A 72089-nucleotide genomic window follows, 5' to 3' on the forward strand; every position below is an offset into this window, starting at 1 on the left:
TTTTACTTTACTGGGCAATTGTTTATAGAGTAAAAGTGAACACAATAAACTCCATAAAATAATATAAAAAAGGTTTTTATTTAAACAACAAAAAGGATTTTTAAAAAATAAATCCTGAAGAACATAAACAAGACACTAACAAGAAATTTTAAAAGTACAAACTAGAGTCTACTAATGGTTCAAAAAAAATTATATAGAGTTTAACATACTCTAAAGAGCATATGGCCAAAAGCTCACTCAAAATATAGCTCTGGAACAAAAGATATAAATAAAAAGAGCTATATCCTAACCCTATTTTTAGAAATAGTTACAAAAGAAAACAACTTAAACTCATAGCATCAAACTGTAGAGCTAATCACAAGGAACATAACAAAATTGGTTTGACATTTTTCTGATTTTTCTAGGATTTTTCAAAGTTGACTTGAAAAGGAAAAGATCTTTTTGTAGAAAGGACCCTGGAAAGTTTTAAATCAATGCAATCGGGTCCTCAGCCCAAGGAAGAAGAAGGCAGGGGAGGTTTGGCCAGATTCCGGTGAGGGAGGTTGCCGGCGGCGAGGGTGGAGGAGCCCAGTTCTAGCAATAAAGTCAAAGCTAACCCAAATAAAGTCAAAGCCCTCTGGAACATGGAGGAGCCCAGTTCCAGCAAGGATGTGCAGAAGCTAACAAGGAGAATTGCCGCCCTCAACAGATTCATTCCACACTCGGCTGACCAAAGTTTACCTTTTTTTCAAGGTGCTCCGCAATGCAAAAAAGTTTGAGTGGGGTGATGAACAAAGAGAAGCCCTTCGCGCACTAAAAGAATACTTACAAAACATGATCAAGATGACATCCCCAAACCCGAAGGACACACTACTACTATACATTGCTGCTTCACACTCCGCTGTCAGCGCTGCTCTCATCCTCGAACGAGAAGTCGAAGGTCACAAGAAATAGTTGCCAGTGTATTTCATCTCTGAGGCTTTGGCCAGCTCCAAGCTCCTATATTCAGAATTTGAGAAAATAGCTTATGCCGTGATTATGTCCGCTCATAAGCTACATCACTATTTCAAAGCACACAAGATAATTGTGGTGACAGATCAACCACTGCATGATCTCTTCAACAATAGAGAAGCTTCGGTCAGAATTGCCAAATGGGCTTCGGAACTTTCAGAATTCTGTATTGACTTCGTAAGAAGAACAACCATAAAATCCCTAGTCCTAGCAGACTTCATAGCGGATTGAACATCACCTGCCTTCAAAGAGGAACCTCCGACAGAAACCTGGATTGTACATTGCGACGGTGCTTGGTGCAAGGACGGTGTTGGCATAGCTGCAATCCTAGAGTCCCCCTCTGGAGAAAAAACAAGATATGCAGCCTGTCTCAGCTTCGCGCATCCTGATCCATCAACAAATAATACAATAGAGTATGAGGCTCTACTTTAAGGCCTTCGCAAAGTGAAAGCTTTGGGTCATCAGAATTTTATCATAAGATCAGATTCCAAAGTCATCAGAGATCATGTTGAAAAATATGCCGAGGCCAGAAAGCCAGAGCTTATTGAGTATCTAGAAGCAGTAAGAGCAATGGAGAAGCATTTCAAAGGCTTCGACATCGTGCACATCCCAAGAGCTCTGAATGGAAAAGCTGACAAGCTAGCAAAGGCAGCATTCAGAAAAGAGCCATTACCTCCGGATGTCTTCTTCGAAGAGATCACATAACCTTCGATCAAAGCAAAAAAAAAAAAGAAGAAAAATGAATCGCCGCCATCTCCATTGAAGACTGGAGAACCCCCCATAATGGCGTATCTTCGCGGCAACCTTGAGCCAGCAAGCGAGATAGAAGAAAAGAAAATGTTCCAAAGGACAAGAGGCTATACAATCTTTGAAGGTGAATTATACAAATTGGGTGTCACAACTCCATGGCTGAAATGCATCCCCGCTTCACAAGGCATAGAGTTGCTTAAGGAGATTCATTTTGGTCTTTGTGGCTCACATAGGAGTCAGACAACTTGTTTCAAAAGCTTTCAGACAGGGTTTCTTCTGGCCTTCGGCATTAAAAGATGCTCAACAAATCGTAAAAACTTGTCAAGCTTGCCAGATGATGGAACCGAAGTCAACAAGACCTTTGGAACTTTCACAACTCATTCCACCAACTTGGCCCCTGCAAAGATGGAGAATTGATCTTGTCGGTCCACTCCCAACAGCACAAGGCAATTACAAGTACGCCGCTGTCGCGATCGAGTACTTTACAAAATGGATCGAAGCAAAGCCATTAATCAACATAACCTCCGAAACAGTCCGCAAGTTCTTTTGGTAGAACATCATCTACAAATTCGGAGTTCCCAAAGAGATCACAGTTGACAATGGCAAACAGTTTGACTCTCAGCTATTCAGGGAATTTTGCCATAGTGTAGGCACGAAGCTCATATTTGCCTCTGTCTACCACCCACAATCTAACGGAGCAGTCGAGCGTGCGAACGGCATAATTTTCAGCAGCATAAAGAATTGTCTGTTTGACCAGAAAAAAGGAAAGTGGGCAGACAATCTCCCGAAGGTCATATGGTCTCACAATACCTCAGAGTCCAGAACAACCAAATTCACCCCATTCAGACTGCTTTACGGTGCCGAAGCTATGACACTAGAAGATCTTAAGAATCGAAGCTTAAGAACAACTTCTTAGAATAATGAAGCACAACCTTCGAACGAGGCAAAACTCTCCGAACTGGACATTCTCCAAGCTTTAGAAAACCTTGAAAAGTACCAGCAAGAAACTATCAAATGGAGAGACAAAAACATAGTAAAAAAGAATATCTCTGTAGGTGATTGGGTTCTGAGAAGAAAACCAAACGCCAAAGGTGTAGGCAAGCTCCAGTCCAAATGGGATGGCCCATTCCTTGTCGTCAGGAGCAACAGGCCTGGATCTTACTACCTATCAGACAGCGAAGGAAACGAGCTGCAGCATTCCTGGAATGCTGAAAGCCTCAAAAAATTCTACATGTAATATAAGCATGTAAAAGGGCTAGGCCACAAAGTTATAAGCGACCTTGCACCTTCACAATTTATTTTCTTTCATTTCAAGGGTTGTACTCTTTTCCTCACATAGGGGAACTCCATACTGGAGGTGAGGTTTTTAATGAGGCGGACATATTGTAAACTTTCCAATTTAATAAAGTTTTTCCCCTAAATATCTCACCGCCGAAGTAGCCTAACGGCAAACTTCGCCACGCATTCGTCGTATGCTATGCAAAAGTAAGTTAGCGAAGTTTGCAGTATCCGCAAACTTAGCATACTTATCCAACAATGCACAATAAGTGCTATGAAGCCAAGGAGCTTTCGACCTAACAAAGGATCGAAACAAACACACCTTTGGTGAAAAAAAACTGCACAAACAAGTGCAACACACCCAAGGGGCTTTTCGACCTTACGAAGGTTTGAAGCCAAAACACCTTTGGTGTTAAAACACAAATGCCAAAAAAACCAAGGGGCTTTGGACCTAACAAAGGATTGAAACAAAAATGCCTTTGGCAAAAAAAAAAAAAACTGCACAAACAAGTGCAACATGCCCAAGGGGCTGTTCCACCTTACGAAGGTTCGAAGCCAAAACACCTTCGGTGTTAAAACACAAATGCCAAAAAACCAAGGGGCCTCCGACCTTACAAAGGTTCGAAGCCAAAAACACTTTTGGCTATAAGACTGACAGCACAAACAAGTGCAACAAGCCCAAGGGGCTTTTGACCAAACAAAGGATCGAAACCAAAACAAAGGCTCAACCCCACAAACGCAACAAACCCAAAAAAAACATAAACAGAACGCACAACAGGTGCCACCAAACCAAGGAATTGCCAATCTCGAAAAGACCAAATACACAAACACCTTTGGCATTATCCGAAATCCCGAGCAACATGAGCTAGGAAGGGGGGAGACGTTTTTCTCACCAAATCAGAAGCACACATTGCTCGGGACATCGATAAAAATACCTCCGACGACAGTGCGCAAGGAAGAGGGGAGATGTTTTTTTTAAAAAAAATCTTGCGCACATCGCCTCAGAAGATAGTCCAACAGTCCCCAAAAATGGCCCGAGCAATATGGCCTAGAAAGGGGGAGATGTTTTCTCAGCAAAACCTAAAAGCCCATATCACTCTGGCCCCAGCAGCACAAACACAAAGGACCTCCGATCCTAGGACAACATGCAGCGAAGCTCACAGCTTTGGAAAGTAAGCGCAAGGAAGGGGGGAGACGTTTTTCGAAAATTTTGTGCACACCACCCGAAGCTGCATCCGCTTAATTCTAGCCCATCTGAAGCTAAAAGGAGGGGGAGACGTTTTTCAAATAGCACTTAAGCCCCCACCACAGGAACGAGAAAATAACAAACAACAAGCCATCTCGAAGGATGAGCACAACAAAGCCATCTCGAAGGATGAGCACAACAAATCACCTTGAAGGACGAGCACATATCTTGAATCGAAGATTCAACAAACATGTCATATGGAGTCTCTCCTAGACCAATCAAGAAACTCAGCCACACAAGGCCCTGGATGGGAGAAACAGTACACTTCCCACATAGTACAAGCTGCCAAGTCATCGCCCTAATCACCCTCCACCGTCGAAAAGTTTTCCAAAAGATAATTAAACTTCGAGCCCTGAAACAAGGAGATGTTTACAAAACCTCACTTGACATCATATCCCAAATAACACTAGCATAACTCTGCACCTCCTGGTTTGCTTCGCCAGAGCCAGCTTTGTCCGCCTCCTCCGCTCCACCACCCTCGACCGAAAGTCCTGGCTCCTGTATCACTTCTGAATTCTAAAAGACAAAGCATAATGTGAGATCAAAGAGCGAGGTCAATAGACCAAAACCCCGAAATCCCAATCATGTTACCTCCAGTTGGGCAGCGGCAAGAGCACGCACGGCTTCTTTTCTAGAAGTATACCAAAACTTTTCAAAGAAGGCTGCCTTCACAGGCTGAACCCCCAAAACTTCACCACTCAAGTCACCATACGGCACAAACATAAAATCATCCTCCACAAGCTTCGCAAGATCAGTGCATCCCCCGCGCACTTGATGCCCGAGAAGACCTTCGCAAAACAACGATGCAGCGTTATCACTTGCAACGTCCATAATCTCTCCAAGTCCCTCAAACTCAGAAACCAGCCAATTCATTAGGCGAAGCACTCCCTCCCTACCCTCTGCTGGCTCGGGTAGCGGCAACGGCTCAGCACCAAGAACTGCAAGAGCTTTCTTGACCTCTATGTATACAGCATCGGCCCACCACGCAATATCCGCAAAGACCTGCTCAACCTTCGTCAGCTTGGTGCCAAGATCCACCGAAGTATCGTCCTTCTTCTTAGTCTCTTCTTCCAAAAAATTCACTCTCTCCTTGAGAGATGCCATTCTGTTGGCATCTTTCTCCACAGTGTCTCGAAGGCTCTCCAAAACCTTCTCGTTATCCGCCATAGCCAGTTCCATCTTCTCATTTTTTTCCCTTCAACAGTGTGTTCTCCTCCTTCAACAGGGAAGAAAGGTTGGTCAAAGTCCGAACCTCCTCTTTAGCCTTCTTCAGCTGGCTCACCAGGTCTAGCATCTCGTTGGCCTGTTTAAGCCAGATCTCTTCGTCTAAGGAAAGTTTCTTCACAGCGAAGAGGCTCGCAACTGCAAGTTTTCTGCTGAGATCTTCGACAATTCGAACCGCCTCGGAGGTTCCACATTCGGCCAAAACTGCATCAAATTTTGCAGGTCAAAACTGTCACCTCCGGGCGATAAAACAATAAAGCATACACACATGATCATACACGCAGCTTTATCTGGCAGTAGCACACCCAGCAAGCTTGGACCTTCGGTCAAATTCTGCAGCTCCAGTATGGACATAGCTACAGCTGCATCAAACCATCCATCAAGTCACTATAGCGATAACAAAACCAAAAAAATGGGGTGGGGGGGGGGGAATCGAAGCTTACTAGTCTTGTCAATAGACGCTCCCATCTCAAGCGCATCATCACCTTTCGGGGGACCCTCAAGCAAATCTGAAGGTACTTCGGAAATGCCCCAGCACAAGGTGCAACAACGGCCTTCTCCCCTGAAATCTCCCCCTCCTCCACCTCCACAACATTGCGCGCACTCAACGCGGCCGTCACCTTTGGCTGCAGCACCTTCGGGACCGCCGCAGCCTTCTTCTCACCAATATTAACGATGCTCTGCAGCCTCCTCCGCTTTCGAGAAGCTTCAGGGGCATTGTGCAGAGCAATCAATGCCTTGGCAACCTCCACATGACGGCCAGAACCTGCGAGCATAGTGCCATATTCATCACCAAGATCATGGCGAGACAACCATAATGCTCCCTCGGGAGCAACAATCTCCCCACCCATAGTTTCTAACAGCTCCTCCATGAATAGGGGCATACCGCTATTATGAGGGAAAACCTCTTGATCCAATGCCTTCCTTTTGATACTCTCCACCTTTTTGACATCAACTTTCGCAATCGAAGGTTTCAAAGACACTCGGACACGAGTACCTATAGCAGCACTACCTCCCGAAGTTCCTACTTCCTCTGCTTTACCCTTCCCCTTTGAATTTCTTAGGAGAACCTCCGATCCAACATTCCCAGGCTCTATCATACACTTCAGCACGCCCGAAGGTAAAGGACGTGCTTTGTATTCGACACACATTTCTGAAAGACATCTGTTCAACCGAATGTCCCCCCCCCCCCCCCCCCCGCAAATCTCCACCAAAGAATTATACTCTTCACGATTCCACGGGCCAAGCATCTCCGAAGCCTCCCTCTCCAGCTCCTCAACAATAACCTCATCACTTTTACCCTCCGGCTTCCTCAAGTCAAACAGGAGCAGCAATCTCGTAATCCAAGCCTGTAAACTTTTTGTGCACCAACTCCATCGGGGCCCACCCGGAGGTTAATGGCCACACCCTTGCTGCAAGGAACTCTTCAACGATATCTCTACCACCACAAGCCTTGCAAGCCGCTCGAAAGGCTGCAATGCAGGACTATAATTCAGCAAAGTGCTTGATGAAGCCCGGCTGATAAGTATGATCAAAATCCTCAATTTCCGAAGCCAGTGGATATATCTCCTCACTAGATCCTTCAGGATCCGGAAATCCAATCTTGGCATAAAACCAATACCTAAGCCAATTCCCCTCCCACTTGTTCCTTTGGGCCACGGAAAGCATGATCTTCTCAAGCCCCACCTTCTTGTTCGGCTTGCGGGGCACGAAGGTGCAACAGCCTTTTTGCACCTCGCTCGGATCAGCGTCGCTGTCCACATAAAACTTCTGAGGCTGGCAGTGCAGCTCGAAAAGCCTGCAAAAGGCGTCCACTGATACAACACATCCGAAGGTCTGCACTGCCCACAAAAATGTGGAAAGTGCCACAAACCCATTTAGGGTGAAGTTATACAACTTCACATTAAAGGGCTCCAAGAGCTTCGGTACCATCGGATCCACCGGGAACCGAAGGCCAACAGTAAAGAAATCCTTGAAAACCACAACCTCGCCCGCCTTTGGCACAGGATGTATCTCCCCTTCAGGGGGACAGCACACTCCTTCCTCAAAATACCCCTTTGAAACATAGAAATCTATGGTGTTCTGCGAGACAAGACACTGCTCAAAAAGCAAGGTCTTACGTTTCTCGGGAGCCATCGACTCCGAAACACTAGCAGAAACCTCCGACAAGTTTTCGCCAGACTACTGTTGTGGTTCCGAAGGGTGTGAGGAACCAGCCCCTCCACTCGCAGGGTCTACCTGATCAGGGTCTGCACAAAGAACCCCGCGTTTGATATTAGCCATATCTACACAAAAAAGGGGTGGAAACACAAAGTTAGCAAAGAAAACAAAGAGAAAGAACAAAACCTTCGATTGGCCTCGCTGTAACCTTCGTGCGAGCCATCCTCAGCTCAAGAGTACTCACAAAAACAAAAAGGTCCTCGAAGGTCCGAAAATAGTAACAATCAGTGAGGATGCGACAGGTGTACAACGCAAGCAAAGAGCGAAGGCTCACAACCCCACCTCCGCTTATATAGGGCCGGAGAAAGCTACAGTGCACAACGGTAAAATCGATGCAGAATACCAAGAGTCACTAAATCAATGTTCGACACGTAAGCCTAAACCCTCCAACCTTCGAAACAGCCCCCACGCCAACGTTTCGGGGAGACATTTTCTGGAGGCGAGGCCTCGCAATCACAAGATCGTGGGTTCGAACCGTCGGCGTCGGACCTTGCCCTTGAGGGGCTACTATTGGCTTGGGATGAGATTATTGGGGAGCTGCAAAAGCAACTCTTCCAATAATCATAAAAGAATTATTGAACATCTCCATTAGTTGGTGTTGGGGATCGCTACCTTCGGGTATTCACCCGAAGGCCGTAAGCTACGGCGGTAACCTTCAGATACTCTAACACTAAGGTTACGCGACCACATCTCCCTCAGCTTGGCTACATTCACCTAACCGAAGGTGACTCGGGTTCCACGGGCAGAAGCACCAAGTACATCGAAGGTGAACGCGCTGGCCTTCGAGAGCACGCTAAGACCGGGCGTCCCCGAATGAGGAGACAAGAATCAACCGAAGGTCTCCCTCGTGATCGACTAAAGGAAAAGCACCTCGTGCAATCGGAGCACTGCGAAGGTGCTGAAGGCTTCGGAGGTGGCATGAGAAACATGATCATGTAGACAAATCCGACTTGTACACAACAATGTTGTAGAATTTACAGAAAAGCCGAAATATACCACCTGAATGTTAGCAGGTGAGGGATATTCTGGGAATTAGTAGGAGAAGGTCCGGGCTATAAATAGCGCCCCTTTTCTACCTTGAGATGGGTTGATAACTTTTTACCATTTGAGAGATATACTTATGTTCTCCCTCTTTGTCAACTCTGTATCCTTCGCATTGTATGTTCCCGGTCGATCACTAAACGAAGATCCCAACGGTTGGTGAGCATCTCTGGTGGTCTTTCTTTCCCCCAATAAACTATCAATATTGAAAAAGATATACTCGACCAGTTTCCCAAAATTCTTCCCTTTCCTCAATAATAATTATTATATTGGGTGTCCCAGTATTTTATCCTAACTCCCTCAAATAAAGAGAAAATTTCTGCTCTCCAAATATGTTAGTTGTATTAGGATGAGGATGGGATTATTGAAAAACTGTAAAAACATCTTCCCTAATAAAGTAATAATCTATGAAAATAGTAATACTACTTTATTGAGAGATGTTGTCGGGGGACTCCAGGAGATGCTGTGTATAGAAAGATTTGTTCGGAAAATGCCGGAGATGTTCTAATGCAGCTTGCTCTCAGCACCACAGAACTATCACAGCAGCGCCTCCACCCCACACGCTCTATCAAGCCAGGCAGCACCCGCCGCATCCCGACGAACTCCTGGCCTGAAAATATCCCTCCGTACGCGACCTGATATCTCTCGCTGAGATATTTCCCCAGGCGGACGCGCGCGTATATCATCTCCCGTCTCCGAGAACTAGCTACTCAAGCTGTCATGCACTGGCATTGTGTGCCGTTTCTCCTCGCTCGTCACTAGCTGCAATGGCCACCGTCACCACTTCTTCGCCGGCCACTCTGCAGTCATGCAAGCACGCTAGCCACGGCGTGGTGCGGTACTGCCCTCCTCTCCCGTGGAGGAGGAGGAGCTACAGCCAGGTATCGACAAGAGCCACGGCGAGCTCACATGGTCAGCCCTCGGCGACGACAGGCGGCCGGGTAGAGGCGCCCGTTGGCATCGCCGCGGAGGCGGGGGAGGAGGGCGACAGTATCCGGAGGCTGCAGAACGGGCCGGACGTGCGGGGCATGGCGCTGGAGGGGGAGAAGGGCCGGCCAGTGGACCTCACGCCTCTGGCGGTCGAGGTTGTCGCGGAGAGCTTCGGGGAGTGGCTGCGTGAGGAGCTCCAGCGGCCGGAGGGCGAGGAGCTGCGGGTGTCTGTCGGCTGCGACCCACGGCTGTCGGGCGCAAGGCTCAGCGCCGCGCTCTTCGCGGGGCTCGCGAGGGCGGGGTGCTCCGTGTTCGACATGGGCCTCGCCACCACGCCAGCGTGCTTCATGAGCACCATACTGCCTCGGTTCAACTATGACGCGTCTATTATGGTAACTCTTCTGTCTAGTGTCATTTCTTGAGATAGTGTTTCACTTCTTACATGTTACGTGCATTGATATTCTCGACTAGTGCGGACGCGAAAAAGCCGTAGAGTTTCTGTCGTTCAGAGTTGTTTGAAATTATTCATGGGTCTCTTCCCCCAATCCTGTTTCTACGGGTGACCGGACCAAAGCAAACACACGTGACGCCCCCCCCCCCCCCCCCACACACACACCCCCCCAAAGGAACATCACAAATATGGTAAACTACGAGGATGAGCATGCAGCAACCAATCAGGAATTATGGGAAGCAACATCTCCAACTAATTACTCATATTTCATATAAAAAACTCTCAATAATTAATAACTATTTTTGCATTTTTTGATGATGATCACTATAGCAGACTCCCAAAACACACTCTCACCGGAGGATAGGGTAGAGGGACGAGTCCTGTGCAGGAGGGCTCTGATCTTTGCGAAAGATGGAGGGCAAATTAAAGATGACACCAATAGTAGTGGACATACAATAGAAGTTTAGCTAGGTTGCTGCAAATACATGAGCAAGAGGGACAGATCAGTGTTACGGTACGGTGTAAGGCTGCTGGCAAGAAGAGCAACATGCGTGCTAGTGTCGATTCAGCTTATCAAAAACGCCCACGGCCACCAATAAACAAAAGTTGTTCTGCTTGTCGGGTTCCAGTTACAGGGTTGGATATAGTAGCGTGGGGACACTACTACAGAAATGCTAATTTATTCCTATTGGAAAACCCTTGTTGTCCTGGTTTTCCAACCGGGAACGCTAGGCCGGGACAAAAGGGGGTCCTTTTGTCCCGGGTCTGGCAACCGGGACAAAAGGCTACCTTTTGTCCCGGTTGGTAACACGTGGCTGCCAGCGCCACGTGGCTAGCGCACCCTTTTGTCCCGATTGGTGAGGTCCCTTTTTTTTTCCTGTTTTCCTTTTCTCAAATTTTTTCTATTTCAATTATACTTTTGCATTTCAATTAAACTTATGTATTAGAATTCAGTGTGTATGATCTCCACTAACACACACACACATATACAGTGTTCTAAAAAACATTTTTAAACGTCGTTTAATCTTGATTAAACGCTGAACGGTGGCCAAGCGTTGCGTTTAATCACAGTGTCGTTTAATCACAACACACGTTTAATCATGTTCAATCCGTTTAATCACAAAAAACTCTAAACCATAGGCAAGCGTTCGCCTAGCGTCTAGCGTTTTTTAGAACCTTGCACATATATATATATATAGTTACTTATATAATATTTGTCCTAGATAGTTTTCATATATAAATTAATTCACTTATATATATATATATATGTATACACATATCTATACATGTGAATTCCTTTACATATGAAAATGTCTAGGACCAATATTATATAAAAATATATATATACACATATATATTATTGGAGTGCTTATATATATAATACATACATACTCATAAATAGAAATTTAATACATACACACATATTACATAGGTATTCGTTCTTAATTACATATATACACGTATATTATCATATTTGCTGCGATTGTCAATATTAGATAGTCCATCATAGTAGAATTCGCCTTTTGGATTGAGGACTTGCTCAACAATAAATCCGGAGAATTGTTCTTGAATCGCCATAATCTTTTCCTCCGGTATGAGTTTATCGCGCATCTCCTCGACCTATGGAAAAAGGGATAATTAATTTCGACTAATTAAAATACGAGTTCAAATATTAACAAGTTTTTTACTTACTTCCTCCTCCCAATCTGTCCAGGCCCTTGGAGGACCTACCAGACCATGGATGTTCTCGCATACATAGTATGCGCATAAATTAGTGCCTTGTTTCTGCCTCATACACTTTAAGAGAGAAGAAATTATCAGGTATTTACATTAATATATAATAAAACTAATGAATCGTGCAACGAATCATCCAAGTGCGTACCGCAAAATCTGTCTTGATCTTCAATTCCTTGTCAAATTTGGCTGAATGATTTTTAGCGAATTGTTTCCAAATCCTGTGCATGATTAGAACAATTATAGTCAAGTAACAAAGTGATTCAAATTATCGGTCATCGACGGAGTAGTGGTAGAATTACTTTTTCATCATGTTAAGAAGATTTTCTTATTGTTCTGGATTTCTCCTCGATGAGTCCATAACCACGAGTAGGCTCTTCTCGGGAATTATGACAATTAGGACCCAGTGTTCACTGCAAGATTATATGGAGGCAGTTCTTGGTAGTTAAGGTTTAAACAATTCGATTACATAATAGAAAGAGTTAGAAGGAAGGAATCACTCACGCAAAGTTGTAAGGAAACAATATCATTTCCTTGTTGTGATGAACGCTTATGTACTTGAACAAGTTTTGGAATAGCTCATCGGAAGTGTCGCGTAGAATCCTCCAATTACAAGTAATTGGGTCAATGAAGCCGAGGTGAGAGTATCCCTTTCTCCTGCAAGTTTTTATCTCCATTCTACATGATACCGAATAAATCAAGGGATCAGTATGTTGAGATCATGCAAAACAATACGTAAGGAGAGTAAAATACTTACAGAACCCACAAGCCGACCATAGAGATGTCGAGGTCCTCCTAATGGAATAGTTGGTAAATTTCTTCCCAGTTTATCCATATAATGGCCTCCCCCCGTAATGGCCTCCCCCCGTAAGAAATCTTCATCTTTAATCTTTGCGCCCTGCATGAAGATGCAATCGGCCATTGCATGCATGTAGTGCTGGTGCAGCTTATACATTTGCGTTGGAAGCACAGACACTACTTCGGGGGGTACAAGAGATTTGCCCAGCTCATACGTCCATTTGACGACCACATCGGCCTTTGGAATATCTTCTCCCCCTGCAATCTGAGCCACCATCAGGTTTGATTCTTTCAAAAAAGTAACAAAGTCTTGTTGTTGCGTCATCTGTCCCACTACGAGAGGCTCTATTGATTGTTTCTTTTGGGCTCCGAGCTGTGGAACGTCGGACGATGACGACTTTGATTGTCTCTTCTTTTTCTCAGTAGTTTTGATAATTGTGCGTTCGTAGTCTAAAGGGGGATCTCTCGGAATGAATTTTCTCTTATTTGTTTCGCACATTCCCTTAAAAAAATTCAAATCTACTGGATTTATCACTTTCTCGGGCTCCGGCTTCGGCTTCGTCTTGAAGTGCTCTTTAACTCTTTCTTGAGTTATCTGATCGCATTCTTCAAGGCTCATGTCCCAGGGTTTAATAGGAGCCTCCTTGGTTTTTTTTCTTCTTTTCCTTCTTCTTTGGAGGCTCCATAGCCGGTGCAGTTACCTTCTTTACCGGCGGCTGTTTCTACTTCTTTGCCGGCGGCAGAGGGTGTGACCATGGAGACGACGGTGACGCTTGAGTGTTCATCGGCGCATGAGATGATGGTGATAGAGAATGTGCCGGTGAACTTTGCTGAGACAGTGCTGCCCTTGGGGGGTTTTGCGGAGATGATGGCCTTGGAGAGACATGCTGAGATGCCGGTCTTGGTGTTCGATCATCCGACTTTAGGACAATGTAGCGCTTATCCCATAGGATGTAGCCATGAATGACTTCTGCTAGTGTCCTCTCCCCATCGCCTCCAGGAATATCAACCTCGAGTGTCTCCCAACCCTGGCACACCTGCTCCACGCCAACTCTTGTATATCCTGCCGGAATTTGCTGCCTGTGGTACACGTCGCCTGGTTGGGTTGGCATGTAGGTACCGTACGCAACAGTGAACATTAAGTTCTTAATGGCAGTCTGCAGGTCACAAGGTGTCCGCTGGGTGATCTCATCCACTGGAAATCACTGCGGGGCCATCGCTTCAACTGCGGCCTGGATCCCCGTTGGCTCGACGGCGACGTCTGTGGAAGCGCAGCTGCTTTTCCGCTAAGACATATGATCGGCTGCGACATTAGGCTCTGGAGGCACTGTTTGCGCTTGCTGTTGCCGGCTCATTGCTATGGCCACTTGGCGTTGAACCTCTTCCTCCAGTCTTTGATCGTGTGACATGAGCCGTTCCTCTAGCCTTCGCAAGTGCTCCCGCTCATCATTCTTTCTTCTTTGCTGGCTTCTATATGATTCAATGTAATCCCTGAACCCATACTTCCACAGAACCACGCCTTTGCCTCTTGTGCGGCCCGGATGCTCTGGATTCCCAAGGGCATAAGTTAGCTCGTCCCTCTCTCTATCTGGCTGGAATGTTCCCTCGGCCGTTGCTTGTATGGCCTCCTGTAGTCTCTGGGCTGCTAGCTGGATCTTTGGCCCATAGATGCAGTCCCCAGTCAATGGGTCCAAGCTTCCCCCGTGACCATAAAACCAAGTCCTTGACCTTTCAGGCCAGTTCATGGTCGCAGGTTGGATGCCTCTGTCAAGCAGATCCTGCTCCGTCTTCTCCCATTTGGGTATTGCAAGCTTGTAGCCTCCTTGGCCTAGAATGTGATGGTACACTTTCTTCGAGGCATTGTCTTTGGCCTTCTGCACCTTCTGAAGCCCAAGCTCTGAAGACTTGTATTCCACAAATGCATCCCAGTGACCCCTGAGCTTTTCGAGCTCGCCGGTAAATACGGGTGTGGTCCCGGTCTTAATATATTTCTTCCTCAAAATTTTCTTGAATGATTGCAGCTGTTCGGCCATCTTACTCAGGGTCCAGCGCTTGCATATCTCTTCGGATTCAGCTAGAACCGTAAAGTTTTTCTTAAGCTCCCGCCAGCACCATTCTTTTTCTCTTTCGGGTACCGCATCCCGTTCCTTGCTTGGATTGGAAGCTTTCCAGAGCCTGAAGCTGATCGGGATGTGGTCCCTGACAATACATCCGGATTGTCTTATGAATTTTTTGGCGGCAGCTTCTGGAGCGATCGGTTCGCCATCTGGACCAACTTCCGTTATAATGAACCGCCCTTCCAGATTTTTTGTCGGGCCTCGCTTCGTCTTTTTCTGCTGCGATGATGATCCAGACGGCTATAAAAAAGCATTCATATTATTCATATAGATTCAGATGAAAATATGATTTTCACTACAAATAAGTATAGTTGTGATATGTACATTAGCACTATTCACCAGCAGCGTCATCTTGAATAGATGGTGGCTCAATTCCATCACCGGACATATTCAAATATATATCGGTATTGCTGCCATCATCAGCTTGTTCAGGGACATCTCCTTGAGCTTCGGCAATCATATTCAACAGGAACTGTTCATCTTCCGCGTTTGTATGTCGCGGGTCCATCGTAACTAAAATATGAATACAAATAAAACCCTTAAAAAAATCTCTAAATAATCCACATATTTGCGAGCATTTGATCGGAATTCGCGGGTCCATCTTGACTAAAACATATAAGAAAAATCACTAATTGCCTATAGATGGACGAGGTCGAGAAATATTCTCAAAGTAATTCAAGAAATATACATGAAATATTTTGTAGTCACTAAGTAATATATATGAAATGTATAAGTCACAATATTCAATGAGTAACAATGTTCAAAAAGTATACATGAAATATTATAGACATTTTAATAAGTAATTCAAATATATGTACACAAAATTTCACAGTCCAGGAAATACATGAAATTCTATCAATAATTTCACTAAGTAATGTTCTATCAAATATATGTTACATTTAGTTGTCGGCGAGGGTTGAAGGTCGATGAACGAGGTCGAGAAGGGGGGCGGATGGTTTAGTGCTTGGTAATGATCTATCGGACGTCCGTGCCTACATAAATTTAAATACACTTTACGCACACATACAAACATACATACACATTCATACATTTAAAAATTAAATATACAAATTTTGATTTCATTCTAAATAACATGAACTCATGTTCACATTCATACACCAATATGTTTTCAAATTTACACAACAAATTATGATGTCACTCTAAATAATATAATTTCAAAAGTAATTAACAAGTTAACAAATAATCTATATTTTAAACAATTATGATTTCACTCTAGTTGCCATCAATAATTATGATTTCACTCTAATTGTCATCACAATTAAATAAATTAACAAATAATCAATATGCTACAACATAATTTGTAAACAAATTTGAACTCATGTAATCCATATTTTCAAATTTCACTAAAAAATAGACATTAGGGTTAGGGGGCGGCGCCGGCCGGCAGCGCACGGCCGGCAGGGCCAGGGCGGCGCGCGGCGCACGTACAGCGAGAGTGCGCATAGGCGACAGCGGGGCGACCTGGAGGCGCACAGGCGACGGCCGGAGGCGGAGGTCGGGGAGGAGGACGAAGACATGGCGGCGCGCGGCATTAGGATGGGGAGGAGGACGATGGCCCACTCGGGGAGGGCACGGGGCATGCGGGCGGGGGCCGGCGATGGCGGACGACGGCGCTCACGGGGAGGAGCTCGAACGGGGACGACGGCGCTCGGGGACGACGCCGCGCGGTGGGACAGCGGAGCTCAGGCGGTGCGTCCTCTTGCGGCGGAGGTAGGCGGCGCTTGAGAACAAGGACGGCGGTGAGCAGGAGGCGGTGGGAGCAGGGGATGGCGGCGGCAAAGGGCGCAGATCAAGAACTGACAGTGTTGGGGGAAGGCAGAGGAAGAAGGGAGATATATTGGGGGGGTCTTTTGTCCCGGGACAAAAGGTGTTTTTGGGCGGGTCAGAAAAATTCCCAGCCCGCGGCCCACCTTTAGTCCCGGGTGGATCTACCACCCGGGACAAAAGGGGCCCGTTTTCCCTCATTCCCGCCAAATCTTATGTTTGTTTTTGTTTCTTTTTACTTCTCTTTTAAAATAGGCTTTCATTTGTTAATTCAGTTAATAAATTTTGATTCCAAAAATTATGGAACAAAATTTCTTATCTCTATATAAACTTGATACACGTAACAAAAATAATTAATTTTCATTCAAGTGATTGGGTCAACGAAATATCTAACTTTTTTGAAATCATATTTGTTATTTTGACCATGCAAAATTATATTAGGTGAACAAATTTTTTCAAACTGTTGCTTTTCGACAGAAAGTGGATTCTATCACGATATTATCGTTTAAAAAGTGAATTTTACATAAAATTAAGCAATTTCATGATATTAATGAGTAGTGTGTGAGTTTGAGAGATAGTGTGTGTTAGTGAGATTGTGTGTGTTAGTGAGAGAGTATAGTGTGTTAATGTGAATATAAATTCATGAAATAAATGAAATTAGTTGAGTAATCCATTATTGAATGAAAATTATAATTGAGTCTGGTAATTAAGTGAAAAATATAAAAAATGATATATATAACACATAAAGTATAATTGTACAGTACATATATAATAAAAGTATTCGAATTGCGATTACGTTTTTATACAATAATATAAAATGATCTAAGTACGTGAAGGATTAGCGGTAACAGACTTTCTCTTCATAAACGTCCCTTGATTATGATCACGGCGCAAGTATGGAGCATCATCATTGGCTAGCAGGATACATGGATTAGCATTTACTTCGAAAGGTGGAATGGCAATAAAATTATTATATTCTTCTGACAAGTCTGTCTTGTCCTCCACTCGAACGATGTTTCTCTTTCCTGATAGAACTATGTGTCGCTTAGGCTCATCCTTTTGCTTGTTTATCCCCTCTTTGGCTTGCTGGACATGTCCTTAATGTAGAAAACCTTAGCGACATCCTGGGCTAGGACAAATGGCTCGTCTCTATACCCAAGATTGTTGAGATCAACAATTGTCATCCCATACTCATCTTTTGTTACCCTTCCTCCAGATAGCTTAACCCATTGGCAACGAAATAGAGGCACCTTGAAATTGGGACCGTAATCCAGCTCCCATATCTCTTCAATGTAGCCGTAATATGTGTCCTTTTTTCCATTATTGTCCGTGGCATCCATACGAACACTGCTGTTTTGGTTGGTACTCTTTTTATCTTGGGCTATCGTATAAAATGTGTTTCCATTTATCTTGTACCCTTGGTATGTTAAGATATTCCAAGATGATCCCCTAGCCAATAAGAACAGTTGTTCACTTATATCCATGTTATGCATTAGATGCTTCCGCAACCAGCTGCAGAAAGTGTTCATGTGCTCACGTGTAATCCATGCCTCAGACTTTTCCGAAAAATTGGAGAGCAGAATTTTCTTGTGTTCCTCGATATATGGGTCAACCAAGGATGATTGTTGAAGAACCGCATAATGCGCTTTCTTGAATGAGAAATCATCTGTGCAGACATAAGATTTCTTTCCTAATGTACCCTTTCCAGTTAGTCTCCCCTCATATCGCGATTCAGGGACTCCAATCGGTTTAAGGTCATCAATAAAGTCAACACAAAAGTCAATGACCTCCTCAGTTCCATAGGCACTGGCGATGCTTCCTTCTGGACGAGCTCGATTACGAACACATTTCTTAAGTACCCTCATGAACCTTTCGAATGGGAACATGTTATCTAGAAATACTGGTCCGAGGATATCAATCTCTTTCATAAGGTACACTAGAAGATGTGTCATGATGTTGAAGAAAGATGGTGGAAATATCAGCTCAAAGCCAACAAGACATTTCACCACATCATTTTGCAGCTTTATCAAATTCTCCGGGTCAATTATCTTCTGAGAAACTGCGTTGAGGAAGGCACATAGCTTCACGATGGTAAACCGGACGTTATCAGGCAGAATCCCCCACAACACAAGCGGAAGAAGTTCGGTCATAAGCACATGGCAGTCATGGGACTTGAGATTTGTAAATTTCTTCTCTGCCAAATTTAAGGTTCCTTTTATATTGGATGAGTATCCAGATGGAACCTTTATACTGCTCAAGCAGTCAAACATGGTTTCTTTCTCTTCCTTGCTAAGAGTATAGCTGGCAGGACTTAAGTATTGTCGTCCATTATCTCGCTGTTGTGGATGTAAGGCATCTCGTTCTTCCATACGTTGCAATTTTTGACGTGCTTCTACTGTATATTTTGTCTTTCCGTACACTCCCAAGAATGCTATCAGGTTGATGCAAAAATTCTTCGTGAGGTACATCACATCAATTACATGACGAGCATCTAAGACTTCCCAATATGGTAGCTCCCAAAATATAGATTTTTTCTTCCACATGGGCGCCATTCCGTTTTCGTTCGGAACAGTTTGGCTACCAGATCCCTTTCCAAAAATAACTTCTAGATCTTTTACCATGTTAAAGACGTCTTTACCACTATGGTGCATCGGTTTTGTTCGGTGGTCCGCTTGGCCTTTGAAATGCTTGCCCTTCTTTCGTACCGCATGCCTGATGGGAAGAAACTGACGATGACCCATGTATACAACCTTCTTACAGTGAGTCAACCATATATTATCGGTATCATCTAAATAGTGTGTGCATTCTTTGTATCCCTTGTTCGAATGTCCTGACAAGTTGCTAAGAGCAGGCCAGTCATTGATCGTTACGAACAGCAATGCTCGTAGGTTGAAGTTTTCCTATTTGTATTCATCCCACATCCGTACACCTTCATCACCCCAGAGCAATAAGAGTTCTTCGACCAATGGTCTTAGGTACACATCAATGTCATTTCCGGGCTGCTTTGGACCTGGGATAAGCACTGGCATCATGATGAACTTTCGTTTCATGCAGAGCCATGGTGGAAGATTGTACATACAAAGAGTCATAGGCCAAGTGCTATGACCACTGCTCATCTCACCAAAAGGATTCATGCCATCCATACTCAAACCGAACCTTATGTTTCTCGCATCCAAATTAAATTCAGGGTACGTTCTATCTATTTTTCTCCAATGCGACCCATCAGCGGGGTGTCTCAACATCGAGTCTTTCTTGCGTTCCTCTTTGTGCCATCACATCAACTTAGCATTATCTTTATTTCTAAACAGACGCTTCAAATGTGGTATTATAGGCGAATACCACATGACCTTCACAGGAACTCTCTTCCGGGGAGGCTCCCCCTCGACATCTCTAGGATCATCTTTTCTAATCTTGTAATGCAATGCACTGCATACGGGATATGCATCCAAATTCTCGTACTCGCCTCAGTAGAGGATGCAGTCGTTGGGCCATGCATGTATCTTTTGCACTTCCAATCCTAAAGGGCAAACAAGTTATTTGGCTTCATACGTTGTGGTAGGCAATTCGTTGTCCTTAGGAAGCATTTTTTAACAAGTTTGAGTAATTCACCAAATCCCTTGTCGGATACACCATTTGTCGCCTTCCATTGCAGCAACTCGAAGGTGGTGCCAAGTTTCTTCAATCCATTTTGACAATCTGAGTACAACAACTTACGGTGGTCCTCTAACAACTTATGGAACTTCAACCTCTCCGTTTCACTCTCATAGTCTGCCTGCACATTGTGCAATGCCTGCCCCAGATCGTCGCTGGGATCATTTTCTGCTACACCTACTTCGGGCTCTTCCATGGGAATATCGTCATCGAATGCACCGATTCCAGCATTCCCGGGAAAGTGGTCGTCAAAATCTTTCTTCATTTTCTTCCATGGTAACCCCCTGTTCTCCGTGCTTCGTCCAACAAACATACTTCTCCATGAAACTATTTGCGAAAATGTGGTTGTGTAGGATTCTCGAAGATGAGTAATCCTTGTTATTGTTGCAATGAACATACGGGCAGAACATAAAACCATTCTGCTTATTTGCCTCAGCCACAGACAAAAAATAATGCAGGCCATCAATGAATTCTTTCGAACGTCGGTCAGCATTGTACATCCATTGCCGGTCCATCAGCATTTTAAATAAATCGATTTGAATTCTTTACACGTATCGAATAAATAAAATATATTAAACCTAAATTAAACTAAATGTAACATAATATGAATAATTAAAAGATCTGCAATATCCATCATACATCTTGATTAATTAAAAGGAGTACTTAATCCATTACAGAACTTAACAAAGGAGTACTATACATGAAACTTAAAAATTCGGACAACAACACATTGGTTTTCAACCGTCCTTGCATTGGAACACAGAATGCTCTAACGGATTTCTTGCTGGCGCAGAAGAAGATGGCGGAGCTGAAACATCCGAGTTTGGTGGTGACGAACCGTAACGCCGCAATAAATCCTCAAGATCAAACGGAGGTTCCTCGCCCCTTGCCATGCATTCTCTATATTCTTTTTCCAAATAACGGAGCGCTGCCCTATGAAAAACACTAGGTTTTATGGACCGACGACCTACTCGAGTTGTGCCCTTCTCTCCAGAAGGACAACGATCACCCCCACCGGCGCCACTCCCTCCAGCTGCTGAAGCCATATTTTACTGAAAAATACCTTTATTTTCCACAAAATTATAAATTCTTACCATTACAATGCAAATATTATTTACTATTACAATTACAATGATCAGATTAATAACTCTTGCAAATAACAATGAAATCATATAAAAAAGACGAAATGTATCATTAATTGAAAGAAATCTCTAATTAATTGAAAGAAATCTCTATAACTTCTAATTACTTTGACACCCTTCAGTTCTAGGAGTACACTCTTTTCAATATCCAGAAACCCTCTAGAAGAAAAAAAACCTTTATTTCTGAAAATGTATATGTCAGTAACCTCAACCCTGCGGTGATGACACTGTCTTTCGGGGGGACACGGTGCGGTACAAGGATGTCACCAATCGGCCAGTCGCAGCACCAACATTTACGATTAATAGGCACAGCACTTGGCACAGGCAGCGTGTTCGTTGATACGCTCTCAGTACAACAACGGCCATGCTGACTGTGTCAAATGCTGTCTTCTTATCAATCGGAAGTGCTGGTGATGCAATCAGCCGATTCGCGACGTCCTTATAGCGCATCGTGTATCCCCGGAAGGTAGTGCCATCACCGTTGGATGGAGATTAACGACGTATACTTATTTCGAAATAAAGATTTTTTAGCTTCTAATGGTTTCAATGTGAGCCTGAATAAATACATCACTAGAGTGTCAAAATAATCCATTCATAATACAAAAATTATAATATACTCATTTCATTAATTCATTCATGAATACAAAAATTAACTATCCACAATATGGTCATATATACAAGTACATCACATGAAGTGTCTACACTCATTCTAAAAATTTCTACTATCCACATACTCATCTAAATCTAAAAGAAAATCACACCTACATATGCAATCTAAATGTCCAAGAAATGAGGTAGCTACACATTCTTTCTATTTCTAAAGCATGAAATGAGCTATACAAGCCAAGGAAGAAGAGAAAAACATACCCCAAACCTTTAGCGTCGATGTATGGACGGGGAATCAAAGATCTTCACAAATGTGATGACGAAATGAGTAAGAACTCCTCTCTCCCGAGCCAAAAACAGCAAGAACAAGTTAGCTGAATGGCTCGGGCGGGGGGAGAGGGAAGGGGATAAAGGGGCCAAGGAGTTTTGTCCCGGTTGGAGACACCAACCGGGACAAAAGGGGGGCCTTTTATCCCGGTTGGTGACTCCAACCGGGACAAAAGTCTGCTCGGGCATTTTGTCCGAGTTGGAGCCACCAACCGGGATAAAAAGCCACCCTTTTGTCCCAGTTGGAGCCACCAACCGGGATAAAAGGCCACCCTTTTGTCCCGGTTGGTGCCTCCAACCAGGACAAAAGGCCCCTGTCCCCCCTGGCCCGGCTAGCCGTTGGACCTCGGACAAAAGCCACCTATTGTCCGAGCCCAAAGGGTGCCGGGACAAATGGCCTGGAACAAATACCTGTTCTGTAGTAGTGGGAGAAGTTTCAGGAGTAAATTATGCAAATTAGTCTAAAAAACGCGGCTGGGGGGTGGGGGGGTGAACGGACCCCACCGTTTTTCATTAAGAGGAAGCAACTACGGTTTCTCCCGGCCGCGGAAAAACCCCCGAACCCTGACCCATGCCCGAGAGGGCCAAGCCTTGCGACGAGCACAGAGAGGGGATTTTTTTACCCCACGCATCGGAAATTCGCTCCACATGGGAATCGAACCCCGGCCGCGGGGGTGCCACCGGACGCCTTCGACCAACCAAGCTAGCGACTTTAGGCGCAAATTAGTCTAACAACTTATAAATTGTTCAATATAGTTTAAGAACACATCAAATTAGTGGATGTACTGTCCAAACGTAGACAGCGATGTATTTGACTACTATGCTGGATAGTGAGGTGTCAAGTGAAGGGTATATAGAGGGTTGGTATTCATCCAAGGGGATCGAGGATCATTTGATATATGACTGTATATTTATCTTGGTCTTGTAGGATAAAAAATTTCCAATTCTCTCTACTCCGTGTCACATTGAGCCTGATTGGTTGACTATCAAACTCTTGGCATGCCAACATTTTGGCTAGGTAAAAGTTGCCAATTTTTTTACCCAGCACTTGGTTTTCTACTAAAAATTATCAATATCTCACATTTACCTTACCAAAATGGTAGCAAGTTTTGGGTAGCAAACCAATCAGACTTATTAATCATTCATTGGGGGCAAAACTTTTCAAACCCTTCTATTTCTATCCATATGAATCCTATCAACACCAAATGTAATCACTCCGGTATCCAACAACAAACCTTCCATTATCCTTCTGTAAAATGAGCTGAATTGGACGTTTTCATAGTTGAGGGGCGAAATTGAACCGAGCATGATAGTTCAGGGACTAATTCTGCTATTTTGGCATTAGAGAACTTGCTTCCTGTCTTTGTAGTTCGTGGCTCCTGAGCTAAAATGAGCTGGCTCGAGCTTCTCACAAGCCGAGCTGAGCTGATGTTTCTGCTCAAGCCGATCTATCTCATTAACGTAACGAGCTGGACCGAGGACCGAGCCGAACCGAGCCAACATCCAGGTCTACATAATCCAACTTAGTTCTTATATATTTTAGCTCAAAATTGAATAAGATAAGAGACTGACCCTTAGATAATCTAGGTTAAAATTCGAAGCCTTTACCAACCGAATATGTAAACCAGCCATCATGCTCGAATGAAAACACCAGCTTGGTGTGATTATAACAGAGGGTTAACGCTAAAAATAATGGACACTAACTATATTCAGGGGAGTGGCATTGGGTTCTTTGGAACAAGAAGGATCATGGTGTGGAGCAGCTGCCCCGTGATATCTGCATTGTAGGTTCTAGAACCCTCTCGACTGTGTCGTCTCATACCATTCTCAATGCAAAATTTCATATTTATATTTCCAAAAATACCACAGAAGCAAGAGTGTATTTAGTTGCTAGTTGAAATAGCTCACACAATGCATTGTTTCATATTGTGTTGTTTCCAATGGTACATGCAAGATACAAGTTAATCTTGAAAATAGTGTACACATGGTTTCATCCCTATAAAACTAGTTTCCTCTCTCACATAAATAGTGTGCTATATATGTCATCACAATTGCTTGCATGGCAACTCATGTATTGCCCATGAAACTGCCATTAGGAATGGCTTAAGAGAGAAGATGGTGTTTTCGGTCTCACTGAGCAGAACCTTGGGTATGTGCAAATTTGCAGTCTTAGAGCAGTCCAAACCAAAAAAACTATCTAGTAGTGTCACATGCTATATGTTACATCTAAGAAAGTATAGCTCCCAATGTTACAATTTATAATTGTGTCTACAAAATAAATTCCTTCAATGACCATTCTTCTTTCGCTACTAATCTCCTTCCTCTCCACTCTTGAATTCTATATTGGTATTTGTGGTATTCATCCCAATCATGAGTTTCATATAGTTTCTTGAACTTTGGTTTTTGCAAGAAACCATTTCTTGCATGATACCCAATTGTTGGTCTTTTCCTCTCTCTCTCTCTCCACTTTAATTGCATTGCCAAATTACAAAATATCATACATGATAGCATATTAAATGCTATGGGAACTATATCCTTGTCATAGCATTGCATTGGGGCTACCCTTAAACTGCCCACCACTATACACCACTACCCTCAAGCATAATGCACGTGTGGCAAAAACATCCATTAACAATAGATCCTAACATGTTAATATGTACACCCTCTGTTACATAAAAAGTGCAATTCTCGGTTTAAAGGCAAATCTCATAAAGAGTGCAATTCTAGCAATAACTACATGCATTACCGTTTCAAATATATCTTTTAGAAATTAATTATTTACATGTGGTAGTTAATTCTGTGAAACACCTTCTATGTATAAATTAATGGGATTAAGACAATTACTAAGTGTAGTATGGTCATTTGCCAATAACACTAATTTATCTAATAAAAATCTAGTATTGCTTTCTTCATAGGACAATTTTGCTACACTATTGGATTGTACGTGCAATAATTTTCCAAGATATTCCACTAAAATTAAGCAGTTTACAAGTTGTTGGAGCAATCTGCACCACCTGGTAGATTGTCTTATGTGTGTGCTGCAGAGTCCGTTGGGGCTGTATCTGTGTGATGTTATCTCTTCTTTTGTCTTGGTTCAAGTCCTGTATTCTAGCTTGAAAGTCAGGTTAGAGAACGTTTGTCTTTGTTCCTCCCGTCTTAGTTTCTTTCCTCCCACCTATTGCTGACTTTCAACGGGCTATGTCTGAAAATATAGCAACGTTTATGTTTTTCCCAAGTTAAATATTTTTATTCTTATTCTTAATTAAATATAGATATTATGGGATGGAGTGAGTAGTAATTGTGGAGGTGATTTGATATGGGTGATTTTGCGAGACTTGGCAAGGGAAATGATCCTAACCATTAGCTGGCGTGTTTACTGTTGCAGATGACGGCGTCACACCTGCCCTACACCCGCAACGGCCTCAAGTTCTTCACCAAGCGCGGCGGGTTGACCTCCGTGGACGTCGAGAAGATCTGTAATCGCGCGGCGCAAAAGTACGTGGCCCGGAAGATGGGCCTCGGCAGCAGGGGCACGCCGCCGGTGGTAATGCGCGTCGACCTCATGAGCGCCTACTCCCAGCACCTCCGTGACATCATCAAGCAGCGCGTCGCGCACCCGACGCACTACGACACCCCGCTGAAGGGCTTCAAGGTCATCGTGAACGCCGGCAACGGCTGCGGTGGCTTCTTCACGTGGGATGTCTTGGAGAAGCTCGGCGCCGACACAACGGGTAGCCTGCACCTGGAGCCCGACGGCATGTTCCCCAACCACATGCCCAACCCGGAGGATGCCACTGCCATGTCGCTCACCCGCGACGCCGTGCTGGCCCACGGTGCGGACCTGGGGGTCGTCTTCGATACCGACGTGGACCGCAGCGGCGTGGTCGACGACACTGGCGCGGCTATTAACGGCGATAGGCTCATCGCGCTCATGTCGGCCATCGTGCTGGACGAGCACCCGGGCACAATGGTTGTCACCGACGCGCGCGCCAGCGATGGGCTCACGCGGTTTATCGCCTCCAGGGGAGGCCACCACTGCCTATACCGCGTGGGCTACCGCAACGTCATCGACAAGGGCGTCCAGCTCAACAATGACGGCGTAGAGACGCACCTGATGATGGAGACCACCGGCCACGGCGCGCTCAAGGAGAACTACTTCCTCGATGATGGTGGGTGAACTCCCTTACACGGCCTTGATCGAGCTCTCCTACTGACAGTGTATGACATATCAGAAGATGATGACTTGATCTTATCATTTCGTTCCGTTGCCTCTCTGCTCTTCTTGCCGCGTGAAGGTGCGTACATGGTGGTGAAAATTGTCATCGAGATGGTCCGGATGAAACTGGCAGAATTGGATGGAGGCGTAGGGAGCCTCATCATGGATCTCGAGGAGCCTGCCGAGTCAGTTTTGTTGAGGATGAACATACTAGGTGAACCCAAGCATGCAAAGCAAAGGGGTACAATGGCCGTTGAGGCTTTCAAGAATTACATCCAGGTAAATCTAAAATTTTGTTACCTTGATTTAAGCAGGAGAGAACTGTTTAGCAACTCTTGTTTGTTTATGCGGCCTATTATTTTTAGATTCTGATGCGCGTACATAAATATTTTGCACGAATCTAACTAATCTGGCAGTTGTACAATCTTACTGAACTCATTCCGTTGTTCGTTCTGGAGCATATTAGGAGGACAAACTTTCCGGTTGGGTGCTCGATGATTGCGGGGATTGCTCAGTTGGCGAGGGATGCCTCGTGGACACAAATGATCATCCTATCGATGTTGATGCATACATGTACAGGTATATATGTTTTCCTTTTTACCAAAGCTTCTTTTCACAATATTATTCATGATAGTAGGCCTATTCTATTTCAAAATGACATCACCTCAGAGAACAGGCGATTAGTACCAGTTGGAAAAAGGTTTTAGTAGTCCTAGTTTTCCAACTGATATACTCCATCCGTCCCAAATTATTTGTCGTTTTGGCTTTTCTAGATACATCACTTTTGTTAAGCATCTAGACATGGTACGCACCTGGTATTATTAAAGATAGAGTCTTTTAGTCTCGGCTACGTAGTACTCTCTCGGTTCCAAATTATTAGTCATTTTGGCTTTTCTAGATACATCGATTTTACTATACATACATACATACATACATACATACATACATACATACATACATACATACATACATACATACATACATACATACATACATACATACATACATACATACATACATATATATATACATATATATATATATATATATATATATATATATATATATATATATATATATAGACTAAAAGACTCTATCTTTAATAATAACAGGTGACTACAATGTTATTTTGTTACCAACTGGAACTAAAGTGTAAACACCAACTGGTACATAAGCGTAAGACGTCTAAAAAATATATTTCAAACCTATGAGGAGGCCTGCGCGCACACGAAGTCACAAGTCACGCAATTTTTCACACGAAATATGCGCGCGTGCAATGCCTCAGATTTCAATAAGGAATCACTTGCCTCGCGTGCAATGCCTCAGATTTCAATAAGGAATCACTTGCCTCACATGTACGTAGCTTACATACACAGCAGATCGGATTGGAATACAGAGGCTTTCCTTTTGAATTAACCCGTGGAGGATCCTTTACACCAATCAGTACTATAAAAACCTCCTGAGCTATCCATCCACCATAAATATATGAGTTTGTGTTATCTAGCTTGAGTACGGGGTCCAATTTCCACTGGTATATTTGTGGTGGATGGATGAGGGGTTTTCTAGTAGTTTGTGTTACCACCAATTTCACAAAATACAGCACAAGTCAAGTTACAATCAGTTCCACAATTGCTCATTTCTTAGGAAACATTATATTCTATACACGTCCTTAGTCCATGGAGTAAGATGTTAAGCAAATAACCATTCATTGCCACCACAGTGGCTGTCAGGCAGCCACTGTGCTTACACTACTATACTTTGTGAAAACAGAGCAAAATTTTACAACGAGAATATGAGACCACTGGGCATGGTCCACGTTCGTCAAAGTGTTCATAATCCCAATATAGCACTGAATATGCAATCCTATCTTCCTGGTGGATGCAAATCCATGGCAAGGGATCTTCACGAAAGGTACATAATTCTCAGCAAATCCTAATTTTGTCTTAGCTTTTCACAAATTATTTCATCTGTGTTTCTTAATTCCAGGTTTTTGTTGGCAAGTGGAGTAAATGAGTTCCTTGACACTAGAGAAGTAGAGAAATTTGTGAAGTAGAGCTTTGTAATCAATAGATTTGTATAATGTACATATAGATCCTAGGTGGAAGAAAAAGTCACCATATATAGTTGGGAAAATCTAGCACTCCAGCTATTACATTATTCGTGTATCCTTGTATATAGAATTGTACAGAGGAGGGGAGGGGGGATGAGGTTGACTGGGAAGGAGGCATCACTACTACGAAAAGGGTTTGTAGGGACGGGTGAAAATCCATTTTAGGGGCGGGTACCACACCTGCTCCTGCTTTCCATAGCTAAAAATAGTCGTTTGCAGACCGGCCCCTGAAAATGCATTTAAAGGGGCAGGCCAACCCCTCACCTGCCTCTAGAAATCGATTTGTAGGGGCCGGTCACCCCCCACCCGCCCCTACAAATCGGTTTCCAGCGCCCCTGGAAATACCTAGCCTGCCGAAAAATTAACAATTTGAATTTGAATTTTTTTATTATGTTTCCCGCTACTTTTTATAATTTGGATTCCCGCCAATTTTGAGCTATCAATCTAGTTCACGATTGCATGCCATAGTGATCGATATGAAATACGTTTCATAAAATACAAATAATGACATATGCAAAATTACATCATATGGAAATAAAACACACACATATATGTCATTACATATCATTATTATAGTACATCATTAAAATTGAAACTCGAATGCATGTTTTTTCCTATATACCAACGGTACTAGAGGAGGCACGATGCTGCTTCTTCTCCCACTCACGAAGACAAAGATATTTAGACTCCTTTGCTAATTCATGTTATTTATTATAAAATGTGCCCCTTGGGTCGATCACTTCATGCATAATGAAACGACATAAATCGGTGACTACGTGTAGAAGTTCTCTCCCATGAAGTTGCCCCTCGTGCCATGTTGGATGGTCCTACAATTAATGAGAATCCATGGAGAAATTAAGCAAGTGTTAGATATACGAAAAAATAATGTAACACATGTACATCTAACCCTAATAAAGAGTAGTCCCTTACACATTCAGGATTAGTTGTTTATCTCGCTTGCACCCTAAGATGGTCGCACATGTAATACCTGCAGTACCCAGGATTAGCAGGTTGCTTGTGGCTTGGGAAGTTTGTGCGTAGAGACATTTCTGTTTTTTTCTTGTTGTGTGAGCACTTGCTGGTAAGCCCTGTTTTGAAAAGGAAGAAATCAGAAGTTAGTTTAAATGCATACTTGTATGGAAAAAATTGCATGATGACGTATGGAGAATAATAAGTTCACTAACATTCTGAGGATGAATATGAAATCTTTGTATGTGCTCTTTGACCAATCCAAAGAGTCCAATACGAGGACTCTTCCAAGCTTCGGTTGTAGCACAAAAGCAATCCAGTGATTTATGCAAAAATATTATATACGATTTTTAGCTATATGGATCAGAGCAAGTGCATATTGTAACAAATGATTGAGATTGCACGTACTTGATGTTGTATGGTACAAATATGCAATCAGCCACATCTTCCCATTCTCGCATCATCTTTGATATGTAGAATGCAACACTTGTCATGGCATCTTTGTGAAGCTTTTTTTCTTCCTCAACTTCTCCTTAGGCATTTGACTGTCCTTGAACGCATCATTGTTGTCCTCCCACGTACTTGGCCCGTTGTGCCTGGCCTCGCAAATAACTAGTGTTGGGGTTTTTTTCCCGAACAGACGAGAGATGAGATAGAGTGAGGAGAGAGCAAGCCAAGTGAGCAAATGTTTTTTTTACAACTTTGCGTGAGTGATTCCTTCCGTCTAACTCTTTCTATTCTGTAATCAAATTGTTTAAACCTTAACTACCAAGAACTGCCTCCGTATAATTTTGCAGTGAACACTGGTTCCTAATTGTCATAATTCCCGAGAAAAGCCTACTCGTGGTTATGGACTCATTGAGGAGACCTCCAGAACAATACGAAAATCTTCTTAACATGATGAAAAAGTAATTCTACCACTACTCCGTCGATGACTAATAATTTGGATCACTTTGTTACTTGACTATAATTGTTCTAATCTTGCACAGGATTTGGAAAGAATTCACTAAAAATCATCGCAAATTTGACAAGGAATTGAAGATCAAGACAGATTTTGCGGTACACACTTGGATGATTTGTTGCACGATTCATTAGTTTTATTATATATTCATGTAAATATCTAATAATTTCTTCTCTCTTAAAGTGTATGAGGCAGAAACAAGGCACTAATTTATGCGCATACTATGTATGCAAGAACATCCATGGTCTGGTAGGTCCTCCAAAGGGCTAGACAGATTGGGAGGAGGAAGTAAGTAAAAAACTCGTTAATATTCGAACTCGTATTTTAATTAGTCGAAATTAATTATCCCCTTTTCCATAGGTCGAGGAGATGCACGATAAACTCATACCGGAGGAAAAGATTATGGCGATTCAAGAACAATTCTCCGGATTTATTGTTGAGCAAGTCATCGATCCAAAAGGCGAATTCTTCTATGATGGAATATCTAATATTGACAATCGCAGCAAATATGATAATATACGCGTATATATGTAATTAAGAATGAATATACCTATGTAAATATATATGTGTGTGTATGTATTAAATTTCTATTTATGAGTATGTATGTATTATATATATAAGCACTCCAATAATATATATATATATATATATGTGTGTGTGTGTATATATATATATATTTATATAATATTGGTCCTAGACATTTTCATATGTAAAGGAATTCACATGTATAGATATGTGTGTGTGTGTATATATATATATATATATATATATATATATATATATATATATATGTGGAGATCATACACACTGAATTCCAATACATAAGTTTAATTGAAATGCAAAAGTATAATTGAAATAGAAAAAGAATTGAGAAAAGGAAAACATGAAAAAAAGGGACGTTGTGTCCCGGTTGGTAACACTAACCGAGACAAAAGGTCCTCTTTTGTCCCGGTTGCCAGACCCGGGACAAAAGATCCTCTTTTGTCCCGGTTGCCAGACCCGGGACAAAAGGGCACCCTTTTGTCCCGGAATGGCGTTCCCGGTTGGGAAACCGGGACAACAGGGGTTTCCCAACCGGGACAAATCAACGTTTTTGTAGTAGTGAGAATTCGAACTAACTTGTAAACCTGCAAATACATGGGCCTTTTAGAAGATACATGTATCATATATTCTACAAAGGACTAGCATATGTACCCACCTGAGCACTTCTAAGTGATAATGACAATTCCAAGGAGTTGCGGCAACCGTCAACCCTATAAGAAAGTAAAACTGGTTAGACTATCCATGAACTAAGGCACTTACATGCGAATAACAAAAAGATAAAAGAAAACATCCACACAGAAGGGAAATTATTAGAGTAATGCAAATAACACCTTTTGTCACAGGTCCTCCTCACATATTGACTACTCTTGAGCTCTCCCCGTCCACCATATTTAGTTTCATCCGTGTTCAAGATGAGCTGGCCAAATAAAAACATAATATCTCAGTCCTGATTACACAAATCTATGAAGTGAAAGCATATAAAATTACAAAAAAAAAACTAGGAATTTGCTTGTTCTGAAAGTACACAATATCCTTCAACATGAGGAATGCAACCACTAGCACACGAAGGCATGATTCAGTGAAGTCAGATCAGATTTAAGTAGAAATTGTGTAGTTGTTATTGTTCAGTTTGTATAGATATTTTTCTAGAACACGCAGGAAAGCTGCGTGTATTTGCATTAATAGGAAAAAAAATCGTTCGATTACATGCCGACTCCACAGCTTGGTTAGTTCTTTTTAAATGTGCGCCTAGAACAGGTCTACCCTTCTAAGCACCTCACAGCAACAGGCCTCCTAGTGCCTTTGCCCCAGCCTGGATCCAAAGGTGAGCCAGCTCGGTCACGTCTTGGACCACCAACGTGTCCTCGGCTGGCCGCTGTCAAACACACACCAGTTGCGAAGCATCCAAATGGACCAGGCCGTGAGGAACACAAGCGAGTTGAAACCTTTACGCTGGCCGCTAGGGCTTCAGCAATCGACGCGACGCCTTCCGCCACCATCTCTGGCCTCATGTTGAGAGGGGGCAAGCAGTTGGAAGCCCGCCCTGCCGAGGGACTCCACCCAGACTTGTCGCACCACCAAACTCTTGTCCGTCCTCGAGCGCGGACCTCACAGAACCCGAGTAGGAATCGACTCTGGTGCCCGTCACCATGCAGATGCTCCCTCGCCGAGCGATCAGGATCCCACCTCTATGCCCGACATGCAGGACGCCGGGAGGGTAACGAACTGATCAAACTCAGTGCCTAACGTGGACGGAAGCATCGCCGATGTTACAAACGCCAATTCGCTCCTAAAGGCAAATTATGTCGCCCGCACAAAATTACGCCGCGCCTACGATTAAGGCCACGAGCATTCCAGAATAACACACTTGATAAATTCATTGATAACACAATTTAGACAACTAGTACAAGCCCTGCACCAAAGGTTTACAGAGCCACACAGAGCACATGGTCTGGCTCTGCCAGCCCATCAGGAGCCGATCACACAAACATTGCTGCCAAGGCTGTGATTTGCTCCGGCACCAGCAGCTTCAAGAAGAGCCTTGCGTAATCATCGAGTGCCTTCGCAGTGACGTGCTCCTGCTCCCCCAACACCCCAAACTTGCGCTGAGATTGGCCTGTGCACGCTTGGTGGCCGGCGGTGCTGACCGGCAAGCGTTCTTCGCGATTTGAGATCGGCATTCATCGCCCGGTGCAGCTCCATCTCCGCTTAGACGATGCTCGTCGAACGGTCCAGGATGCACAGCTCCCTCTCAAGGTGCTGCGATAGGTGTCCATCTTCCCCGTCTTCCACCGATGCTGGGTGCATGGTGTTCACCACGATAGGGTTCCCCAGGCAGTGCAATTGCCCTATCGAACGACGCCACGATCGAATGGGCCAGCGCACCCTCAGATGCTGCTTAGATGCCGGGGGGTAGCGACCCCGCCGTGGAGGTTGGCCCTTTCCCGACCAATCCCCGCGTACTGCCGAATGGACGAGCACCGCTAGCTCGCCACAGCACACCGACGAAGATCGGCTCCACCCAGTGCATCAATACGTCAGCCGCGCGGCCACGCTCCATCAGTCCAGCATGGCCGAGGACGAGCGCTACCTCTTCTTGGGCGGCGGGTCGCACTACCTGGGCACCTCCACCCCGGAAGGCGCCGCCTTGGCCGTGGGTCACGCCGCATGGGCACTTCCTCCTCGGAAGGCGCCGCCTTTGGAGGCAGTTGACGCGGCCAACTACAGTTGCGGGTCATGTGCCCTAGCTCGTGGCTGCGATGGCACCTAGACGAGCTCCAACAATGGGCGCGATGATGGTCACGCGCGAGACAACTGAAGCAACAGTCGCGCAGCTCATCAGGAATCGCACTGATAGTGCGCCGCGGAGCGAAGCACCTCCGCCGCTCCCGTCAGGTCAGGACCTTGTGCCACCCCCTTCCTCCATGGGAGAGGGATCCACACGGTGGGCCTCCGTGAGGATGTTACAATATGATGGCGCCGGGGCAAGATCCTTCACCAGAGCGGGGCTGTCGTCGCGCCAGCGGAGGAACTTGCTTCGGCCCGGTGGGATAAAAGGGGCCGCCAGGGGGGAGAGCAGCGAGGCGCTCGACCTGGGGACTGACGGCAGAGAAGTATGTAGGGCCGGAGTGGAGGCCAGCGTTGCCGAGGACGTCGGAGAGGTGGGTGTTTCGGGGGTGGCCGCCGTGCTTGGGGCGAGCTCCGGCATGGGTTGGCGATGAGCGCCGCGGGAGGAGCAGAGGGAGCAGAGGAAGACTAGTGTTATAGATAGAGTTATTTGGCACAATTGGCCAACATGCCAAGATCGGCGTCTACTTCGACTTCACCTCCCTCGACTATGTTTGGCTCAGGTTCTTCGCCATCTACTTCATTCTTCATCAACCATTTTCCACCTTAGTCGACTATCTTTGGCTCGAGGGGCTCACCATCTATTTCAGCTTTGTCAACAGTATTGCATGCACAACCGTCGGCGGTGACTACTTTGACTTACTGCGAAGTATCACTACCAGCCCATCCTACTCACAACACCAGCAAAGTGGTGCTACCACGGTCATCATGGAGAACCAATTCACCCCGAAAGAAGTCCTCCACTACCTCTATTAGTTCAATCAAATTACCCTTCAAAACAAAGTTCAATCAAGTTCCACATGTAGCAAGCCTAATGCAATGACTCTCGAGAAGAAAAGGGAATAGACACAACAAAAACAACAAACGGAGAGAGACCTGCAGCAGTATGGGCAGTGCTAGAGTGTGAGCACAAGGCCTTCCGGTTGTACCTCTCGAGCATGGTGATGCATGGAGGCAAGTTGGCAAGTTGAGCATGAAGATTGGGTGACAGTTGTGGCACGGCATGGTGAGCATGAAGGTATGTGAGTGCAAGGCCAACGCAGATGTAGCATCAATGCATTAGGCCGGCAGTGAGCCACCGCAACATGTATTGTTTTTCTTTAAGAACAGTGGAGGAGTTTTGCAAAAGATTGTAACATTGTGTTGTGATTATCAGAGGAGTAGGGGATCATCAGGAGGTGGCATTAAATATGATGAAAAAAAGCCAATATAAATGCTCAATGAGATAAGAGACTAAAAGAGGGAGCTGTGGCTGAGTTGCATATGCTTGCATGCATGTAGCTATGCATAATGGAAGACATGCAGCACTAGGTGTGCCGTGATCACTGGGCTGTTGCCAATAATCAAGAAAGAGTGCGACACAGGATAGTCCTCCATGTGTAAGACGCTGGCCGAGTGATCGATGACTGTAACGAACATGGCACCATTGATGCCATTTCGAGTGATTTTGGTGATCGAATGACAACACAACACTTGGACTAATATGATTGTTAAGATGATCATTCTCAGGCTTTTAGGTTCAAGTGATGACAAAGAGAAAGAGAAGATAGGCGTAGCAAGGCCCGATGGACTGCCCCTACGGGGGTTCCGCTACCCGGTTAGCGGACGGGGGTCGAGGGGGAGCCGCCCCTCGCGGGTCTCAGGGCAGCGCCCTGAAAGCTCTTCGATTCAGGAGCACCGGAAGAACCGACGCCAGGGCATCGGAGCATCCGATGGTAGTCGGAAGAACCGACGCCTTGATACTTTGGTGCAGAAGGGAATCGAAGCCAAGACAGCCTATAGGCACCGGTTGAACCGACGGTCCAAAATAGGGCATCGGTGCAATGGCCGTCCTTTGTACCAGAGACGATGTCAAGTGCCCAGAAGAAGTTTCTTCAGCACCGGTTCAACCGACGATGCATCGGTGCATACCACCGGTGTAATGACGTCAGCGTCCAGGAGAAGATTCCTTCAGCACCGGTTGAACCGGTGAGGCATCGGTGCAAAGCATCGGTTCAACCGGTGGTCTCTGCGTCAGCCGACAGGAGTCCAACGGCTACTTCGTGTTATGAGTGACCGGATGAACCGACGCTAGCCCGCCAAGAGGCATCGGTTCTTCCGGTGGTATGCAGATTTTCAGCTAACCGTTGGAGCAACGGCTACAAGACTTGGTGGCCTATATATACGCCTCACCCCGGCCATTTGAAGCTTGCTGGAGTTGCTGGACATCCCTCACACACCCAAGAACATCTCCAAGCCATACAAAAGCATCAAGATCATATCCTTAGCCCTTAGCACACTTTGAGAGTGTTGTGTAAAGGATTAGCTCTTAGTGAGTGAGTTTGCAAGGCTTAGAGCCTTTGTGCTGTGGTTCATTAGTGAACCAAAACAAGAGCTTGGTGCGCCGGCACCTTGGAGCGTGGAGCTCGCCGGCAACGTCATCGACCCTCCGACTTGGTGTGGAGCGGCGACGACACCTTTGTGCGGGGGACGTGGAGACCCCCATCCTTTGTGGAGAAGCTCCTTAGTGGAACCCGGGGCCAAGGTGACCGTGATTGTGTTCACGGAAGAGACTTGGTGGCCGAGTAGCAATACTCTTAGTGAGTGCTACAACAACGTGGATGTAGGTGTGCCTTTGTGGCTAACCGAACCACGGGATAAACACCCGCGTCAAGAGTTTGCTATCTCCTATCCCGCTCTTTAAGCTTCCGCATTTCATTCTAGTAATTTGTATGCCTTTACTTTCATAGAATAGTTTCTTGATAGGAAAGGCTATAGGTTGCTAAACTCTTTTGGGATAGGGGTTTTACACTAGAACAACCTAGTTGCACATATTGATAGCATGTTTTAGTTTAAGTTTAGTGCAAACTAGTTGGAGCCATAGGTCTAAGTTTTTATTAGTGCCTAATTCACCCCCTCCCCCTCTTAGGCTAGAGCACCCGATCACTTTCAATGACTTGCTGCGGATGCCACTCCCTGGTGAACCCTCATCGCAAGAGGTGAATTAATTGCCTAAGTATTGGTGCGATGCTTTGAGGATGAACCCCCAACAGATTTAGAAGAAAGGCTGGTGTGCTATGTAACCTAACACCAGTTGTTATGGCTGTTGTTGGGCTGCAGATCGTGAGAGAGGGAGAGGGAGAGGGGGCGATTGCTAGGGTTTCGGGCGCCGAGGGAGGCCGGCCGCGGGGCTTTGCCCATGGCCGGCAAGAGAGAAGGGATTTCCTTCTAATCTCTTGCTTGATTAGATTGATACATCTCCTCTCCTCATATAGAGAGGTTTACTTGACCCCTAAGCAAGCGACTAATTAACCCTAATGGGCTAAGGCCCAATAGGCTCTTGACTCCTCTAACACTACACCCCACCTGGACATGCAGCTCGTCCTCGAGCTGCAACCCAACGATAACGCTAACAATGACTCCACTAGACGCAAACCGAACTCCTAAGAACAAGCCTTTTACATCTCGGCTTATTTTAAATAAACTAAATAAATTGCGACTCTTTATTTTTGACTCCTGAAGATAAGGTGGACACCCTCCACGTGCTGGACCTGCACGTATATGTAGCCTCCTGAATCCCATGGAGACCATCGGAACGAAAGGGGAGCGCGGGTACGGCCACCAGGAATTAATCGGGACCGCGTCCAGCGGAGACGTCCTCGCGACGGCCGGTAGCGGAAAGCGGTGGAACTAGGCAGTGCATCCCCGCCGATGACAAAGAGCAAACCGCCTCCCCTACCACTGCTGCCGCAGAGTTGGAGGTCGCCGACGCCGACCGCGGAAACAACACCCTGCTCGCGCGTGAAGATAGCAGCAAACTGGCGTGATTGCTGGTGGCCGTCCGACGGGACGCGGACACGCCCCCCTTTGCCGAGGTCGACCGCCGTCAAGGCCACCTCGTGCACTGCAGCCGACGCCGCGCTAGGAGGCCGCGAACTGCAGCCTGCAGCCGCACCGCCGCAAACACATGGCAGGCATCCTCCCATGCAAACGCTTCTTCTTCCCGAGCTGTGGCAAGGCTACTACTGCAGGGACGACTGGATGCCAGCAGCGCACTGCAGCCTGCAGCAGCGCCGCCGCTGCCTGGATGCCATCCACACCCCCTAGAAGACACCCTCGCAGTGTTGCTGCGATGGCACGGGGCTAGGGGCGGTGAACGATGGGAAGGCGGCCGCGAACCTTGACTCCAACGAGGTCAGGCGGGCCTCCATGCGCGCCTCCAGGCTGCCGAGTAGCTTGGTCATCAGGGCGGCGAGTTCTTCCAAAGTCGTCGGCAGAGGTGACGGCAGTGGCGCGGGGGTCTTCTCGTTGCCTGGCATTGCTGATACCATATTGTTATGGCTGTTGTTGGGCTACAGATCGTGAGAGAGGGAGAGGGAGAGGGGGCGATTGCTAGGGTTTCGGGCGCCGAGGGAGGCCAGCCGCGAGGCTTTGCCCACGGCCGGCAAGAGAGAAGGGATTTCCTTCTAATATCTTGCTTGATTAGATTGATACATCTCCTTTCCTTACATATAAGGGTTTACTTGACCCCTAAGCAAGCGACTAATTAACCCTGATGGGCTAAGGCCTAATAGGCCCTTGACTCCTCTAACACCAGTTTGGTTACGAGCGTGTCCTGCCATTTTTCTGTACTGTTGGTTAGCTGCACAATTGATTTGCCTTTTAAGTTAAACTAAAGCCCAGCCTTATCGCCTCCATTTGAATATAAAAAGAATAATTTCATGCCAAAAGCGTCATTCACTTACTTGATATTCCCCGGCTTCATCCACACCAACATGATATGACTGATGGGAGACTTCAGGATTGAAATTAAATACGAAAAGAAAAGGCCCCCTTGTGAAACATATGACCTGCCAGAACGAGGAATGTAATTAGAAAATATCTCATAAATTCTGAAAGAATTTTCTGTCAAATGAAATAGTATTGCTTTATCTTGTCTTCATTACTCCACTGGCTGAGTTTGGCATGTTGAAGACAAACAATCCTAATTCGTTCTGATGATTGGAAGGTGGTGTTGGTGTATATGTGAGCCCATGTATAGAGGCCTATCTAGAGGCTCATGTATAAGATCTATATATCCCACCCTTCTAGGGTTTGAAGGAATACAAGCCATTATTCTCTCCTACATGGTATCATTAGCCTAGGGTTAGGGTTTCCTCTCTCCTCCCTCCCCTCCCAGCCGCTGCCGCCGGCGCATGGCCGGCCGCCGGCACCGCCCCTCTCGGTGCCGCCCCTCCTCTCCCCTCCCTCTTTCCCTCCCCTTCCTCTCTCCCCTGCTGCTGGCTCTGCTCGCGCACCTGCTCTGGGCGCATGGACGCCGGCCGTCGGCCGCCGCCTCCACCCCTGCTCTGGGTGCGTTGGGCGCCACGGCCTCCTTTGCTCTGCGTGGCTCCGGCCGGCCCGATCCGCCGCCGCTCTGGCCGTCCGCGGGAGCCTTGGCCGCCGCCCCATCCGGCCCTAGCGCCCCTCCGGCCTTAGGCGCTGGCGTGTGGCCCGCCGCGGCCCTGGCCGCCCAGGGTGCAGGGCGCGCTGGCCCTGCTGCCGGATCCGCCCCTCCCAAGCAGGTGTGCCTCGATCCGCCCACCCTTGCCTGGCGCGCCCCTGCTGCAGGGGTCGCGGCCCCTACCGCCGCCCTGCTGCCGCGCACCTTTGCTACTGCTGCAGGCGGGCAGGACCTGGTCGCCGCCGCCCCTGGTGCCCGCCCCGCCTGCGCCCTTGCCGTGCCCCGCGGGCCGCTCGACGCCGCCACCGTCGCACCCCAGGGCCACCCCGCCGGCGCCCTTGCTGTGCCCCGCGGGCCGCTCGACGCCGCTACCGTCGCGCACCAGGGCCGCCCTGCCAGATCCATCGCGAGCGTGGGCGCCAACGCCGCCACTGCAGCTGCCCAGGGCACCCTGGCCCTCGCCGCCGCTGCCCAGGCTGGCCTTCCTAGCGCCCTAAGCGCCGCTGCCGCCGGATCCGCCGTCGCCCGCCTCGCAGCCGCCCTCCGGGACCTCGAGGCCAATCTCGTCGACGCCAAGCTCGCGTGGGCGCACACCGCGCAGGCCGCTGCGCGGCGTTGCGCCGGTCGCGCGGACGCCCGTGGCTGCGCCCGCGGTGCCTCTGCCCGCGATGCCCGCACCCGTGCTCCTGCACGTGCCCTTAGCGCCCATGCCCGTGCCCGTGGCGCCCGTGCCTGCATTTGGTATGCACCCCGCGTACGCGCCGTTCGCCGTCGCCGCCTTCCGCGGGCAGCCGATCGCCGTCGGAGCTGCTACGGCCGACGACGCTCTCGCCGCGGCCCTCCTCACTCCAAGTACGAGGTGTCGGCGGCTCAGGAGCGGGCCCACGCGGCTGCCCTCGCTTGGGAGCGTGAGCGCTCTGCGGCCGACGCTCTCTCTCGTCGGGTCGCCGCAGAGAAGCCCTACTTCCTTGTCCCGCCCATCGTCCCTTTCGCCGAGCACGGTGCTTCGTCCTCCCACCATGCTCCGCCCTCTGGATCTGGACCCCGGATCGACCCGCCCGACCCCCTCCTTGGTGCTCCTCTCACCGGCCAGACCGGGGGTGGGGGAGGCCGAGGGTGTCGTCGGCGGAGGGGACGTGGTGGTGGTGCTCGGGGCACTCCGGACCCGACTCCGGCTTCCACTCCTGCTCCTGGCCCTGGAGGTACGCCCTGGCCATCCTTCAGCGCATCCCAATGTGGCCGTTTTAGGGTCAGGGGGGCCTCGTCCTCAGCCCCAGCCGGCGGCCATGCTCGCCGCTGCTGCTCCCCTGTTCGCGCCGGTCAGCACCGAGTGGATCGGCGACTCGGGTGCCTCCTTCCACACCACCCCACATGTCGGTATCCTCTCTTCTGTCCGACCCCCACACCCCTCTTATTCTTCTTCCATCATGGTTGGTGACGGGTCTTGCCTTCTTGTCACCGCCGTGGGTTCTGCTCCTGGCTCCTTTCGTCTTCCCAATGTCCTTGTTGCTCCGTAGATGGTTCATAACCTTCTTTCCATTCGTCAGTTTACAGCTGACAATTCTTGTTCCATTGAGTTTGATTCTTCTGGCCTCGCTATAAAGGATTCGGCCTCCCGGCGTCCGCTACTCCGGTGTGACAGCACGGGGCCCCTTTACACCCTTCGCCTTCCTTCTTCTGTTGCACCACTCCCGCCATCTTCTTCGCCCTAGCTGTCCTGGTCTGCCACTTTTGCCGCGACGCCGTCTTCCACCACCTGGCACTGCCATCTTGGTCACCCTGGCCGTGACATTCTGGCTCAGCTCAGTCGTAGTGCCGATGTTCCTGGCACTAGGGCTCCTGCTGAGCCCCTTTCACATGCGTGCCAGCTCGGTCGTCATGTTCGGCTCCCTTTTCCTTCTTCTTCGCATGCGACGCATGCATTTGATCTTGTTCACTGTGACCTGTGGACCTCTCCTGTACTTAGCCTTTCCGGTTATAACTACTATCTGGTGGTGGTCGATGACTTCTTGCACTACTCTTGGACATTTCCTTTGCACGCCAAATCTGAGACCTTCCCCACCCTCCTCCACTTCTTTGCCTGGGTGTCCACTCAGTTCGGCCTCACCGTTAAGGCCGTCCAGTGTGACAATGGGCGGGAGTTCGACAACTCCACCTCCCGTTCTTTCTTCCTCTCTCGGGGTGTTCAGCTGCGTATGTCTTGTCCGTATACCTCTCCTCAGAACGGCAAGGCTGAGCGGATGATTTGCACGACGAACGACGTCGTGCGCACCCTTCTGATCTAGGCCTCTCTACCCCCGCGCTTCTGGGCTGAGAGCCTCCACACCGCCACCTACTTGCTCAACTGTCTTCCGTCCACTGCTTCTCCTGCTCCCACTCCACACCACGCACTTTTCGGTACTCCTCCTCGCTACGACCACCTTCGGGTCTTCGGGTGTGCGTGTTACCCTAACACCACCGCCACTGCTCCTCACAAGCTGGCGCCCCGCTCGACTCGTTGTGTGCTCCTTGGTTACTCCCCTGACCACAAGGGGTACCGATGCTTTGACCTCACCTCTCGGCGCGTCCTGATCTCCCGACACGTCTTTGACGAGTCGGATTTCCCCTACTCCACCTCATCCACACCTTCTCCTGACCCCGAGCTGGAGTCCCTGTTTCCAACTGACCCGGTGGTTCAGCCACCTTTACCTATCTTTCCTTTCCTTGCAGGTTTTCCCGGCACACTGGCACCACTGCCGGTGATCCCTGCTGCGCCACGCGCGGCTCCGGTGTCCGCGGTCGCACCACACGCGGCCCCCGGACCTTCGGTCATGCCGCGCGCAGACCCGGTGTCTCCTGCTGCACCACGCGCGGCCCCGGTGCCTCTCACTGCACCTGCATGGTACGCTCAGCCAATGCAGGTGTACCAGCATCGTCCGGCGCCGACTCCGGCGCCGCTGCGGTACGCTCAGCCGGTGCAAGTGTACCGGCGTCGTTCGGCGCCAGTACCGGCGCCGACTCTATCTCCGGAGGCTCCTCCGACGCCTACACCGGAGTCGTCGCCGCCGCCATCTACACCAGAGCTGCCGCCGCCTCCGCCGACTCGCTCTCGAGTCGAGCCAGTGGTGTACCGCCCGCCCGTCGTCCATCGGGATCCTCGACATATCCATCCTATGGTGACTCGGCGGATGGCGTCTTAGGCCGCCTCTCTCTCCCACCCAGGGCGAGCCGCGGGTCTCTCCGGTACCCTCCTCTGTCCGCGACGCCCTGGCGGATCCTCACTGGCGTCGCGCGATGGAAGAGGAGTACGCGGCTCTCCTTGCCAACCAGACGTGGGACCTCGTGCCGCGTCCGTCTGGTTACAATGTGGTCACTGGCAAGTGGATCTGGACGCATAAGCGTCGGGATGATGGCACACAGGAGCGCTACAAGGCTCGCTGGGTTCTCCGGGGTTTCACTCAGCGGCCTGGTGTGGACTATGATGAGACCTTCAGTCCAGTGGTGAAGCCTGCTACTGTGCGCACGGTCCTCTCACTTGCGCTCTCGCGCTCCTGGACTGTGCACCAGCTGGACGTGAGGAATGCCTTTCTTCACGGCACTCTGTCAGAGATAGTGTACTGCTCTCAGCCGGCGGGATTCGTGGACTCAAGTCGTCCGGATATGGTCTGCCGGCTCAACAAGTCCCTCTATGGTCTGAAGCAGGCTCCTCAGGCTTGGTACTCTCGGTTCGCCATGTTTTTGCTGACTTTGGTGTTTATAGAGGCCAAGTCTGACACGTCTCTCTTCATCTACCGCTGTGGGGATGAGACTGCATATCTGCTGCTCAATGTCGATGACATTGTGCTCACAGCCTCCAATCAGCAGTTGCTTCAAAGTGTCATCTCCTCTTTGCAGCAGGAGCTTGCTATGAAGGATCTGGGTCAGCTCCACCACTTCTTGGGCGCCACTGTTGAGCCTCGCTCGTCTGGTCTTCTCCGTCACCAGCGGCAGTACGCACTCGATATTCTGGAGCGGGCAGGGATGACTGATTGCAAGCCCTGCTCCACTCCTGTCAACACTCAGGCGAAGCTGTCTAATGATCTGGGTGATCCGGTGGCTGATCCTACTGCCTACCGGAGTCTAGCTGGCAATTGCAGTACCTCACCTTCACCAGGCCGGACCTCACCTACGCTGTTCAGCAGGTCTGTCTCCATATGCATGATCCTCGGGAGTCACATCTTGATGCGCTGAAGCGTCTCCTCCGCTACGTCCGTGGCACTATGGACCTCGGCCTGGTGCTTCACCGCTCGTCTTCTGCTGAGCTAGTGGTCTACACCGACGCTGACTGGGCTGGCTGCCCGAACACTCGTCGCTCCACTTCCGGCTACGCCGTCTTCCTGGGCGGCAACCTGGTCTCCTGGTCGTCCAAGCGGCAGCCGGTTGTCTCCCGCTCCAGTGCTGAGGCGGAGTACCGGGCTGTCACCAACGGCGTGGCGGAGGCGTCCTGGCTACGACAGCTCTTGGCGGAGCTCCACAGCCCGCTCGCCAAGAGTACGCTCGTCTACTGCGACAACGTCAGCGCCGTGTATCTCTCCACCAACCCCGTCCAGCATCAGCGGACGAAGCATGTGGAGATCGACCTACACTTCGTGCGCGACAGAGTCATCATCGGCGATGTTCGGGTACTACATGTCCCGACTACCTACCAGTTTGCTGACATCTTCACCAAGGGACTGCCCTCCTCGACCTTCTCGGAGTTTCGCTCCAGCCTCAACGTAGCCGGTGGCTAGTTGTGGCTGCGGGGGGTATTTGCCCTTTATACTCTATTTGTAATCTCTTCTTGTCCAGTCTTGAACACCGCTGTGCCGGTAGTTCAGACTGCGGCAGGTGTTGGCTTTCTTGTTGTCCAATCTTGAACACCGCTGCGCCGGTAGTTCAGACTGCGGGGGGTGTTGGTGTATATGTGAGACCATGTATAGAGGCCCATGTATAGGATCTATATATCCCACCCTTATAGGGTTTGGAGGAATACAAGCCATTATTCTCTCCTACAGGGGGACTGCGAATATTGTGCTTGTAGAACTAAGAAAAGGAAACAGTTCTTTTTCTCGAACTACGCAAGAGCTGCATGTCATTTAATTAACAAGAATAATAAAGTACAAAGATCAGGAGGGAAGTCCTGATCCAAACACACTCATACACCCCAAAATTCTAACAAAAAGTTATACAACGTGCCAGACACCACTATAAAATGACCAAACCAGCGAGAGCTAAGAACTCTGTGCGAGCACGCAGGACAGCAGATTCGCAAGTCCTTTTCCACCAGCCATACAACCAGATTAACACTAGGTGCGGTCCCACAAAAAAACAGTCACATCTGTATTTCCAGAACTCCCATGCGACAGGAGTGACAAGAGTCTGAAAACCTTTCCAGAATTCCTCCGGGACTTGTTTGGTAGCACCAAACCAACCAACTGGAGAAGCAGGCAGTGTCCAGTCTAGGTGTCAAACTGTCAACCACCCTAAACCGACACCCTGCAACAATATGAACCAAACCTACCTCGCAAATACGCAAGACACAAGGATGTGCTGGATGTCCTCATCCGCTTGATCACATAGAGGACAGGTACCAGGGTGGGGGAAAACCACACTTGGCTAAGCGATCCACGGTCCAATATCTATTCATGACTGTGAACCATAGAAAAAATTTGCAACGCAGTGGGGACTTGACCTAATAAAACCAGGAAAATAAAGAGAAACAGCGCAAAAATCCTACTTTACCCACACTTTTACTTCATCTACCAGCACCTGCAAAAGGTCCAAGTGACTATTTGGTTTGTTGCCCACATGAACCTTACCAAATATTGCTAATGCCAATACCTAGGAAATACCAAAACATGACAAAAGAAAATGATGTTTGGGTTGTAGCCATACCAACTACTGGGCTGTGCCAAATAGGGCCCACATTCTTTCTGGCCAGATCCCCATACAACTCTCCTAAAGTTAGAAATAGCATTACTTCAATACCCAAATTGAGCACGTGTTAACAATTATTTTGTGGTCCTGAGACAAATCACGGCTATGTTATGGGTTTTAGTAAGGCAAAATAGGTGAAATCGACCCTGAACTCTTGGCAAAGGGTCAAGTTCGTCCCTGTACTTTTGTTTGGGCCAATTTAGTCCTCAAACTATAGTTCTTAGCTTCAGTTACATCCTTCATCCAAACTGTCGTTAGCAACACCGTGAAATCATGGCAAAATAGACACTTTGGTCCTTCAACTTTGCTCCAAGGGTCAAGTTGGTCCCTCAACTTTCAAAAAGACCAATTTGGTCCCTTAACTTTTGTTTTTATATCAAATTTGTCCCTATACTGATGTAATGTTCCATAATACCATGAGACTAATGCTAAAAAGTCATCTTTACCATTGGCTATTTTCTCTCCTTCACAATTTGCATGTTTAGCAGCGGTGCAACAAGTTAATCAAACATGTGCACGATATTCTTACATGATCTAGACTAAATTAAATACGAAAGGGCATTTCAACAAATACGAGAGACATGAAACCAGCGGATAGAATAATAGATCTATTGTGACCTATTATTATTGATTAATTACAACTATACAATAATGGAAATTGAGTATGAGAAGGAGCTAAGGGTAAAAATAACTTCACATCTATCTCATGGTCATGTGGATCATCACATCAGTATAGGGACAAATTTGACCTAAAAACAAAAGTTGAGGGACCAAATTGGTCTTTTTGAAAGTTGAGGGACCAACTTGACCTTTGGAGCAAAGTTGAAGGACCGAAGTGGCTATTTTGCTTGAAATCATCTAACGCGCAATAGGAAAAGACCCCTTACCCCTCCTTATAGCACCCCTTCCCGCGCCGTTATAAAAAAAAGAACGTGACCAAGGTAGGACCGGGCGGAGAACAGCGACACGTGGCTGGGCAGCGCCGCAACGGCCCGACGTCGGCGACGGTGAGCGGAAGCCGCCCAGCGGACCCATGCCCCCGCACCCCGGGCTGGCTGGTGGCAGCACGGTCTGTGTGAAGGTAGATTCCATCTGCTTGACACGACGTTGTGACGACAACGGAGGCCAGATCAATATGATCCACCTCGAGACAAGGGCACTGCCCCCGGCGGAGATCGATCTCCCCGGGGGCGAGCGATGCGGAAGCAGGCGGTGGGTAGGATTTGTCACCAAGGATCAAAACCTAAACTCGTGATACCATGTAAGATTGTTTATATTGCATGGATGATTATATTAGCCTAAGCCTGGGGCCTAAATATAGAGGAACATGACTTGGAGCGTTGGAGGGCAAGGAGCCTCTCCTATAGATATGGTAGGCAATGTTCAAAAAAGCGCTAGGCGGTATCTATGCGGTGACCCACCGCCTAGGGATTAAGCGGGATTAGGCGTTTCAAGGCGTTTTTCTAGGCGGTACAATATAATACGTATACTTCACCATATACTCTAAAAAGAAAAGAAAAAATAAGGAACTAGTGGGCTTTGAATGGAAAAGAAAGATCCAAAACAGCCCAAATAGCCCACCAGCCCACCTCCCCCACCTTATCTTCCACCTGTGACCCGCCGTCTCCCCGTCACCTGGTTCGACGCGACGACACCTCCCCGTCGTCCTCGCCTCTCGTCCTTGCCTCCTCTGCCCCGCCGCCGCCGAGGTTCGTCCCCTGCCTCCTCCTCCTCCTCCTCCGCGCACCTGCCTCAACTTCCTCCGCCGCCGCCGCGCCCGTCCCCTGCCTCCTCCTCCGCCGCCGCAGGCCTCCTCCTCCACGCACCTGCCCCCAACCTCCTCCTCCGGCGCCGCCCATCCTGACCTCCGCCGCCACCATGGGGCGCCTAGGGGACCGCCTACCCCCCTAGGCCAGGTGGGACCCCTCCGCCCAGCGCGTAAGCGCGCTTAGGCGGCCGCAGAATTCCGCCTTTTTGAACATTGATGGTAGGATACGAATACAATTCTAATCTACCTAATATAGAGATATCCCTAATATACTCTTAACATTATTTGCAAATCAAGCCTCAACAGTTTGTTCTATAAAAATATATATAGTCATCCTTTAAAGGGATATCAATTCAAGTACGGAAGATCATGTAAAGCACAAAGAAACAACCTCCTTAGAAAATATTAAGTATTTAATAAGATTAATCCAAGTTTCTGTGTAACGATTAACTATATAATTCAAGAATGTATGCACATGAAATGATTCTTGATTGAGAAAAAATTATATAATTAACTAAGAAAACATGTGTTTGTCATAATCAAACTTCAAAATATATATGAGCTAATATTATCTGATAATCTGCATACCATGCTCGTGTCATCACAGTGATGAATACTGGGTGAACCTTTGGAAATTATCCTTTCATTTTCATCCAAGCTCATAACATCCTAGTACAAAAGTTTGCTGCTGAGTTAGTAATAGAAGTCATTCATCTCATGAATATATATAACAATGACACTTGACAGATGCCTACAACATATTTATACACAATCAAATAATAGTGCCTAAAATAGAAGTTGCAAATTCACAATGTTTCTTTACATGTCAATAAATCAGCACTACAGCACCAGGTCTGCACATCCAGATCTTCCGGCTGCGGTACACCTCCATCACCTCCCAAACCAGTAGGTACTTCGAAAGCACAGCCAACGATAGATGACTCCCTAATCCAGAGGTGGCTAGAGAGGGCTTCCTGAAAGGTACGTTTGACTATGATCCGTTTTGGAATTGTTGTGAACAAGTTCGGAGTAAGGTATGAATGTCGGTGACTGTGCAGCCACGGTCTTCCCAGAACAACGTATTCGCTCCGGACCCGACCGTCGAGGTGATGGAGATGTTGAGTAGTGCTTGGACATTGCCATGCACCATCACCAAGTAAGTTGCCCATGGCTTGTTCGTGTTAGAGTGCACAGTGGAAACTAGCCCGGCCCGCTATACCCACGAGCCAATGCCCTACCAGACCTAGGTCTACCGGAGCCAAACCAACTAACGCCTTAGACCTAACTCAACCCCAAAAACTAGCCTGGTGGGTGAGGACTGCCCCCCCTTATATGTTATGCTCCCCACACCATCAATTTTTGATGTGAGACTAAATCTAACAATCTCTCCTGTCACACATCGAGCCAAACTCTTCCATCACATACAACCCATGTGATCTTCCGGAAGACATTCTCCGGAGCCTGAGTCCAACTCTCCAGCCACACATAACCCGTGCGACCTTCCGGAGATGTTCACGGGCTCCCCCGTCACTATGTGATCCCGAAGATATTCCAGATTTTCCAACCTTCGGCCCTGATACCACTTGCTAGAGTGCGCATAGAGTGCGCAGCGAAAACTGACCCGGCCCGCTATACCCACAACCACAAGCTAGCGCCCTACCAGGCCTAGATCCACCAGAGCCCAACCAACTAAGGCCTCGGGCCTAACCCAACCCAAAAGACTAGCCTGGTGGGTGAGGACTGCCCCACCTTATATGTGTGCTCCCCACCATCAATTTTCAATGTGGGACTAAATCTAACAGTTCAGGTGTCTTCCTTAGCCACAGCCAGTGCATGTGCAGCGACCATCCCATCTTGGTCTGGTTATGTAGTTCTAGGCCGTCAAGCTCTTGAAGCATGCAAACTCGGAGCAAAGCCACACCCTCCCCCCTGCAGCTGCTTCCTTCCTTTCCAAAGGAACCTCTTCCTAATCATTCACTAAGATTCATCCATACTAAACCAAAAGGTTAACCCAAACTACTTCATGGACCTCAAGCATTATATGTTCTCGCATACTTCAAATATCCGACGTCTAATTTAACCCATATATTATCCTACATGGGTTTAGTTTTTAAACGCCCTCCTATAAGTTACTAGGTTCCATCTAGTTACCAAGATTTAACAAATAATTAAATGTGCCATTTTATTTTTTAATTATGAAACGAACATCGGAGAAAACGAACTTCGAGCGATGTGAAGACCAATCTAATCTAGTATTGGACAGCAGAGAATTAATTCTATAAAATGAAATCACTGCTATCAAAATGATTGCTGCAGCGTATTTGAAAGACATTTAAGGAAAATAGTTCATCCATATTGCAAACCTTGTCAAAGTCAAAGAAATGTTTGTGAAAACCCTTGTCCAATAGTTCCCATTGCCGATTCGCTAACCGGAAGGAATAGTCATTGCTTGACATAGGAAATTCAACTCTCTGAAATCAATCCATAAAAAGCCTTAGAAAATATGGAGAACAAACTAAGTAAAACAAAATAATTTGACAAAATAGAGAAATTGAGGTACAAAGCTCAAAGAAATATAAGTGTACTCACTTTTGGATGTGCAAATTCATTGCCCGTGAAGTTTAGATAAGCACCTCCGCTCGTTGTGAAGGTAATTAGTTTGATAATCTGAAATGCATTGAGGAAATTGACAACAGATATTTGTACCATGAAGTTTAGCTATTTAACATCTTGAAAGTAAAGTAATGGTCGGCTAAGTACAGAATAGTCAACCCCACCACAAAGATCAAAACTCATGCCCCATCAAGAGCGCTCAGTAGAGCTTGCTGCCGCAGGCTGCGGCTGCAGCTGCGACAGCAGCTACAGGAGCTAGCGCAGCCAGTTAGAAGTTTCTACTGCGCTGAAGTCTGAACCGAGACAAATACAGCTGCAACAACTAAGGTCATCGTTCAGGGCGTATGGACTTTGCTTCTTTCCAACTGCAGCTGCAGCTACTTACACCTAGATTGACACAGCATATATCTAGGTGCATAGCAAAAGCTATGTACCTAAAAAAGCCAAAACAACCTATAACTTGGGACAAAGGGAGTGGGTAGTCAACCAGAAATACAAATTGAAAGAGAGAATTCAACCTATACATTTTGCCCCTTCTACTGACAGTTTCTGAGGACAGGCGAGTGTGATTTACTAAACCATAAAATCATAATATAAGTAATGTAAGCATACTATATTTGACAATTTTCATCATTTGTGTGGCCTGGGTTTGTGTCGCCGCCGCCACGGCATGATGCGCAGTGCGCAGGCTGCCAGCCTTTTTGTGGCACCTTGTACCACGTCATGTTGGAGCGAAGCAGGATAGGATGCAGATGTGTTGGACGATGGCTGATTTTATTCAATGAGTAACCATCAAAATTAAATTTGCCTCCAAAGTGAAATCTCATGCAGTATCTCGATTGGGTCCATATCCCCCTGTCCAAAATTGCAACAAAAAAGTATCAGTACAGAAAATTTGAAGTTTATACCACCCTCAGACATCAAGTGCAGAGGAGTCTGCAACTACACCTCTCAGCAATAGCAGACAACAATTGCATGTCCGAATCTGCTATCTCCCATTCAGGACAAGAACAAGTATCTATGTATTCAAAACCTAGCCACCAAAGTAACAGGGAACATCAAATTTGAAGCGCACACTGACTTGGGAAACACACCTGACTGTCGTGTTTCTAGCTGATCAACTTGTCTGCTCCTTGATCAATCGCCGCTCGCCTGGTTGATCTTTCCACTGGCGTAGAAACTAGAAATGGTGAGATAGAGGCCGCCGCTCGTAACCTAGCAACGGGAGATTAAGGAGGTGACGCACAGGAGGCAGGGGTGTGCTGGACCTAAACATAGTTGCCACATAGGCCACGAATGTGGCAATCCAGTCAGCAAAACTAGTTTTAAAACCAGCTTTATTAGCAAATCCGGATTCAAAGACGTGTCAAAGGTGTGATTTGATCTGGGATAGTAGAAACAAGGGGTTAAGTAGACCTTTTAATAGTTTAGGGGGTTAAATGCTTGACTTGCAATCATCATGTCGTTAACCTCTTGTTTAAGAACATTGACAGAGAGCTATCAGATCTCATAAACAAGGAGGATAAACTGAAAGAGACACGATTTGATGCTCATCGTCTTTGAAAATTTATTGAGTCAATATGTGAAGAAGATAGCGACGATGAGGATCAAGAAGATGATGAGGAGTCATTGGAGGAGTGTACTATCACAGCAACACACACTCATCCTCTTGTGACTCCTCCCGAAAATCAAGGAGCAAAAGAAGACATGTCTGATGGTTCCCAGTTGGAACCGGTCAGACCGGTCACTCTGACCAGTCAGACCGGTCTGACCAGGAACCAGAGGAAAAAGAGCAAGAAGTGCTCACGAAGGCGATCAAGACAAGCATGAGCTTCCGAAGAGTCACATCTTTCAGTGATGTTGATAACAAGTGCTTGATGGCCAAAATCAGTGAAATGACCAAGGAAGATAAATTTCAAGTTAAAATTATGAAGGCTTTAACTCAAGAACTTGAAATGATCAAATAAGAACAAGCTTTTTTGGCACAAAGGTATCGTGAATTGTCCAATGATTATGCTAATGCCGATAACTCAGTTATTCGTGTAGCATCATTCGAGAAAGAGAATCAAATGCTCAAGGCTCAAGTTGAGAGTCTCACTAGCAAGTGTGTGACTTTGCAAGGAACTCATAAGGAACTTGAATATTCCTATGAGAAGCTTGCGGATTCACATGCTATGCTAGAAGTTGCTCATGAGGTTGTAATAACATCGGTAAAATCCTATCAACCTCTCTCCCACACATGCACATGCTCACAAGCTTCAATTATATTATCTTGTGATAAACTATGTTGCTCCCAAGCAATAAATACTTGTGTTGAGCATGTGGTTGCAGAATCATGTGATGACCTTATCGCGGAAAAAAATGATCAACTCAAGCGAGAGGTCGAAGAGCTAAAAATTGAAATGATCAAGTTGAAGAGCAAAGATCAAGTGCAACCTTCTCAAGATAACCGTGATATCATGGTGAATAAGCTTCAGAAGGGTTCAAACCTCACTACCTCTGCTCCTCAACAAGATCAAGCAAAAGATAAAAGTCTTGTACAAATCAAGAAGCAAGACATGGGATAAAAGAGGTTCACATGTCCCATGCAACCCAAGAGCAATACAAAGCTTTCAAGAAAGGAAAAGCAACGTGCTAGAACAAGGATATGCTTCAAGTGCAAATAAAAGGGTCATCTCATTACAGCATGTCCTGGTCTGCAAGGTGAGGTCAGGTCTGACCAGACCGGTCACCCTAGACCGGTCAGACCGGTTGGTGCCCAGCAAACCCATCATCACTCCTACAAGAGCAAGCAAAAAGAAAATTCAAGAGTGATGCCTGAAGTGAAGAAAGTGCAAAGGTATAATGCTTCTCTAGAGCATAAGAAGAAGAACAAAAGCACCTTTGTCAAGCTTAAACACCGAGTTTGCTACACCTGTCGAGCAAAAGGTCATATGGGCAAAGATTGTCCAATTGGTAACAAACTTAACTCAAACCTTGTCCATTATGATTTCACTAAGCTTAGAAAGGACCAAGCAGGTACTTGTGCTATTAGAGTGATTGACACCCCTCGAACTATCATAAGGATCATTTGGGTTCCTAAGCATCTTGTAGCTAACTTGAGTGGACCCAACAAGATTTGGGTACCAAAAGGTACTTGCTGAGCTTGTAGGGAATTGGAGATGCATTGGAGACTTGGTTGAGGGAAGAAATAATACAAACCAAAATACAATCAAGTATAAAGCAAATCGATGAAATCCTTACTCCAATGGCATCTTGGTATCATTTGCTAACTGTCACACCTTTGTCACTATCAATCCTTGGTAAACAAGTGTGTTTCACAATTTTAGTAGTTGTGAGACATTTGAAACTGACTTAGGTTCTTTTCCATGAGTGTTAAATCCCTATGTGCCATATGATGCCTTTAATGTCTCTCTAGTAGAGAACTTGTCTTGAATGTGCAGGAAATAAAGATCATATTATGAAATTCACCAAGACAAAATATTTGGAACAACACATTTTTGGAGATGATATTGTACAGGGTCGGATGATCTGATTCTGATCCTAGGTCGGATGATCCGGTCCATGTGCCAGTTTGTCTCTGGAAGATGTCGGATGATCTGGTGTCTTGTCGGATAATCCGACCTTGGGGACTTAGTATCTGTCTCTGACAGACCGGTCTGACCGGTCTGGCCCAGGGCAGTCCTGTGATGTTGTGGATGCGATGAAAATGCTTATCAAGAATCCATTCAAATATATTTTCATCCTTGGCATATTTTTGGGTACATTAAAAGTGACAGTAAGCATCTCAAGCACAATTTTCATTGAATATTATTTGTGTGTATGCTTTGACCAAAATTGTGAATAAGTCTTCTCATGTCCTTAATTGTGCTTTGCATCTAAGATATTCAAAATCTTAAGCACAAATTAAGGGGGAGCTTATTCTCAATTTGTGTCATTTTGGGACTAACAATTTCTTCTAGTGAATTTGAAGTCTCATGCAAGAGAGTCAAAAGCTCTCAACATGGAGTATGCTATGATGTGCTCAAAAGAGAAAGTGGTAACATGTTCACATCAATTCAATTTATATGTTACTAACTCTTGCATAGCTACTCTCCATAATATAGTTTAAATTCCTTGAGTTAGATTTAATTAACCAAATTGGTGCATATGAACTTGCCTACCATATATTCATACATGTGCACTAAGAATTGAGGAATTTAGCCTATATTGTGAGGTTTCATCTTTTGTGACCCTAATTCTTCCTACATCAAAGGATCACTAAAGTGAAACTAGGATCTCATGCAATTAACCTTGTTTGCTTTCTTGTGTTATGATCAACTTGAATTTTCATGAAAAAAAAGTTGGATTTAATATTTAAAATTGCACATGACTCTTGGCTAAATGGCAAAGTATGTTTTCTTGGACATATATTTTACCTTTGTGCATCTAGACCTTACTATCTTGCTAGTGTGTGCATATTCATGTCTTTGTGTGGTATAGGATAGTTTCTTTCAAAATTCCACTAGCATGATAGGAAGTGTGAGTGTATAGGATAGAATTTGGATTTTGGTCTTTGTGACCCAATTGAGCCACTTGTGACTATTGTTATACTTGATTGCTTGTTGGCTAGTCACAATTGGTGCAATTTTCTCAAGTCCATAAAATTTCAAAAATCTATCTCTCTCCCTCTCTCTCTCTCTCTTGGAAGTATCAATAAAAGCTTGAAACATTGGATTAATCTTCAAAATCTATCAAGTTCCACAGCATAGGAATCATCTCTCATTCCCTCTAAGAGAAAACAGCCTGAGGACTTCAACTCCTGGCTACCAGGGGGCAACCGGTCTGACCGATCTGCCCGACCGGTCTGACCGGTCGGCCCTGGCAGTTACCATTTACCCCCCCCCCCCCTCACGGGCCACACAGTAAAAACCTTATCTCTTTCACCTATCCACCGACTCCCCTTCGTCCACCTCTCTCTCTCTCGCGCGCGCACAAGGCGCCCCCCATTGGTGATTTGAGGATTCAACCAAGGAGAAGGCGATTCCTTTGGGTATTTGGTTCACTCCACTGGCCTGACCGCTTTCCCAAGCCGGTCCTTCAATTTCCCCTTCGAAATCCCGTTCAAAAGGTATCCTATGGCTTGTTTTGTCTCGATCTACTTATCTAGGCCATAGATTCAAAATGCCTCTGGTAGAACATCTTCTGCAATCATATAGAACCTATATCTAGGAGATCAAACACTTTTGTTGGTTATTTTGAAAGATCTCACAATCTAGGGTTGGACTGGCATGACCGGTCTGACCGGTCTGCCAGACCAGTCTGTCCAGTGGAACCCTAAGTCATGATTTCTAGCAAAATACTCGACACATCTTATTCTAGGATTGTTCTAGACCTTATGAAAATTTTTCTTGATCAATATCTTGCAGTCAGATTGGTATTGGATCCATTGGCTCTGTTCTGTTGGTGACCGGTCTGACCGGTTGCCAGGACCGGTCTACCCAGAACAGACTCAATTGCTTCAATTTTGTTCCAAACAATATCTATCCAAATCCAATCATTTCCTGTGTTCTTATACATGTATTGCACATCTTCTTGGACCCAGGACAAGCAGCAAGATGGCAGGAGTTTATGAGAGGAGAACCAAGCGTCGGCAGGATCCTACTGATATTCACATGGCCGATGCAGATGTGGGTGGCTCCAGCTAGGCAAATGTGGTCAGTGGTAGAGTTTTGAGGCCCAGAGGACAGAAAAGAGCAGCAGCAGAGGATATAGTTGAAGGGGGAGATGATAACACTAGTAGTAATGATGATGTTGAGAATGAGGCTTACAGGATTGAGCAGAGGCATGGAAAGGGCCTCGCTCAGGAGGAAAGTGAAGATGAAGAAGAAGATGATGAAGGAGATGAGGAAGAGGATGAGGGAAATGAGGAAAAAATCAGCCAAGGCGGCTGTGCCATTGGTTTTCAGGCCCCGATATGGTTATGGCACAGCTCCTACAAATTATTTTGGAGATGGAATGACTAAAACAGTGAAGAGGCTTAGGGGAGAGAACCCATTGCCGAGGAGAGGACTGCCAGGGATCTTAGGTTCTGAAGCCGTTTTCAGCAGGACTTCTATACTACTATCATTATGAAAAAGTCCAAGATCACTCATGAGGCACAATATGTGGATTGGGAATACATGAGAAGGAAGAACAATGTCATATTCAATGAAGTCCTGGCTGAATGTGAGGAGAAGAGAATTAGACATCTCATGGGTTTCGGGCATGGATGGAACAAAGAGATCATCGCTCAGTTCTTTGCTATATTATTCTTTGGGTACCATGAGAGTGAGAGAGCAATGTTCTGGATGACTGAGGAACAGAAATATCACATCACCTTTCCAGACTTTGTTTCTCTCTTCCCCCTTGGAGATGCAGACATTGAGTATCCTAAGCTCCATGATGCAGGTGTGCTTGAGACGAAGGAAATGCATTTCGTGTATCCAAAGAACATGAGAGGCAGCTGGGGCAAAGTGAGTGGACTCTACACCTACTATGGGGTCTTGAATAGACTTTTCAGAAATACTTTGACCCCTAGAGATGGAAACACGTCTGATGTGACTCTTTACCAGAGGAACTTGATGGCTGCTTTGAGACCAGGGGAACCTCAGTTTAGCGTTGGGGATTTCATCTGTCAATAAATCAAGCTTCTATTAGAAAATCCTCAGAAGATTTGCAGCTATAGTCCCTACATAATGTACATGATTTGGAAAGTGACGGGGACAAAATTCCCAAATGATGTGAAGCACAAGCCCTTAAGTCCTCTAGTGATCAAAGCACCAAGATTGCCAACACCTCCTGCAGCAGAAGAAGAAGAGGAGGAAATTCAGGTTGAGGGAGATCTGCAGCAGCATTCACCTCCTGCCCAGACTAGGACTAGTTTGACCAGTTCCCAGGACTGGTCTGACCGGTCACCCATGGGGCAGCACAGCCACCGCCGTAGCTCATCCTCTCCCATCAAGAAGTTGATTAATTTTGTGGTTGGGATGTGCAAGAGTCAAAGAGACATTGAAGTAGAGCAGCAAAGGCAATGGAGGGCTAACAAGAAGGAAAGAGATTCGGTGAAAATGATGCATAATGCGATGAATCTTCAACCGCCTCGCTCACCTATCTATCCTACACCACCAGAGCCAGTGATCCCATCAGTGGAAGAGAGGATGCAAGGATATGTGGACTCCGGGTACTTTGAGCAATATGGCCATATCTTCTATCCGGATATTGGTGGTTCATCATATGCTCCTCCGTCTCCACCGCTAGATTCTTATGGACCAGGGGCATCTACTACAGCTGCACCTATCTTTGCACCACCTCCACCATACTTTGGTGGCAGTGGCTTTGGGTCAGCTTCTACCTCAACAATGGCACCTTTGTATGGTATTCAGTCTGGACCTCAGCATACCTCTTCAGCAGCAGATATGGCGGCCACAAGAATCTCTAATGCTCTCTTTGGATCATCTTTTGGTATGTCTAGCTCTATGTCATCTTTCTCTAAACCTTCGCTAGACATGAGTCCAAATTCTCTAGAAACCACTACTTTGCCTAAAAATGCTTATCTGGTTTCAAATCTATGGTTGGATTCTCATGAATGGGATGGACAATCTCCTTTGGGTGGAATTGGCAATGGTGGTGGCAATGGACAGTAGAAGATGGGTTGAAGCTGCTTCTCCCAGGCCCTTTCTGGTGATAGATGACAAAGGGAGAGAAGAAGATGGATTAAAGCTTCAAATGTGAGAGAAGGAGGACAGATTGCAGAGTTGAGCTTCAGTTTTAGCCGGACCGGTCTGACCGGTCTCCATTTCTGTACCTCTAGAAATCTATAATAATTTCTAAATCTATCGTTTGTGGACTTGAGAACTTGTAATATGTGCTACTGGGTGTAATGAACCTTATTTATGTGATCTAGGAGAATTTGTGTTAGTTTGATGCATAATTGTGATGAAATGTGCTTTTGGTTGGCTGTCTGGGACAGACCGGTCTCCTGGACCGGTCTGACCGGTCAGCCCCAGACAGAGCCAAGTTCTTTTCTGTTTTGATTGATTTGATCTATTTTGTCATATGCATCACGTGTAGTATTTTTGTAGGCACACATACACTTTTTGCACCCCATGAATTCTGAGATATAGGGGAGCTCCTATTTGTTTTAAATATGTGCAAATGGCATTTGAGGCCTTGATTGTTGAATTCAATTCAAAGCACATATTTAGGGGGAGCTCCTGATTATATCTGAGAATTTGAAACTTTTATTTGATTCATTTGTAAGCTTTAATCAGGGTTGTCATCAATCACCAAAAAGGGGGAGATTGAAAGTGCATCTAGGCCCCTAATGGGTTTTGGTGAATTGAATGACAATATGATTAAAGGACTAATGCTTTATTTGAGATGTCATGAGCAGAGATTTATTTGTATATCATTATGTGTATTGTCTCATGTATCAAGGAATCAAACAAAAGAGAGCTTATTATTGAAAGTCAAGCATATTGTGATGAGAAATGAGAAACAATTATTCATGCAATGACAATATACAGTTTCTATTCATGGCTCGATATATTTGAAGAATATGTGAGATATAAAATAGTTGAAAGTTTTATTGCAAGGCTTCATGGAGTCAAACAAAAAAAGAAGACATATACTTATGTGCTACATATTGGTCTTATATTTTGAAGCTTGCAATGCTTGGAATATTGTTATCAAATCATGGTTACAAAGCAAGACAAGCACATTATGAAGCAAAGATAGCAACAAGTGTCATGCGTTATATGATGGTTTCTAAATATGGCTTGTCCAAATGAAGTATGCTTTGTCTCAAAGGATCAAAAGGTCTTTATTACAATGCAAGACAAAGAAATTAAGATACAAGAATGAATTATAGAATTCATTGTTGATGTGCAAAGTTTAGCTTAACATGGCAAGGGTAAGTGATGAAGAAACCAACCGAGATGACTAGTGTGAGGGACTAAGCAAGCTTTGGTGAAACGACGGCTTACCATGTGTGCAAGTGCTAAGGTGAAGTTATAGTATCCGTGGGATGTTCAAAGTATCATATCCAATCCTTGTTGGGAGAAGCAATGCAATACACCAAATATTTTTATTGGGGTGACTTGAGTATTCAAGGACAGTTTTGCAAGATTATTTGGAACTCTAAGTCACTAGCTCAAGTATGGATTTGCTCAAAAAGGATGCTATGCAATGTTGGAATTCCAAAGTTGAAGAAAATCAAAGTATGGCAAAGCTGAAGCAATTCAAAACTCAAGTGGTTGATTTGTGTTTCATATTTAATCTTCAGTATAGGTACGCCGTACTATCAAGAGAGATGCAACATTGATTGAATGACATGGTTAAAAGTGCTCATAGGTCACTCCAAGTGAGAATCCTGAGAGAAAAACCCTTAGAATTAACTTTATGCTACTTGGATGATCAAGTGTTGACTTGGTGGACCGAGTGGAGCATCTAATATAGGGTTTGGGCTTCTCTGGCCCAGACCGGTCTGACCGGTCTGAGGGACCAGTCTGGATTCTAACGGCTAGTTGTTTGAACAGACCGGTCTGACCAGTCTGGGGGACCGGTCTGACCGGTCTGCCTGACAGTTACAACGGCTAGTTTCGAAGTGTGGGGTATTTATACCCCTCAGCCCCATCTTGTGTGTGCTGCTAGTTCCCTGACCTTTCTTGAGCTCTTAGAAGCATTTTCTTGACCAGCTAGCTCTCCCCAACACTCTTTGTGAGTTAAGCCATCTAGATTGCATATTTTTGGATTGGGTTGAGAGATTGAGCAAGTGTGAGATTGTAGAGCATTGTGAGAGCTGCATTTAGAGCAGCAAGTGAGCAACCATAGCTTGAGCACTTGAGATTTGTCAAAGCTTTCAAAAATCTGAACTTCGGGAAACAAATCTTTGTGTCTCCTTTGTGGTTTGCCTCACTACTTTGAGTTCTAGCATTTGTTTTATAATTCCACATCGATCTACTTTGGTGTGTTGTTTCTGTGTGTGCAGGGACTTGCAATACATTCAAAATCACCTGCAGGAACACTACATCAAGTTATATTAGTGCTAGAGCTCGAGGAGGGGAGAAACTCTGATATTTTGCAGGTTCTGCAAGTGACCGGTCTGATCGGTCACTCCAACCGGTCTGACCGGCTGGTCTATTTGTTCAGCGTCTAAGTGTTAGACCGGTCTGACCAGTTTGACAGGTCAGTGTGCTGACAGCTTAGTTTATGTGTTGTAATTTGCATAATTTATTGAAACGCCTATTCATCCCCGCTCTAGGCGACATCCAAGGTCCTTTCACTGACCCCTGCAACGCTGCTCATGGCAGCACCGCGGCCTAGCATGATTGACATGGCCATTGATTCTACCCTATTCTTGTGGATGGGGTTGGGGGTTGGATTGTAACGAGAGGGAAGAGGCAAGATGGAAACGCGGGTTGCAATTTTTTTTAGATAATGGGAAAGAGAGTACCCAGCCTTGACCTTAAAAGAGGCTATCATGACCGCAACGTCCAGCAAAGATCCTTCAACATTGGAGATCTAGTACTTCGCCGGATTCAGGATGAGACAGGACTGCACAAGTTAAATTCCAGATGGGAAGATCCCTTCATCGTAACTAAGGTTACAAGACTAGGTTCATACAGAATCACTGATGCAGATGGCAATGAGGTACCGAATTCCTGGAACATTGAGCACTTGCGCAAGTTTTATCCTTGATCCAAGTAGACTAGTGGTGTCAGTTGATTTCTTCAATAAAGTGAGGATCCCTATCGACATATCGACTACATTAAAGATAATCTGACAGCATCACCAGTCCGGGATAAGCTTACACAGTTTTTCATCAAAACAACTACACAAGCCGCATCCTTTCCCTTAAAGGGCACAACCTACTCGCCTAGCTCGAGAAGGTGAATGGATACCTTTACTAGTTGTCCATCTTGGATAACTCGACGGAGTTCATCCTAACAGGTACACTATGAGGAACTCCAGCATTGATGTCAATGCAAAACTACTCGCTCGCTTGAGTACGTTATGGATACTACTACATTTTGTCCATCTTGGGCAACCAGACGGGGTTCGCCCTAACAGGTCAAACTTAGTAGTTACTCCAGTCTACAAGTTAGACACCTTACTCGCCTCGCTCAAGTAGGTTTTGGATATCTTTCTAGCATTTACGTCTTGGACAACCCGATGGGGTTCGTACCTAACAGTTCTGCCTTAAAGATTACTCCAGTCCTTGGTTAATGGACACCTTACTCGCCTTGCTCGAGTAAGCCTCAAATGTCCCTATGACATTTACGTCTTGGACAACCCGACGGGGTTCGTACCTGACAGTTTTGTCTTATGGATTACTCCAGTCCTTGGTAAGGACATACTACTCGCCTAATCGAGTAGTTTACGGGCATCTTTACAAGTTTTTCCATTTGGATAGCCCGACGGGATTCATCCTAACTGATTAACTTTAAGGATTACACCATTCGGGTATTCTACTCGATTGATCGTCTAGTTCATACTTATCCTACGGTATCAGATTATGCTTCTGAAGACACACCAACAGGATACAAGCTATGAACAATGACAAGAGCACACTGAAGATGATAAGAGTTGTTACAAGCAGTCTACTCTGCCATGTTCTTCAGAATTTCCTCCGCAATCACTTTTGATTCCTTACAATACTCTCGGAATTTCTCATCAGAGCAACTGGGAGCTATTCCTTTAGCTATTGGAGCTAAATTAAACTGAGGCAAGTATGACTTGACAATTCCTATCATGTGGGTTAGATAATTCTTGGAAGTAGCCGTCATAACGTCAAAAAATTTCTGGGGAGCTTCTTTCAAATTCTCCACCAAGGACTTGCTACTCGACGACTCTTCTTCAGTATCAACAACATCCACAAGAGCTTGATCTGCTGCTATTAGTTGAGTATGGTCTTTTGGAGAACCTGATGGGAAGATATCTCAGAAATTGATATATGACAAAACAAAATCAAGATAAAAGATCGAGTACTTACAGGCTTGGGCAGTCTGCAATTGCTTCTGGAGCCTGAAATTTTCCTCTTGAAGCTTTGATCTTTCTTCTTGAAGGTTCTTAATCTGGCGCTTCATGTCACAAACCTCCAGATGATGCTGCTGATTTGCCTCATAAAGCTTGTTCCGAGCAGCAAGGGCTTCATCCAGTCGTTTGGCAATCATGGCCCTTTGCTCTTCTAAGATCTTCTGATTATCCACAGTCTTAGATAAAGCATGAGGCTTCAAGAAAGATCGATTGGCTACATCCTGAGGCATACAAGGCAAACCTAGTCAGACATCAACAACTACTCGACGTAAATTTAAAGCTCCACTGCATACAATCTGCAAGTTTCTTCATGTTGTCTAGAGACAACAGCGGATCATCAAACAGTTCCTTTCCTAACTCTTCCTGGGTTGACTGAGGCATAGACTGGAATGGCACTAGTCGAACGGAAGGACCTTTTGACCTTTCTGCTCCACTACTCCCAGATCCACCAGCTTTGGAAGCTCCTTCAGCAGCCGCAGGAGTATCAGATGTTCCAGGGCTTGGTTCGCTTGGTTTCTCAGCTGTGTCTACACTCAGGAAACTGGCAGCTGGGGTTTTGATCAACCCAATTACAGGAGAATCGGGGGCTGATCGACTAGTTTCTTCTGAACCACTCGACACCCAGTTGCGGAAGTCTTGGACCTAATCTTTTTCATGTTCCGAAAGATGTTGGACCCTAGCCAAGCAAGATTCTGAATAAGAAAGCTGAGGCAAACAGGATACAATCAACAAAATGTTATATACTTACTGGCCAGCATCGAGACGAGGAACTTTCCTCTGCAACATTGATCCGGGAGTCACCTTCCGTTTCTTGTTGTCGTCAGAATCAGCATTTGCAGAAGTCGGAGGCATACAATACCAGGATTTATAATTCTTCTGCAGAAAGAAGCTAATACTTAGTCAGAAGATCAAAAATGGTTAACTACAAGTACTCGACATGGTATCCAAAGCACGTACCCAGGCATTCTCAGGAGGATTTTGTGCCGAGAAGAGTGTTGGAAGCGTCAAAGACTTGTCGAAGTTATCGAGTACTTTGCAGCATCTCTTTATCACATCAGACTGAGTCAATGGTTCCGAGGACATCCTAGTGGGATCCTGCGTACCTTCATATCTAAAGGCAGGATGTTTTCGCATCTGGAGAGGCTGCGTCCGGCGACTGATAAACGAGAAGACCACATGATCTCCAGTGACTCTTTTTTTCTTAATAATGGCAATCGCATGAAGAATGGCTTCAACTTGCTTGCCACCAGGTCCTCTACTCGACCAGCTCTCCTGGACTTGGGGGGCACCAGCAGTCCTTTCTAGAAGTGGGGATTCAAAGTTCCAACATGGAACTAGAATTTCTTCCATTCAGCTCCTTGACCTGACGGATCATAAGCCAAGTACTCGCCTCGGTTCTCAGGGCGGAGTACCAATTCACATCCCCCGACGACGGCGAGATTGGCGGCATTAGGGATTAGAACAAGGAAGAAGAAATATTGGAAAAGATGGAAATGGGGGAGAAGTCCAATGAATGCTTCACAGAAATGAGTGAAAATTGAAAGATGCAAGATGGATTGGGGAGTGAGATGGTGTAACTGAATTCCCCAAAACTAAATAAGTCTATAGAAAAATTCTGACACGGGAAGAGTGAGACCATGTTCTACAAAATTGCGAAACATAATGGTCTCAAGGGTACCTTCCATGGGGTAATCTTCTCCTTCACCAGCGCGCCATTGGCTTATGCCCTGCTCTTGGAGGATACCCATATTCTCCAACTCCCAGACCAATGATTCAGACATCTTGCTTTTACGCCAACCTGTGGACATATTGGCAACAGTTCCCTCCTCAACTTTGGATTTGTTCTTCTTGGGAGCCATCTCAAAGTCACGAGTTTTGGCTCGGGGGCTACGAGAGAGGCTTTTGGATTTTGACTGAGAAGAGGCAAATGTGAAAACTGAGTTTGACGGCGGTCAGGAGTTCAAGGGGTAAAACCCTTGGAAGTTTTCAACCGGCTTTATACTGTCTTTAGGGGCAATTTTGTGAATATTTGGGATGCCAACGGATTCTTTCCTTCTCAGGGAAGTTTTTAGTTTTTGCCACAAGTTTACATTGATTCTTAAATCTAAATGGAGGGATTTAAATTCAAGACTCAGGGGCTGCGGAATATATGTATCAGAGATTTATTTTTCAAATTTTTTGAAAAATAAAGAAGGAGAAAAAGACTGAAGTGACCCTCAGCCTGATTCTACGATTCAACCTAAGGCTCGGGGGCTACTCCATATGGAGCGCGAGTACTTCGCGCACGATATATGATCAAGATTTCGGGGCTTGAGCACCTCACAGCCTCAAAGCAAATGAAAGTACTTGAAGGACTACTCGACGTATCTGAAGGAAGAGTCAGAAGCAACCAGAAGGATGTTCTGACTACTCGAAGAACTCGAAGACGCCCAGCCAAGTACTCAATGCCTGCAGGACTCGGCTACGAAGAGCTCGGGGGCTTGTCAGACACGGGGCAGCGGGACTGCTTACAGACATAGAATGTTCTAGAGTAAGGGATAGCTCATGGATGTACCTTATTTCTTTTGTAACTACCCGAATTGGCGTAGTACTAGCTGCGGTACAAGGAAACTACCCGATCGTGTTGTAGAAGGACTCCAACTGTACTCGGGTAGGACTTTCCATGTAACCCTGTCCCCCCGGATATATAAGGGCGGGCAGGGACCCCCTCCAAACAATCATCTACACCTAAGGCAATACAAACCACCACACAAGACGTAGGGTATTACGCAACTCGCAGCCCGAACCTGTCTAAATCCTTGTGTTCCTTGCACCATCGAGTTCCAGAGCCGACGATCCCTACCTACAAACACTACTGCTAAGGGTATCCCTGAGCAGGCTTGGCGGTAAACACCGACACTAACCATCCCTCTTGTTCCACAAGAGGAGAGCCGCAGGCATAGTGTTTCTGGTCTTCCTGGCAGGGTTACAAGAAGCAAGGCCAGAAGGGAGGAGTTCATGCAGCAGCAACCTCAGCCTCAACCACAGTAATATGAGGCTGGAGGCTCGTCATGGCAGAGTGCCAGCTCCACCGAGCGGGCACGGCAGGCCTCAGGGCACCGGTCCACTAGTTCCAGCTCCAGTGGTCCCCCGCGACGTACAACTTCGTCCAGAGGCTTCGCCACTCTAACTCAGCAGATGGGCGAGCTGAACGTGCGCACCACCAACATCGATGAGTCGCTGGGCCAGCACATCGAGTCAACTCAAAACTGGCAGCGATACACTGATGAGAGAATCCGCAACCTGGAGCAGCAACAGCAGCAATCCCAGGAGGAGTGGAGGGCCTACTACCGTTGGGCTGGGTTTAATCCCAACCAGCAGCATTGAGCCTGAAGCTAGCTTGGGGGAGGACCCCCATGAGAGGTACCTTGTATCAAACTCTACCTTTACCGCTTTCTAAAACCTTGCATGAAACCAAACAAAAATTTGCAAAATTCTAAAAATCCATAAAAACTTGCATAACTAAAATCAAATAAAAATTGGCAAAACCTTTAAAAACCCAAAAAAATATTTACTTGCTTTCTAGTATGTGTAGTAAGCATGTGTAGTTTTTCCTTGTTGAGATGATGAATAGTTGCTCTGTTAGCTCCTTTCATATGCCTAGTTACAACCTTGTGCTCTCCCTAAGTTCTGAGTTTGGTGGCTAGATGTTCAAATCTTAAGCTTGAAACTTGTGGGTAGCGAAAAAGCTGAATTCGAATCTAGGTTATTGTGGGTTATGATATGGCTGAAAAGAGTTCCTATGATCTTCTCCTACGTGATGCTTGATATCATGAGTATTTCTTTTCAAAAATGCAAAAAAAATAAAGTTCCTCGGTGATATGCAATTCCTATCCAGAGCCATATGAGTTACATGTTTGAAAAGTCTTTCCACTTATACAGCTTGTCTTCTCATTGAGCTTTGTCAAATTGTTGTGATGCTTTGAGAAAATCACTTCATACGCCCATGATCAAGATCACGTCCACGTCCACTCACATGCTATACTTCTACACTTGGAAGATAGCAAGTACATCCATCCATCCACAAATAAAACTCCATGTTGTACCACGTTTATCTCTCTCCAAAGTTATCTACATGATGTATCGGCTATACAAAAAGAAATAAAAGATGCATACCCAAAGAAGGTATGCCACATGCCCACAAGGCATGTCAAAAAAAAGAGAAAGGAGAAAAGATGCATACCCAAAGAAGGTATGCCACATGCCCACAAGGCGTGTCAAAAAAAAGAAAAAATATAGCCCATACCAAAAAAAAAATTACAAGAGAGAAAGACCATATGAAGGAGTTTCATTCACCATCCACCCAAAAAAAATATCCACACACTTGCACATCTTGATCAAGGCTTATGACTTGTTTCTCCTTTGGATCCGATCTTTGACTTAGCGAAATATGAGAAGCAAGTTTGTCATTATATCCTCCATACCTACAGATCCACCAAAAAGAAGCCATTAGAAGTAGGATGGAAAAAGAAAGGCGCATAAAAAGGCCTTGGTAAGGAATGAAAAACATTGAGCGATCCAAGAGATCACCCGAGGAACTACAATATTTCTTTTCAAAAACTTTATAAAATCTCCGGATTGACAGTTGAACAATGGAGTGGTAAGTGGTACTCTACAAGTCGTTCTGACCATCAACCGCTAAAGATGAGGATGATGCTATAAGCCCCACAGGAGTAAGATAAAAGGTGCGAACAAGGCCAACTTATTCAGAATAAAGGTAAGAACACTCGGTTGTGCCTTGGGCATAAGTCAGGAATGCGACATTGTAGCAACTCCTGATCAACAACCTAAGTCTAAAACTTTGCTCGGGATGAGCAAAGGGCTAGCTTGGGGGAGTTGTTGACGGTGCTTAAGTGCCATTTTCACCCGTCAAGTATACTCAATAATAAAGAAAAACTACATGCCTTACTCACATATTTGTATCACTAACCTCGCTCCATAGTTGTTTTCGAGTTTTGTACATTTCAGATGAGCAGGAGCGGAATAAGACGAAAACACGCAGCAGACGCCATACAAATACGCACAATATCGCATCCGGCATCACACCCTTACAAAGAGGACCCACATGTCATTGGAAACGGGGCCTCCATGCAAGATGCACCAGAGGATAAGGATAAGGATCAAAGAATATACCATCCAGCAGAAGATCAGGCCGAGAGGCTGCCAGGTGGGGTCGGCCGACCCCTTGGGTCGGCCGAACCTGGCCTGGTTCCCATCCAGGTGCACTTCAAGGAGGAGTGGCTGCCAAGGCACCTGATCACCTTCCATATGTGGGTTGACGGGAAGCCGACCTCTAGAGCTATAAATAGGCCTCTCCTCCACCCCCCTCAACACACACACACACACTTCATTCCATTCTCTCCAAGAAGGCTCTCCTCTCTCTTGCTCTCTTAGCTAGGTAGTGGAGCTAGGCTAGTTCTCTTTAGCGAGCAAGTCGTCCTCGGGGTCGTTGAGCAATCCTCGGCTCCTAGATGGCTTTGTATCCGACTTGTCAGACTTCTATGCATAATATAGAGTTTTGCCATGGTTGCTTTACTATCTTGATAGTTTATCAATTCATGCTTAGTTCGTTCATAAGTTATGCTACGGTCTTGGTTAGGCCAGATGATCCGGGTACGGATAGAGGTTCGTTGTGCTTTCGGGCTTGCTCTAGTGTTTTACTCGTCCATCCGAAGGGTGGGAGACCTGGGGGCACTAGAGTAGTGACTTCATACACGAGCGTGGTGCTTGGGTATGCGGGATCCTTCATATATGACCGTGCTCCATGGTGTGACTAGGGTAGACGGCAGGTGGTGACAGCCATGTCCGTCCGGTGTAACAGCGGTGTTGCGTTTAGCGTACTCCCCGACGTTCGGGTTCGGTGTAGGAGTTCATGCAAAGAGGTAACAGGACTGGATGTACTCCGGTGCGGGACCTTCTCCCCGCTATCCCGTTTTCCTGGCACCTGCAGTCCTAACTATGATCTAACATGACCCCAGCTTTGGATAGAAGCACTAGGACACCTAACCTAGCCTAAGCTCCAACTGACTTGACGTAGGATAGAGTAGTTCTTTGTTTTATAGTTTCTCTCCTTTATTCCATCCTCTTGGAGTGTGGATGTGTGTTGTGTCACATTACCCTTGCTTATTCTTTATCTGTACTTACCCCTGTTAGAGTATTGCCTATTGCTTGAGGCACAATGTCATGATTAATATTGAGTACAATACCTTTGCCGCTGCCGTCCTTTGGGACACAAATAAATGACGATACCCTTACTCTCCGGGTGAAATGCTACAACGGTATATCCGTGCGCTTGCGGATCCATCTGTAATCGTATTGATTATACCACAAGAGTGGCACCCCTTGGGTGCAGTTGCTAGGATGGGTTCGGCGCCCTCATTTCAAGTGATTGCACTAAGGACTGCCAACAAGCATTTTTGGCGCCGTTGCTAAGGATTAACCATTCCTAGTGATTGCGCTAAGAAATGTCAACAACGGTCGCATGCTTTTTGTGCACAATATTATAAAGGTTAGGATATTGCTCTCTAAGTGTATGATTGCCTATCCACTTGTCCTCCCAGAATCTTATTTGATTACTATTATTTAAATGAAAGGACCCATGATTTAGGAAAGTGTCTTTAACTTTCATGAGACCAGCCCAAAAATGAGAGTCCCCTGATTTTTTCCACTTGCGCAATAGTCTGATTCTTTAGGTATTTGTTCCTTAATAAACTTTGCCAAATGCCCTCTTCATTGATAAGTTTAAACAGCCATTTACTTAACAAGCACCTATTTTGGATATCAAGGTTCTTAATGCCTAAACCCCTAATTTCTTTTGGTTGACATAGAATACTCCATTTTACTAATCGGTATTTCTTCTTATGTTCGTCAGATTGCCAAAAGAACCTTGACCGATAGTAATCCAATTTTTCAAGTACCCCTTTCAGGACTTCAGAAAAAGATAACATGAGCATGGTTAAACTGGTTAAGACTGAGTTGATTAGAACTAATCATCCGCCTAATGTGCTTCCCTTTCCAGCTACTTAGTTTTTTTCTCAAATTTCTCCTCAATGATCCGCCAGTCTGCATTGCTAAGCTTTCTAAACTGCATCGGAATGCCCAGATATCTAAAAGGATACTTCCCAGATTGGCAGCCAAAAAGTTGCGAATATTGTTGTTCCATCTCTTTAGCTTGTCCAAAACAAAATATTTCACTCTTGTGAAAGTTAATTTTAAGACCTGATAATTTCTCAAAAGTACATAGTAACATCTTCATGTTAGTTGCTTTCTCAATATCGTGGTCCATGAAAAGGATGGTGTCATCAGCATACTGCAAGATAGACAAGCCGCCATCTACAAGATGAGGAACAACCCCCGACACTTGACCTTCATCCTTAGCTCTATTTATTAGGATAGCTAACATGTCAACAACAATATTAAACAAAATGGGTGAAAGTGGATCACCTTGTCTCAAGCCTTTCAAAGTTTGAAAGTTTTGTCCTATCTCATCATTAATTTTGATACCCACATGACCCCCTTGGATGAAAGCTTCGATCCATTCACACCATTTCTGTGAGAAACCTTTCATTCTCATTGTTTTTTGGAAGAAACTCCATTTGACTTTGTCATATGCTTTCTCAAAATCAATTTTAAAAATGACTCCACTTTGTTTTTTACTGTGTAATTCATGAAAGGTTTCGTGTAAAACAACGACTCCCTCCATGATATTCCGACCAGGAAGAAAAGCAGTCTGTGTAGGACTAATAACCTTTTGTGCCACCGATAAGATCCTATTAGTAGCCACTTTTGTGAAGATTTTAAAGCTAACATTAAGCAAACAGATGGGTCTGTATTGCTGTTATCGCCATAAATTAACACGGTTAATTAATGGGCCGCAAGTGATTTGGGCTTAATGCATAAATTAAAGGAGGCTTACGAATCGGCTCCTGCGTGGGCGTTTGGGCCATCTGGGCCATGTACCTTTAGGTTTAAGTTCAGTTTGAGTTATAGATAGAGTCCAATATGGACACGTTAGTTTAGATTGTTTTCCAAGTCTCCGGACTATAAATATGTACCCTATGACATTCGTAAAGAAAGAACGTCATCACGTCTCGCAACAACAATTCTCGGCGCACCGCCACCCCTAATTCTAGGGTTTCATCCAAGTAAGCGTCATGCTGCCCTGATCACTTCTTGTGATCAGGGCAGCATTGTTCTTACTTTTACCTTGGTATTATTCGTACTGAAGCATTTTTTATAGCGAGTAGTGCTAGTTATCCTAGTATTCGTAGCATGACCTTTAGTAGATCTATCATGCTCTTGTTGTTTATCATCTACGAATATCATGTTATCTCTGCGTGATCACGTATTAATCTTATACTAATTCTCGTTGCATAGAGTTAGTCGCGTAGAGATAACACCCTGCTTCTTTTCTATCTAGTAGATCTAATCTGTTATGGTTTGTTCTTATACGTAAGAATCGGCTTAATATCTGCTAATTTAGGCCTTGCAAACGGGTTGGACGATCCGGCGACGTATTAGATACTTTGCCTTGATCTTAACAGGGATTGATCCGAGAATCGGCTTTTGCTTATTCTTAGGCCTCTATTCTGATTAAAGTTTGGTTATCTATTACGCTCGTTAGGCCTAACTACGTGTATGATGTTCCGATCTAGCAGTGAAGCTTTTACCGTCGTGGATTAGATTAACTAGATCTAATTGAAGTAGTTTTTGCAGTTATTTGCTTTATCTATTAATATCCAGGTATGCAGATCTAATCTGACACCAGGACTCAATCGACTCTTTAAAGCCGATGCAAGAGTCGTCCCGGGGAGCCGACCACGGCTCGGACTAATGTTTACACGTGTTTGTGCATGTAGGCAAATCGTCGAAAGCAAGTTTGCACCTTCCTGATCGGGTATAGGTCAGGTGGCACGCCCTGCATCTCCGGAAGCATCGGCGTGTGCCAGGATCTGGGCTGTTGACCGAGGGACCGGTGCCAGCCAGCGTCCCGGCAGCCTCCCGACTCTTCGTGTTGCCTGTCGCTACTCGCCGGTGGATTTTGACCGACAACAATTACTGAATTTTGATAGTTTCTTTATATTTTGGTAATAAAATAATTGTCCCAAAGTTGATCCACCAGCAACGAGTAGTGGTAGCACGCGAGCGAGCGGCGGCGACGCCTTGGGTGTGACCACTCCACTCGACGCACGCGACGATGGCAGCGTGCTGGCACCCTCCAGCTCTAGATCTCAATCCCAGCACGGGCTCCTTCTCTATCCCCTGTTCCCCGATTCACTTTTTGCGGGCTCGCGGCACCGCTGGGCCTCGCGGGCTGGCCGCAAAGGGCCGCTTCGGCTATACGGGTCGATTTGCGGAGCTACGCGGGTATGCGGCGTGGGTCAGCCCAGCAGGCTTGCGGCGGAACCCTCCCCGCTTGCATCCCTAGTCACCGTCAAGCCGCTCCGCCATAGATGTGCCGCATCCGAATCTCCACACAAGCGGACCCATCAAATCGTTATCCTTATCTGAGCTTTTTTTTGCATATCAGTGGAGTTATGATTTGTTCTTATGGTCGAGTATTCCTGATACATCTGTTATCTGTCCAAGCAAGTGATTGTTACTTCTCCTTGATCCGTAACTAGATATTTGAAAACTGTCAGATCAACATTTAGTAAGATATTTTGATAAGCAATAGATTGATTTTGGTGGTCTTGTGTATTTTTCTTGGAGCCAAATTAGTGCTTGGATTCCATGAGACACTTGCAGATAGATGCTAAGGGAAGGAAAACCAGGATGAGAGCAGTGCCACATCAGTGATGTACAAGCGGGTAGCCATGCTCTACTTCATTGCTCAAGATGACGGAACCCATCTCTGAATATCAGGAGGCTTCAGACAGTTATATTATTATTTTATCATTTGTTTACTTTGTAAAGAGCATATTATAAACGGTTGAGAAGTTCAAACTGAGTTGTATGAGGCTATGCCTTGAATTAATTTGTAATTGTATACCGACAAGGAACTTGATATCCCATTGCCAACTGTTTACTTTCTCGTGTTCATACATGCATCATGTTTCACTTGTATGGATGCATTCAGACAACCGGTTTGTTGCTTGTGCATCCCACCCTCTGGTTTGGGCATCTCTCTCTGTTTTTCTTTCATTTGCGTAACCATCAAATAGACACCAAAAATAGATTTAGAAGTTCAGTTGGCAACTCAAGTTCTTACAGTAATTTGCATGATTAGCAATTGAACATACTGCGTTTGCAATTGGTCAGCGTTCATAGCAGTTGAGGAACTAATAATTAGTAGCACACTAACCTTATTAATAAGTGGGT

The 72089-nt window shown here is 45.8% G+C and overlaps 2 protein-coding genes across 2 annotated transcripts; one reads left to right on the forward strand and one right to left on the reverse strand.

Moving 5' to 3' along the window:
* Nucleotides 1–9399: 9399 nt before the first annotated feature.
* Nucleotides 9400–28838, forward strand: LOC120703268 (phosphoglucosamine mutase-like). The gene is made up of 6 exons (XM_039987296.1): nucleotides 9400–10071; nucleotides 25676–26459; nucleotides 26586–26785; nucleotides 26973–27085; nucleotides 28277–28417; nucleotides 28493–28838. The coding sequence occupies exons 1-6, from the start codon at nucleotides 9517–9519 to the stop codon at nucleotides 28557–28559; spliced, it is 1860 nt and encodes a 619-aa protein (XP_039843230.1). The 5' UTR covers nucleotides 9400–9516; the 3' UTR covers nucleotides 28560–28838.
* Nucleotides 28839–31717: 2879 nt separating this feature from the next.
* On the reverse strand, nucleotides 31718–50305 carry LOC120701937 (1,4-alpha-glucan-branching enzyme 3, chloroplastic/amyloplastic-like). The gene is made up of 6 exons (XM_039985731.1): nucleotides 49650–50305; nucleotides 49424–49531; nucleotides 47649–47729; nucleotides 38661–38765; nucleotides 31920–32005; nucleotides 31718–31799 (listed from the first exon to the last, which is right to left on the reverse strand). Exons 1-6 carry the CDS (start codon nucleotides 49767–49769, stop codon nucleotides 31718–31720), a joined length of 582 nt encoding a protein of 193 aa, XP_039841665.1. The 5' UTR covers nucleotides 49770–50305.
* Between the last annotated feature and the right edge of the window lie 21784 nt (nucleotides 50306–72089).

The sequence above is a fragment of the Panicum virgatum genome, chromosome 4K (assembly GCF_016808335.1).
Source record: "Panicum virgatum strain AP13 chromosome 4K, P.virgatum_v5, whole genome shotgun sequence".
Classification (NCBI taxonomy): domain Eukaryota; kingdom Viridiplantae; phylum Streptophyta; class Magnoliopsida; order Poales; family Poaceae; genus Panicum; species Panicum virgatum.

Bases quoted from the DNA above. Each gene is read 5' to 3' on its own strand.
- LOC120703268 (XM_039987296.1), top strand. From the start codon at position 9,517: ATGGCCACCGTCACCACTTCTTCGCCGGCCACTCTGCAGTCATGCAAG. The intron at 10,072-25,675 runs GTAACTCTTCTG...TTACTGTTGCAG, and splicing joins ACTATGACGCGTCTATTATG to ATGACGGCGTCACACCTGCC. The intron at 27,086-28,276 runs GTATATATGTTT...TTGTGAAAACAG, and splicing joins GTTGATGCATACATGTACAG to AGCAAAATTTTACAACGAGA.
- LOC120701937 (XM_039985731.1), bottom strand. From the start codon at position 49,769: ATGGTACAAATATCTGTTGTCAATTTCCTCAATGCATTTCAGATTATC. The intron at 38,766-47,648 runs GTATGCAGATTA...TCGTTCTGGCAG, and splicing joins ACTGTGATGACACGAGCATG to GTCATATGTTTCACAAGGGG. The intron at 31,800-31,919 runs GTGTTATTTGCA...ACTTTCTTATAG, and splicing joins AGGAGGACCTGTGACAAAAG to GGTTGACGGTTGCCGCAACT.